This window comes from Echinococcus granulosus (assembly GCF_000524195.1).
Source record: "Echinococcus granulosus chromosome Unknown EG_S00194, whole genome shotgun sequence".
In the NCBI taxonomy this organism is placed as follows: Eukaryota; Metazoa; Platyhelminthes; class Cestoda; order Cyclophyllidea; family Taeniidae; genus Echinococcus; species Echinococcus granulosus.
This window is the reverse complement of record NW_020170574.1, coordinates 25,047-86,405: the sequence shown is the minus strand read 5'-3', so window position 1 is coordinate 86,405 and position 61,359 is coordinate 25,047. Positions and strand designations below refer to the sequence as shown.

At 42.4% G+C, this 61,359-nt stretch overlaps 6 protein-coding genes across 6 annotated transcripts in view; 4 read left to right on the top strand and 2 right to left on the bottom strand. All coding sequences in view use genetic code 11, as the record gives it.

Annotated features, from left to right (window-relative positions):
• EGR_10154 (Anoctamin-1) overlaps positions 1–8,619 on the top strand; it is a gene marked incomplete at both ends in the record, with an annotated part of 16,265 nt that extends 7,646 nt beyond the window's left edge. Inside the window, 16 exons of the mRNA XM_024499403.1 lie at positions 286–583; positions 668–736; positions 1,487–1,581; positions 2,207–2,341; positions 2,455–2,618; positions 2,690–2,847; positions 2,900–2,977; positions 3,049–3,213; positions 3,300–3,497; positions 3,574–3,671; positions 3,979–4,211; positions 5,528–5,733; positions 5,819–5,994; positions 6,352–6,457; positions 6,540–6,740; positions 8,575–8,619. Of these exons, the coding sequence (XP_024346186.1) occupies positions 286–583; positions 668–736; positions 1,487–1,581; positions 2,207–2,341; positions 2,455–2,618; positions 2,690–2,847; positions 2,900–2,977; positions 3,049–3,213; positions 3,300–3,497; positions 3,574–3,671; positions 3,979–4,211; positions 5,528–5,733; positions 5,819–5,994; positions 6,352–6,457; positions 6,540–6,740; positions 8,575–8,619 (2,425 nt within the window). The remainder of the gene's footprint in view (positions 1–285; positions 584–667; positions 737–1,486; positions 1,582–2,206; positions 2,342–2,454; positions 2,619–2,689; positions 2,848–2,899; positions 2,978–3,048; positions 3,214–3,299; positions 3,498–3,573; positions 3,672–3,978; positions 4,212–5,527; positions 5,734–5,818; positions 5,995–6,351; positions 6,458–6,539; positions 6,741–8,574) is intronic.
• Positions 8,620–11,266: 2,647 nt separating this feature from the next.
• Positions 11,267–31,847, bottom strand: EGR_10153 (Exportin-4; the record flags this gene model as incomplete). Its single annotated transcript, XM_024499402.1, has 23 exons — positions 11,267–11,672; positions 12,239–12,838; positions 14,324–14,389; positions 14,430–14,596; positions 16,098–16,484; positions 17,409–17,662; positions 18,220–18,457; positions 18,785–19,042; positions 19,236–19,437; positions 20,317–20,573; positions 21,204–21,360; positions 23,546–23,679; positions 24,714–24,971; positions 25,238–25,449; positions 26,312–26,504; positions 27,910–28,506; positions 29,404–29,525; positions 30,095–30,257; positions 30,337–30,471; positions 30,535–30,771; positions 31,234–31,418; positions 31,670–31,766; positions 31,800–31,847. The coding sequence occupies 23 exons, from the start codon at positions 31,845–31,847 to the stop codon at positions 11,267–11,269; spliced, it is 5,373 nt and encodes a 1,790-aa protein (XP_024346185.1).
• Positions 31,848–32,858: 1,011 nt separating this feature from the next.
• Positions 32,859–40,697, top strand: EGR_10152 (Dynactin subunit; the record flags this gene model as incomplete). Its single annotated transcript, XM_024499401.1, has 11 exons — positions 32,859–32,987; positions 33,056–33,370; positions 34,109–34,176; positions 35,002–35,114; positions 36,395–36,903; positions 36,988–37,097; positions 37,255–37,522; positions 37,854–37,998; positions 38,271–38,418; positions 40,326–40,503; positions 40,545–40,697. The coding sequence occupies 11 exons, from the start codon at positions 32,859–32,861 to the stop codon at positions 40,695–40,697; spliced, it is 2,136 nt and encodes a 711-aa protein (XP_024346184.1).
• A 2,087-nt stretch (positions 40,698–42,784) lies between these two features.
• Positions 42,785–50,505, bottom strand: EGR_10151 (Histone-lysine N-methyltransferase PRDM9; the record flags this gene model as incomplete). Its single annotated transcript, XM_024499400.1, has 12 exons — positions 42,785–42,863; positions 45,844–45,991; positions 46,955–47,125; positions 47,295–47,355; positions 47,590–47,673; positions 47,918–48,019; positions 48,238–48,551; positions 49,017–49,112; positions 49,139–49,400; positions 49,431–49,523; positions 50,353–50,405; positions 50,439–50,505. The coding sequence occupies 12 exons, from the start codon at positions 50,503–50,505 to the stop codon at positions 42,785–42,787; spliced, it is 1,530 nt and encodes a 509-aa protein (XP_024346183.1).
• A 604-nt stretch (positions 50,506–51,109) lies between these two features.
• Positions 51,110–51,467, top strand: EGR_10150 (hypothetical protein; the record flags this gene model as incomplete). The annotated part of the gene is made up of 3 exons (XM_024499399.1): positions 51,110–51,244; positions 51,346–51,399; positions 51,444–51,467. The coding sequence occupies 3 exons, from the start codon at positions 51,110–51,112 to the stop codon at positions 51,465–51,467; spliced, it is 213 nt and encodes a 70-aa protein (XP_024346182.1).
• A 1,380-nt stretch (positions 51,468–52,847) lies between these two features.
• EGR_10149 (Transcription factor BTF3) lies at positions 52,848–53,383 on the top strand (the record flags this gene model as incomplete). The annotated part of the gene is made up of 3 exons (XM_024499398.1): positions 52,848–53,142; positions 53,177–53,248; positions 53,286–53,383. 3 exons carry the CDS (start codon positions 52,848–52,850, stop codon positions 53,381–53,383), a joined length of 465 nt encoding a protein of 154 aa, XP_024346181.1.
• Positions 53,384–61,359: the final 7,976 nt, after the last annotated feature.

Here is a 61,359-nt window from a genome sequence, read left to right as displayed (position 1 = left end):
TGGACCAGGCATTTATTTCAAATCTCTTATTTGGGAATACTTGAATTATGTAATGTTTTTGATAGCGACTAACCGTAAGGAGAATGCTTTAATGCTATGCGAAATCGCTGGCTGATATCTGGACGTTTCTTCCCGCATTCGTGTCGTCTAACACTTCAAAATCGTCTTGTTTTCGTGGCGTAGGTGTCATATATCATGCATGCTTTTTTATTGAAGCTTACAACACCTGTGCTTCTTAGTATTTAGCATTGCATTTATATGCTCTTCCTGCTCCTGCTTTTTTAGATTTGACATTCCCGAGGACTATGACAATTTCTTTAACCCCACTGAACGTAGTCTAGTAGTAGACTACGTACTAAAGCGGACGGGTACGTGTGAATGTACCGGCCCTGGAACCTGCCCACCCGTCAAGGGTGGCGACGATGCCTCACCGCATTACGTGACCGAGGAGGATGTGGAGTACGAGCGAAAGACTCGTGCTAGGCCCTTCGATGTCAAATTGGCGGAACATGGCAAGGTCGATTTGGGTATTGACCATCTCATTAACGATAAGGTCTTCATTGCTGCTTTTCCATTGCACGATGTGAGTTGGTGGTATACTTGTTTGAACCGCTAAGTGGTGTACGTCTTTTCCTCTACTTTATGCGTTCTTTCTTTTTTCCTCTAGCCGTCTGAGGAGCTGATGAATCTATTGAAACAGAAGGAGGGCGAGGTGGCAGGTTCGAGCAGACCAAAGGTAGGATTTGTGTATTGGACTCCTATCTAAATAAGCTGGGTAGTGTCGATTATAAAGGAGGTAATAGGAAATAGTTCATTGGCAGCGGTGAACAACTTCGCTGCCAGCATCTCAAGTAAAACCTCTACCATCACATTTTACCAATTTGACCTGTTTGTAACGCGATTTAGTTCAACCACTTTTCGTATTCTCATGAAGGCCACATATCGCATGTGTGACATTGATAGCGAACGTGTTGGTAAGACTTTGCTTATTTTCTCTTCAGTCAAGATTGTGTCTTTTCACAATTACATTTGTGTATTTGACAGATGTTTTTTGGGGTCTAGAAAACGCGATTTTGTGCCGAAAGTGGTTATTTCTCATTAAAATGCATCTGTAGTGGGCATAGTTAGGCATGGATCGTCGTTTTTTCTGTCATGTAAATGGCACTTGAAGGTTGAATCCACTTGTTTGGTACCATGCACCATGAATCTCCATAGCTCAAAGTTTGATCGTAGATTTCTGCCTGATATTTTGATAACTGGCTTATGGAATTTCGTCCCACATTTGTTCAACTTATCTTCATGTACAGTAGGTCTGTTATCCTCTTCCTCGTTTAAACGAATGTTATGGAAAATTGTCTTAGCTGCCCACTACTTTTTCTTCATTAAGAGAGTTAGGGCAGGGTTTGAGGGTACATTTTATTGGGGGTAAACTCTTCAAAAGTTTGTGCGGATATTCCCTATGTCTCCGCCTCTTTCACCTGTCTAGACCGAGCAGACGGAGGTCAACATGCGAACCCTTCTAAACGACCAATGGGGCAGCTTGAAGAATATGATTAAGTTTCAACCACTAGACTACGTTCGGTACGTTCTCTGTGCTGTCTTTCTCTTTCTTAACCGATTTTGCGCCAAAAACATTTCACTAACCACATCTTGCAACCAACACTACTGATCAGATTATAAGTAGGGGATGAACTCGAAAACAAGCGTTTTATTCAGCTGAATTTTTCCATCTGTCGGCCTTAGGAAGCTGCGCCTCCTAGTTATTGTTTCATCAATGAAAAAAGTTGTTACTGGACTAACTTAATCACTCTAAGTCGGAAAACCTCTTTTAATTCTAATTCTGATGTCTACCTTCAAAAAGTTTAATATTTTAGAACACATTAGGCAATTATTAATGTTTATTTGTTCTGTGCTCTACCTCCATGCTTAAATACAGAGGGACTATCCACTGGCCCGTAGACAAATCATGCTTACCATGGAAGTAGTCACAGAAGTACGCTAATTTCTGTGTGCTACAACTCTGTTTATGTGCATATCGTTTCGTTTCTTACCCACCCGCACACTAACTTTGCACAAAAAATGCGATTTTGGGGTGTTACATTTAAAGGGTACTTAAAGCGGGTGTTGCCTTGTTGTCACAAATTTTGTCGGAATTGAAACTAGTGTATGCCTCATGTTAACCACCAATCATTGTTGCCTTTTCTAGACTCTACTTTGGTGAATCCATCGCCTTCTACTTTGCATGGCTGGGCCTTTACACCTACTGGCTCATCCCTGTGGGTATTTTTGGTCTCCTTGTCTTCTGTCTTTCAGCCATTGACATCTCCGACGACCGAATTGTGTACGTAACTAGTTTTATGCTCATTGGCCTATTAATATGTTGTCAAAGTAGTAACAACGCTAGTGCTTTGTTGGTTGTGGAAAATTACCTACTTTTGGCTTCATTCCACGTAGGGATGACGTATGCAATCGTGGGTCCGAGTTTGTGATGTGTCCTACGTGCAGCCAACGGGGTTGCAAGTTTTGGCTATTGAATGCCTCTTGTTTGGCCACGAAGATGACGCATCTAGTGGACAATATTAGCACGGTTCTGTTTGCTATCTTTATGTCTATCTGGGGTGAGTTGTTTGTTTGACTGCTTTCCCTAATCTCTCCAAGCAACAGCTTGAGTTATATTAATTTACGGTAGCAACGCTCTTCATGGAGAACTGGAAGCGCTACCAAAATGTCCTGGGGCATCGATGGAATGTGCAACATCTTGAACCTGTGGATGAGCCACCCCGACCGGAATTTCTTGCCCTACTCAAAAAACGAGGCTACAAAACGACCGTTAATTTAATCACTGGAGTACGTTCAACATCATTTATGGGTTACATATGAATGATATTTGTTATTTTAGCGTGAAGAACCTAGTATTCCCTTTTGGAGTCGCAAATTGCCCTGCACTGTGCTCTCCTTCAGCTCTGTTATCTTGGGGGTATGTGGGCCGGAACGAAATTCACATACCTTATCTCCTCATTTGATTTCAGCAACCACTGTGCATTTTAGATGGTCCTCTGTTTGGCTGCTCTTATTGGTGTCATCTTTTACCGTCTCATTGTTAACACTCTTCTGTTGCAACACGAAAATGTATTCATTAGCTCTATGGCAGGAATAATTACTACTGTGACCAGCTCCTGCATTAACTTGGTCTGCATCTTCATCCTGAAATTGGTAAGCATCGTGACCTGTGGCCAAAATCTGGGGTAGCTGACCAAATGTTTCATTTCATTTTTTGTTTCTGGTTTGTCATCACCTAGGTATACGACAAAATCGCGGTCAAACTGACAGATATGGAGAATCACAGGACTCAGTCGGAGTACGATGACAGCTTGACGTTGAAACTCTACCTTCTGCAGTTTGTCAACTTCTATTCGTCGATTTTCTACATTGCCTTCATTCAGGGAACCACTGCCGGTCTGCCCGGTGACAGGAGCATCCCAATTCGTTCATCTGGCGTGAGTTTTTCTGCTGCTTAAAGCCTAATTATGTTTTGATTTCTCATTGACCTTTTATATCATTTGGGAATTCTAGTGTGACAATGGAAATTGTCTCTTCCAACTTTTTATCCAATTGGCCATCATAATGGTCGGCAAACAATTTCTTAACTTTGTGACGGAAAATACTCTTCCGTGAGTTTACTGGTAATTTGTATTCTCACACAAAATCTATATGGTAAGATTAGACGATGTAGCTCATCTACAATTCCTCCAATTTTCATTAGCCAAATTTTAATGCTCCTATTGAGGGTGTTTCAATGGTTAACAGACTAGGAGGCCATGTCGCAGTTGAGATGATCCCACCTTCATGCCGTCTGCGTGGCAGCCGAGGTGCGGGTGATTCTAAAATACCCACACACAAGTTAAAGAACTATAACACTCCTACAACGTTCTGACAGCATGAGTCTGAGATTTTTGTCCTTACCCCTCTCCTTTGAAGGCCGATTAAGCGGTGTCTGGTCGTCTATTTTGCGCATCGACGCTCAATGAGAGATCGGGGTGCATTGGCAGAGAAGGTGTCCGGAGCTCAGTACGGCTCGATGGAGTCGGGCGCTCTCGAGAAAACACCGCTGACGAGTGGCGACGGACGACCGATTTTGTATAACTGCCGCGCCAACTTCACTCTCCTCGACGGCGGATCACGACCACTCTTTGAGGAGTATCTTGAAATGCGTAAGTTGATGCGATTTTGTCATGCGGATGACCTCCGATAGCACCAGTGCTGTCGTCGGCAGCACCTTCATCAATACCATCACCATCGCGGCCGTCACTGTTATCATAGCACGACTTGTGTGGTCGCCTAGGCGTTGATTAGCACGTCCTCTAGTGTTGTACTTTATGCAGGTGCTAATTGAGCGAGACTGGGATTTTTCCCTTTACGAAGGCCTAAAATGAACTAATTTTTGGCATGCTCTCCTTAGCCTTTAATCGGTATCTGGAAGGCTTTAATGCGGAAGCTTGTCGGTACAAATGATTCAGCCTAGAACTGCTCGCTCCAATTTTGTTGTTGATGCTGGAATGCTGATTTTCGTATGACTTCACTATTTTCATGTTGGCTTTAACTATAAAGTAAAATGATGCACTTAAGCTTTGTCGCATATAATAGTGCAGTCTAGCAAGTCCTCGCCTCCCTTGTCAAAGCATGTCTTCACCCCATTCCACCACTCATTTCTTCTGCACTAGTCAAAGGTAGCAGAGCACTTTGGTATCTAGTGTGCACCAGTCTTTCGAAATTACACAACTCACTCATGAGTGATGGCATATTTGACCGGCCTGTGGAAATATTCATCCCTTCTGCCTCCGTGTCAAGCATCCATAATTCCGCGTTCCTCGCGTTGAATGGAATGTTCGCTTACAGAAATAACTGTCAAGGCTGCTGGCTGGAAATGAATCTCCATGACCAGAATTGTCACTGACGTGCAGACATCTTTCTCCTGTGCGGTTTGGCGGCTAAGCGTCGTACCACCATACGGTATTGTGCTTGAAGCCCTCTGTAGAGAGGGGAATGCACGCATTTGACCCAGTTGGTCAGAAGGGCTTCTTCATTCCTCACTCTGGGCTGTTTCCCACGCATATGGTCACTTGCGTCTATCACTTTGTCAGATGTATTCCGGTCAACGGCATACACTCTGCGCATTGGGAAAAGGGCAAAATTGGCGCTTACTTTGGTATGCAGTAACTCCACAGTAACATCCTTATTGATAAGTGGGGGGCCAACTCGAAGTCCTGGTTCAAGTTGAGCGTTCTTATCTAAGGCAGTTTTCTAGATTTTCAGCGACACTGTCTCTCGTATCACACTTGCTATGTTAAATGTAAAATATTAAATGAATACAGTACAGAAGCGTCTAAATTTAGCTCTTGTTTAACCGGCAAAGCATTATTCATAGTTTGGGAGTGTGTGATGCATTTTTGTATGGTTATCTAGTCATTCAAACTATTAGAATTGCTTTCTGAATAACATTTTCTCTATTATTGTTTATCTCTCTCAGTGATCCAGTACGGTTTCATCACAATGTTCGTTCCCGCCTTCCCCGTTGCTCCACTATTCGCTCTGCTCAACAACATGTTTGAGCTACGCACGGATGCAAAGAAGTTTTTGCGTCTCCTCCGTCGACCGGTTAGAAAGCGAGAAAATGGAATTGGCATCTGGTTCGGCATCCTAACTGCCATTTCCGCTCTGGCCATTCGAACAAATGTGAGGCATTATTGCTGGTGTTGCGACACGCTCTACTGATGGTTTATCAGTAGATAACCAGGTTTCTTGTATGTGTGGGTTTCAGGCTTGTTTGATCGCCTTTACTTCGGAGTACCTTGTACGCATGACCTACATACTCTACTACTCGCCTAACAGGACCCTGGAGGGCTACCTCGACTTCACTCTCTCCTACATGAATGCCTCGCGATTCGATTTGACACCGAAGGATGAAGTGCTGTTGAAAAATTCAACCTATTGTCGGTGAGAGCGGCGGCAGAGGTTATCATTTCATGGCATCCTTGAATCCGATTAACAGCTTTGTAGCATCCAAATTTGTTTCTAAAGCCAGTATAAGGCATTTGAGGTTAAAAGTCTTCCATGACTGATGACTTCATTCTGCAACTTTTGACATCTAATTCAACCAGGCGCGCTTTCTTGGAAATTCTTAAAGAAGAAACGATTGGAGGCCAAATTAACCCTTATTATTCCTTACATCGTTAATAATCGGATAGATAGAGCTTTTAAAAAAGACAGCTGCTATTTGACGAGACGTCATTCTGGCCACTTGGTCGTTGCTCGAGCATAGGCACTTGAAGGTAACGGTTTTTTTTTCTCCAGGTATCGCGATTTTCGTGAACCCCCAACTGCGCCTGACCCTTACGCCTACACTCCGGTGTACTGGCACGTCCTGGCTGTGAAATTCGCCTTTGTTTTTATTTTTGAGGTAAGCTGTCGTTGTTATATTGTTTGCTTCCATTCCCCTCATTCTTGCCCTGCATATATGCGTATATATGATACCCTTTTAGAATGTGGCTCTAGCCTTGACAGCCCTCATCGCCCGATGCATTCCTGACATGCCACAGAACCTCACCATTATCTCACGTCACGAGGCTCGCGTTGTCAACGAGCTTCTTCTCCAGAACGAGGAAATTGAGGATAAAGAGAAGTCGTTCGAACCGCCAACTCAACAACCGGCCATTGGTTTTAGTAGTGTCGAAAGTTTCAAGGTGAGCTCTTCCCTCCTCCCTAGGAAACTAGTTAAACTACTAGCCCGAGAGGGGATCTAAGCGGCTGCATTGTAGGCAAAGAGCTGTATTCCATTCTATGTTAATCCACATCTCCTGTATGTACGTTGGCAGGCCGCACGGAATCGTGAGCACCGCGTATTCCTTGGCTGTAAGTTTATTGGTGCACACGGATGACAGCGAAGGGACGAAAATGGAAATGAGACACACTGTGTTGAGGCCTTGTCATGCACTATGTTTTCATTCTACCAGTCTTTGCACCAATGTTATCGTGTCTCTGTTCTTTCTTCCCTCTCTCCGCCTTTGTCACGGCTCTTCAATCATCACTTTTTAGGGCAAAATTGGCGATTGTCAAGGCTTCTTTATGGAAGATTTAGCTTCTCCTACAAGTGTATAGCACCGCTACTATCCTTCACACTAGTGTAGATTCTCTTCCATGTACACCGCCTCCCCTGATCAATCCATGTTGTGCATCCACCACTAGTCCCCTCCACCCCCTCCTTCCCCTATTAATCGTGCAACAAGCCTCAATTTGATAAGTTACCTCAAGTTTTTCTTAAAAACAACTATTTCTCTATTGCAAGACTCAACAAGTGGGCTTCGTTTACGCTCTGGTTAGTTTCTACTGTCGCACCGTGACTGTGCTTCCGCATAGCAGCAATGTCCATGATTGAAGCATGTTCAGCTTGACTGCGGCAATTTTCCATTGCCTTTGATGTTGCAATTGTCCAGATTGCACCCTTGGAATCAACATATACCAGGAATGGTTCCCATTTAAGACTGATGCGGTAATCACGAAGTCACAGTCTCAAAAAAAGAGCGACCACTGCAGACCCGATTTTTAATTTTGTTCCAGCGAGACCAATTACCATTTCATTCCATCCAATTCAAAAGCTGTTAATTATCCCAACATGCTTCAAAATGTTAGACCTACCGCTCAGTCTAAATGTCGAACCACTCCTGCCACTTTGTGATTTATGCTGCCACTCGTTACTACTCGCAGTGCGGCTCTAATCCATGCGCTTTTGTATCACCACCACCACCCCCACTATTACTAATATTTTGTCCTTTCGAATTTAAGCCTCCAAGGATGTAATCCATCATGGGGTTAGTTGATACAACCACCATTGAAATATTGCATCTCGGCCTGATTGCCAATAGCCCTACTGATTGCAAATGCTCTTTTTGATTACCTTTTTTCCATTCCTGCGCGAATGTCTTTATTGAAAGGATAATTTCACCCATCCCCGAAAGGGCGAGGTATGCTTTTTTTTGTCGTGTGTGTGTGTATGTGCGTTCGCTAGCGCTTCCTGAAATGTCCGCTTACTTATTATTGCACTGTGGCACCTGATTGGCGCTATGAGGCTCTACTGTAATAATTATAAAAGATGGACGAATTTACCTCCCTGCGACAGGTTGGAGGTTTTAGTGGTTTGAAAGCGGGATCATAACGCTGCCACAGATGCAGAGCTCAAGTTGTCCCTAAAAACGCTTAAGAGAATAAAAGCCTCCTACTCCAAAGTTCATCAAGCTTGAGTAACCAAAAGTGGTCCTCGAGTCCTCTTTCTTTTAGGCGGTTAAGTAGTATCAACTATGAATATGTCTAAGCTCAGAATCCAGGTCGCTCTCTAGCTATGCCAGTCACTATACACGTAGAGGCTGAATTGAGCAAACAATTCGGCATTGCTGACCTCATTTTCCGCATCCTAACGCGCTCTCAGTGTCGGTTGTGTTCAATGTTCTTAAAATCTCACCACATGTGATACCTCCGTCTGTCTAGTGCGCGTTTTCTCATCTCTCTCTCCCTTTTCTCTAGCCTGAAGAACAGCTCTTTACCGGAATCGGCTTTTTGCAAAAATGACTGTCGTCGTCGATGGGTACTTTCCAGCTCTTCCCTCATCTTCTCCGTCACTTTGGAGTGTTGCTGTTCCTTTTGACCCTTTGGTGACAAAACTTTCGGGTAGTGCAAGAATTTGTTATCTCGACTAATACTACTCTTTTACGGCGACCGGTACTAGTGAACAGAATTACCTTTTTTCCTCTTGTTATTTAGCATTGCCTTGTGATGGTGTCTTGTCACCCTATTTGATATCGTTTGTAATAATATGCAATTTCATTTGGTGCCCCCCTACGCACAGGTCGCAAATAACAACGCTGTACACCCCTAATATTATTGCCCTCCGGTGAAATTGGACCGCGGGAGACGGAAATGGTCCTCTATAAGTCGGGTCCAGTAACTATGACAACCCACCCAATATGGGCGGATATGTCTCAGTCATAGCCGTATGTTTAATGCGTTGATCAGGCATCAACCAAATCTTGACCGCTCACGGGTCCAGCTGTACTTGACCCTTCAGCTATGTGCGGTCGTTCGCTTGTCTCAAGCGGAGACACCGCCAACGCGTGTGTTCTTATTTCTCCTGCCCCCACGATAATGTTGAGGGATTCCACTGCAATAAGTGGACTTGTTGGCATTTGGGGCGTGCATTCTTTGAGGGTGGTTCGTTCACTGACCAACTGGAAGAGCCCGAATGGTGGAACGATTACTGCTAGACATATAGGTTAAACAAAGAAACTGCTTGCGGTGGAGCTCCACCAAAGAAAGGGATACATAAGTCGAGGAAATGAAGAATATGAATTTGAACACTAAAACCGCTGTAACTAATGGCAAGATATTTAAGCCTGACCAATGTTTGAGTTCGTGAGATGAGACAGTCCACTTTGAATGCTGATAACCGGCATCGTTGCTGCGACCAGTTCCATGGATTCTTCCGTCGCCCTCATCTATTGTCAATGTGATTATTTCTAGGCCGTCTATGAAGTAGTTCAAGACTAACATGCGCTTCAGGGCGTTTGTATGTTGAATGACAATTTTCCGACATTTGCTTGTAGAGGAAAAAGATGTTAGCTAAAGTCCATTTCAAACATGATCTCTAAAACGATGTCTAGAGGGGATTTCGTGCCATGAAGTGCTAAAATTCAAATGAGTTATGACACCATGAATTCACTCAAGCCGTAGTTTGAATATCTTTGATGCATTCCCGAAATTCGTGCGCTATAAAGGACAACTCAAGGAATGGAGCTTTGCAGTTAAGTGGAGCATGGATTCTCGACAGATTGGACTTTCTGCTTATTCAAAGAGCATACAGCGCTTTGGCAACCAAGGCGTGTGGTTTCAAGGAAAAAATGCAAACTTTCACTTTGACTCTTCATTTTAGGTAATGGCGTTCTTTCCACGGATTTTATTTACATGTTTGAATGATAACGCTAGCCAAGGACCGTTGCACTGGTCGCCAGGTAACTGAGGCCTCCAAACCGTGCTGTGCTTCATTTGCACCGGCAGGTGTATGAGGCGCTTATGCTTCGGTCCCACTAACTCTTGTACCTCGTTAATTACTTGCCTTTGAGAAGTGAACCAGATCTAGGTAACAGGGCATGAACTTGATTGTTGGTAAAATCTTTCTACAGGGAAGACGTCAGCCCCACTTGCAAGTCCATTAGGATTAAAAGGTTTGATTTTGTTGGTAAATACTAGAGTCTAAAAAACTTGGCTGGCTTACCTTAGTCGCCTCTAGGTATGATGGACAGTGAATTTGTTTTGATTGGTTAAATTGTCCAAAGTCATAAGTTAAAGGGACAGACCAATCCCCTAACACCTACTCTAGCATTTGCCGCATAAAAAAGCCAATCAAAGTGAAGACAGGTCGGAAACTTCGTCGAACGCGTACCTTATATACCAGTCTCGCATGTTTACCAAGAATGGGCCACGTTGGCAAAGTGTGACAAAGTTCAGCTCAAAAATGGCAAAAGATACAAATACACTTCCTCCACTGTTGACTCAAAAGAGTTTTCGGAATTGAGGTTTATGCAGCAGTTAACGTTGGTGAGGTTGCATCACTGACAGGCTGGTTGAATGCGCATACTACTAAATACTACCCGAAAAGGCCTTGATTATACATCGAATGCTGAATACATCAAAGCCTCGATAGCAATCCCTCATTGTAAAGCCCATCACCAACAAGGACTGCTACTCTTTAATTAGAGGCACTCGAAAATCCTCAAAAACTAAAACAAAGTTGCGTCAAACTCCCCTTCATTGCATCAAAGATGCCAAAAAAGCGATATTATCTGGAGTTTTCAATGTCTACAACTATTTGAACAGAGTTTCTCACTTGTAAAATGAGTTCTCGTCATGATATATTTAGGAAAATTCAACTTATCCTCCACTTCCTTGTCCAATCATCACCTTTCAAATTATCACCCATTTGGAGCAAATCCAACGTAACTTAATAGAGGTAAAAATTTATGCAGTAGCCTCAAAAAATAGTGCTGAATCATAATACCAATGTATACGTGAACTCCATTTGGAACACCAACCAGAAGGTTCACCTGTGAACAAGTAGTCCACACGTTGATTGTTTTAAAAACTCCATTTCAATGACAACAACACAGCGAACCTATCTTCAGTTTCTCAAACATCCGAATGATATGAACAAGGCGGGGGGAGCTCACTTAACTAGACCGGCGATAATTGATTCAGTCGTACTGCATGCCGCGGCCAAGACTTTCAAACTGCCACCCAAAACATCGGCGGCCACAGATTGGTCGATAGGCTCTGAGCCCGCAGCCGCGTTGCGCCAATCGGCAACAAGGTCAGCGACCTTGAGGGCGGACACAGCGGGTGAGATGGCAGTGGAGGCGGTAACAAGGGGTACAGAGGAGCTCAAAACGCGACGGACAAGAGATGCACAGAGGGCTGACTTGAAGAGACCCAATTCAGTGAGTAGGGCGTCACGAAGGTCATCCAGTGTCACTGACCCTCCTCCCGCTTCCTCTCCATTACCCTCCTTTTCACTCCCCAGCAGAGCGTCCCGGTTGAGGTAGTCTAACAGGAGGTGATGCAGCTCTCTGCGACTGGAGGAAAATAATCACGAGGATTAGCATTGTCAGATGACGAATGAAGAAATTGAGGATGTAAACTCCAAAATGAATGATGATGAAAAAGAAGTGCTAATAAATAGACTGCTGTCAAATATTAATACAAACACTTCAATTCATGCCTTCCAAGTGCATTTCATAGAGTCACATTTCGATAATGGAAAGCCGAAGAGATTACATTTAACTCCTCAAAAGTGTCTTGGGCGATCGTACAGAGGACAAAGGAGGTGTTATCCAAGTCGTTGCAAGAACATGCGCAACATTACCAGCTTGTAGAATGAACACGATATTTCTAATGCAATCACGGGACCCTCAGATCTGCACCGCAAACTACTCCTCTGCATCAAAAAGACAGTTTCAAGATAAAATAGATCAGCAAATATAGGCATTGCTGATGTTAATAGCCTTGTAGTCCACCATTCTAATTATCTACTTACACTAGAGGCTTAAAATTCATCAAAATAGAGAATAGGCCAGCATATTGCTTTGAAATCTAGCCCACATTTGAAACCGGAAAAGTAGGGTTCAAAGAGCTCACCTACCAGGCCATGGCCTTGAATACCAAGCTTTTGGCAGCACGCCGACTCAATTGAACTCTACAACCCGCGAACAAGCCTCGGGTAACAGCTATCCACTGCCCCAGGGTTATTCGACATCTAAACAGCCGTGACAGACGATGCTCCACCTCTGCCTCTTTTCCTCTCAACTTCAAACCGAATTTCCAAGGATGAGTGATCGATAAAACCTCTTGATCAAGTTCTTCTTCATCCACTTCGTCCATGGATTGAACACTTTCGAGATCAACAGGTATTGGAAGATGTATCACCCAATCAGAGGTCGATATTTGAAAATATATATCTCCAAATGACCGTGGTGTTGGAATTACGACAAACAGACGCTGTTTTGCCGCATCAGACGTTGTTGTGGAAGATATTCGAGGAAATACAGTCTCCAGGTGTAAGTTAACATTAGATGGAACATCATGAAGGCAGATGCAGAGGACTAGAGAAGCGTTTGGCCCTAGAAAAAGACGAGTACGCGTGATTTTCATCGCAAACTCGGGGGCATCAGGAAGAGTGTTGACACGCAGACAGGGCAGACTGCCGAAAGGGGTAGTTGGAGTGTAAGGCGTTGCCGCACGACTGTAAAAGATGGGAGAGTGGTGAATTGAATAGGATGTAGGAGAGGGGATGTAAAAAGTGCGATCACACGGCTGAATTGAGAGGAGAATTTGATTAGCAACTGCGTAGGCGGCCAAGCCCTTCTAAAATAGAGAGATGGAGTACGAATAAGTACGTAGGTCGCCTTATTATCAAACTACGTACGTGGGTCACATTGCCGGGGACAAGTTCAGTTCGAAGCAGATTCCAGAAAATTGCATGAGATCAACAAGGACAGAGTTGAAGGGGGAGGGAGGGGAACACGTTGAAACGAAATAGCATTACTTTTTAAAAAATCTATTTGAAAAATAACTATTGTCGATGCAACAATGTCAACATTAGCCACAGGGAAGTACTCCAAATCGGTGGACCGTGAAGTATCTCCAGAACTACCATCTCTTGAAGCATTAGACCATTAAGTATGGGGTAAGCCCTTATCCAGAACGGTGGCGACCACGAGGATGCGCGGTTTGCTTCACGATCAATCCTTGATTTTCGGAAATCTTAGCTAAACTAAGCGAAAATTTGGCCGATTGTAGAACCGCAATGCAGAGGCTCAAAACATCTACGAACACAATGCTGGCCACGGCGAGAGCTCGACTAGCCAAGAAAGATAAGGACGGTATGCTACTCAACTTTTTGTCTAAGTAAGCAGTTTCGCCGAGGTACTAGTAGCCGGAGGAAATATCACCGATAGGGCGACCATTAGGCTGGGAATAAAAGAAGCTTCAGCAGATTTCATGTCAGCAATAGTGGCAAACGTGACCAAAACCAACAGGTGACATTATCACCGTGTTAGAGACAAAGAGAGAACAGAAAGACGAGAAGGATTTTGCCCAAGCTGAAATGTCCCAAATCATACACGAATTAGCAAGGAGGCATTACCGACAGTCGAGACGCTGACACTTCATCAAATAAATGCACTGCCACCCACTTTAAATACTACCGTTGAAACAAATTTAATGTTCTAACTCGATTTTGGCCCTAAAAAATAATAAAAAACCTGATTCCACGGCTGGGGTGTTCCTCATACCGATGATGTGACGAAAAACGAGAACAAAGAACGAAAGATGAAAGGTAGTACTCGAGGTGAAAGCATCGAAACACGGGACTCCGTCGTGAGATGCTCTTTATTGTTCAGGTTCACGCAGATGATTAGTTGATGTCCCACTTATCATTTGAAGCAAACTAACAATAACGAATTCTTAAGTGAAAACCAAACTTTACTCCAGGAACCTTCTATCACCATTAATAGGGTCCCTTCATTCCTGAGCCCGTACGTTAAAGTTAAGTAAAAGAAACTGAAGCAGATGGGAAGGAGCAAATACAGCAAAAAATAACGCGCGGTGGACGATTACCCTCTGAGCTAGAATCTGGCATCAAAAAATTGCAGTAGAAAGCGCAAGAACACACGTATGCGCAAAAAAAAAATGAAAAAGGATAAAATCGTTCTCTTTTTTCACTAACCAAACACGCACGTGTAGTTTAGTAAAGAGGTGGTTGTATAAACAATCGTTGTCGTGGTCGGAAGAGCTAGAAGTTACAGAGAAAGGAGCGGACAGTGGGCACAAACAGGTGAAAGCGATGCTGAAAATCAGTGCGCCTCTTCCTCTCCGACATCGTCGTGGTGTTAGTCAGGGGAGTGGAAAGCTCGAGAAAGGCGTGTTGTAGACGCTGTTGTGAAGTCGCGTCGCCTGAATATCGTGCTACGGATTCACCGGCTACCTCCTCGAAGCTTCGCTGCAAAAAAAAGAAGGACTTAGACGCTTCATGTGCGACCCATACAGAGGTATCCGAACTAAAATGAAATTAGGGGTTTATAAGAAATAATAACTTTCAATGAATGAAAACCACGCTTATTTTTCGTCATACTTCTCTACCAGATACTTACGCTTATCTCAGCGCGTCAGTACGACTGGAGCATCTAAGGTCAGTCTTTTGCTTCTGAGCCGGTGCCGAAATATTGACCTCTAAGATTCTTGATGCACCCAATTCTCATCACATGCAATAGCGCAATCGAGAAAATCCTCGCCTCCCTTGTCAAAGCATGCCCTCATCTCATTCCACTATTTATCTATTCTGCGCTAGTCAAGGGCAACAAGCTATTTTGGCGCCTAATGTGCACCAACTTTTCAAAATTCCACATCTTTGCATTTGCCAATGCCCGTGTGTCTCACCATTTCGTGGAAAGATTCGTGCCTTCTGTTTCTAGTCTATTAGCCTCCATTGAGCGCTCCTTGCATTCAACGGAATGTTTGTTTACAGAAACGCCTGTGAAAACTGGGAATTGGCAATGAACTACCATGACCAGAATTTTCACTGGAATCAGTTAATCAAATGCCATTCAACTGGGTGGTTCAGCGAGTGAGCATTGTATCACCACATACGACGATGCCCAATGTCCTCTGTACATAGGGCTATACATGGATTTAACCCGTTGGTTCAAGGGGCCTCTTCGTTCACCACAATGCTCTGGTTCGCACTCACATGACCGTTTACGCGTGTCAAACTGTCAAATGGAGTTCAGCCTACGAGAGGTGCTCTGGGTACTGGGAAAAGGACAGACTTTGAACTTACTGCGGTACGTAGTAACTTTGCGGTACTAACCTTCTAGATAAAAGGTTTGGTTTGGCTTGATTGCCTCTGTAGCATCACCTGATATCAGTTTCAACACAGAAAATGCACAACACCACCTATTTAAACGGTTTTCCTGTTAGCAAACAGCGAAACGATTGAGCGCAAAGTACTTACTACAAATCTATTACTATTTCAGGCAATGAATCACTTTTAAAGCCTGTCCAATGTTGACATTTAAGGATTGTTTGTCGCAGCTGTACTTCCGACGAAAACTAATCCATCACATTCATATCTGTCTTTTCCACTTTTGCTACAGAAGGAAGTAAATGTTTCTGGGGATTGCAACAATTAGGAGTGGTCTTATGATGCACCAGATCTTGGATGAAAACAGACAGGTAAATAGATAGAAGGGTAGACCGACATAAGTCAGGCAAACGGAAGCACATAGATAGATTGGCATGGGTAGACGGCGCAATGATGATAAGTAGATAGAAGCAGACGGTCAAATAGCCAGCGAAAGGAAATGACGAAGGAAGGCAGACAGACAAATAAAAAAGGGGGCAAAATAAAACACACAAACAGAGACGGGTACGCAGATACAAATAGCCAAAAATAAGATGTAAACAGAGAGACTGGCAGACTGAGACGGATTGGCGAGACTCACTAGGTCAAGAGTAGCCAACGCAAAGATGCATCCCGCGAGGGAGTCCTCCAACTGTGCCGGAAAAATATCCCGGGTGACGAGCCCGAGAAGTTCGCGGAGGAGATCCTTCCCCAACGGCAAGTGCGTCACCATGGCCGTGGCGGCGACCGCGGCCGAAGTGGGGAGGGAACCCCGAGTAGCGCAGAATTCGGCCAGGTACGTGAGTGCCTCCAGCGCACTCATGTTTGTAGTGGTTTCGGCGAGGTTGAAAATGCCGTGACGAAGAAGGCGCCCAAGTTCGGTCAACGCCTCTGCCGACTTGTCCTTGGTAAGATGGAGCAGACCTTCGGGGCGCAGTTCCAGAGCGTAGGAAAGGAGGTGGTAAAAGGAGCCCGCCATTTCTGGAACCTATTAAGTAAGGAGAGGTCAACTACTAAAACGGTTGGTAAGATGAATACATAGATAGATAAGTCACTATCGTCCTATCAATTCTGGGTGTGAAGGTTGAAAAGGTCGGAGCTAGAGTGAACAAATTGATAAAAGAATGTGTCCCAATGGCTTGGATGAAAAGAAGAGTGGCGTAATGATTGAATAGATGAATTCATGAATAGATGGGTGCACTCAAGGTCGATGGATGAAGTAATCAAGGATTGGTCAAGATTGAATTGGTTAGAGCGCTAATTATGCAGATGGATAAAACAGAGGTGGGTGGACAGGTCGGTAGTTTGACGATTTAATTGATAATTTGAGGGATAGAGGTGAAATGAATGGGTATTTGACTGTAGGAAATTGACTACTAGGTCTACGACAAAAGGATTGATTTATTCAAAATGGATGGGTCGGGAAAGGTAAAATACATTACCTAGATATGATCAGCACAACCATAAAAAACCATAAGGTGATAAAAAATCACTCGACTCGGCTCAATGTGATACAAATTTGAATCTACATGATAGATTATAATTGAAGTGGTAATTACTGGCCGAAAAATATGGGGGAGGCCCCTAGGACATTTGCCAACTTCGTATTTCAGATAATATAAAAATTATTTGCTAAATAGAGAAATTTTGCTTAAATCAGTCCAAAATGGTATAAATGCGAACCCTCGGATATTTTCCAACCACACCCCTCGGTTGCAGACACGGAAGAAAGGAGAACGATTTCTACAATACTCATCAACAGAGCACACCACATCCATACTTCAGACAATAAAAAGATTTCTCAAGTGACAAAAGACATTCTACGCATTTAGAGAGGGTACAAAATTTACCTTTTATAAGCGTAATAGGAGAGAGGGGCGAGATTCCAAGAAGCATCGTCTCAGGCACTTACCGCTAGCACCGATTGCGTAAGGAGAGGTAGAAGAAAGCCGACACAAACGAGAGTAACATCGACTGTGGTCATCATCCCAATTCCATCACCACCGCCGCCGGGTGAGTTAGAATTCAGCCCTGTCCCCGTCACACCGAAGAGGCGTAAATCGAACTCGTGGCTGAGGAAAAATTGGAGGAGAGAGAAGAGATGACGTAGTTCGATCACTCGTTCCTCGTCCACCTCCTTTGAGATGCTCTTTGTAGTGAGCTTCTCTTTTAGAAGGAGAGAAGCAGTGAGCAGTGTCAGAAAGGAATGTGCTTTAATCGATAAGATTTGACAGTGAGGACATTCACGTCATTATACTTCGGTGAACAAGATTTTGTTCTTTGGAAAAGCACTTAAAATTCAAGAGATTGGAAAAAAGAAATAAACTCAGAAATAATAGCGTGGTAAATAGGGCCGTACAACGCAGGTTCCAGTGAGAAATACAGCTTAGTTAAGAAGGTTAATATTGATAGAATATCACTGAATGGTTCTTGTTTCTACCTCGTGGCCAAAGTAGGAGAGTAACGAGGATGACGCTCGAAAGAGAAGATTAATGAGGAAGAACGATATTTTAATTCTTTTTCTCTTTTCAATCCTCCGAGTTATTACCTTCAAACTGGTAATAAGGGTCTACTCATGGCTCTCATGCTAATTTTCTTCCAGCCTTTTGTGCATAACCGACGAACCTGATTTCAGTTTAGTATGGCCCATAACACTTCTAAAGGCAAACCGAACACTAAGATTGCAGCTTAGTCGTCTTTCTTGATCATTTTTAATCACTCACGTGAATTGGTCTGAGCGTACTGGGCACAGAGAATAACAGCGAGGATGAAGAATTGGGTGGAACCTGTGTAGGGCAGAGGGAAACGTAGTTGAAGTCCATTGGTGAGACGAAAGGCACTAGCGGCATCCTCCACCGTCAGGGTGGCCGGACAGTTGGCCAGGTAGAGCAGACAGTTGTCTGCCACCTCCTCGAATAGCGTCAGCATCGCAACAATCATTTCATGGTACATGTGGTAGCGCTACAACGCAAAACCATGGTGCCTAAAACGCATTCAGCAGACGAGACCTATGAAATAGGCTTATAAACCTACAATAATTCTGCTCCATTTATTTGAAAGCAAGTGAACAACTTGCAACTCCTAAACTGAATAAATAACTACACAAATTCTGCAAATGAAAAACCTATTCTACTTTAAAAAAACAAAAGTGGTAAACTGCAAGATGAAGATGAAGCAAGTACAAAGGTATCCAACCCTAAAGCCTTGATTACGGTGACCTACCATTAAAAAATACGAGCAACAGCTCTGGAGGATAGGAAAAATGATACTAGTCCACAAAAAGCCCACAAGATCTGGGTCACTAGAGCCGGTAGCAGTGGCACTGGAGTGATTGGAAGAAGCCAGACCACAGATGGAGTTGCCCCCGTGTGAAACGATCCAGCGGAGGGCTCGCACCAGTCCCCTAAGGACCGAGAGACCCGCAATCAGGTGTGATAGGAGCGAAGGATCCATCACCTGCCCACCCGCATCTCCATTGCTGTTCTGACCTCTCGCCTCGTCCACGATAATGAGCCGAGTTAAACGCGTACGTAGCTCCTCCAAGAACTGGAAGAACGGGCGTAAGTAGCACTACTGAATTAGGGTTAGTAGGAGGATACTAAACCAGGTGTAAAAAGGAAAGTTGTACAACCGTAAATTCGGCAGAATTCATCCATTAAAGTGTGGAATACAATCTAAATTAACACAAACGTGTCACATTCAGGTATTACAGCGGCAATAAGAAAATCAACTGACAAACCTGATAGAAGAGGTCAGTAGAGGTAAAACTGGGCCTATGTGCGCCACGCAGACACCAACAGCCACGCGTGCAGGCGTCCACCAGTTCGGTCAGCGTCTCTGTCTCCAGACACAGCCACGTCTCCGCCGCGCAGACCTGACTGCAGAGCTCTATCCACGTCTGCGCGGGCGATGATGTCGTTGCATTTGATTCCTCCTGTTTGCTGTGAATTCAGAAAAAGGACTGAAGAAAAAAACGAGTATCCTGGTACCACCTTAGCTTCAAAACCCATAAGAACAATACCTCCCCCTCAAGGATGTGCAAAATCAAAACAGTGAAGGAAAGCAGACACTGTCGCCACTGTTACCTTTACTAGAAGATTCTTGAATCGAAAAGTTTGGGTATACTTAATTACACCTTAAAAAAACATCTCGAGAATATCAGATTTGGTTAAATAAAGTCACGTATTGCATATAGGACATGAAACAATATGAAACGCCTAGCAAGACAACGGAGGTTTCCTTGTAAACAGAGGACTTTTTATAAATTACGTATTTCACTCTAGCAATTCAACCTCCACAATGGCAACATGGACCTATTGGTTTCAGTCCCACATAAAACAAGTCGAAATTCTATTCCAAACCGGCAACGCTTTATACGATTTTGAGGGAAAACCCTCGAGGAAAACCCTCGAAAAGCAATGAAAAATGCTCATGGTGATCCCACCGCTCTTCAGTTTCCTTCATAATCATTTGACTGTATGGTAGACATATCCAATAGCTAAAAGCGCTGGAAGCGCATGCACACAATGAACTCCTGAGAGAACAAATGCTAGTGAAGAAAAATTATCGCACCACAAAGGGCTAGAAAAGCGTTTTGCTTTAACAGATTGTATAGTCACTGATGTACGTGTGCAAAACAAGCCACAGCCGAGTGAGGTATTGGAATACCTAGTTCCAGGCTTTACTGAACTCGTCAACTTCATATAAAAAAATCAAAGCACTAGAAGCCAAATCAAGGATTTTCTAGAGTTTAAAAGCGCGCAACAACTATTCCATAACATGCATAGCATCCACTTCCGAAGCTTATTAATCACACGAACCTGATAGGGCCGGTAAAAAGGGAGTGCCGAGCGATGGCGGAGAGGAGGGCGGAGGCAAGAGTGGCCACTTTTGGCTCGCCCAACCACGTTGCCATAGCTAGGCAGGCTGAAAGGGTGAGGGCTGTGGAGACGTGGGTGAGGAGGAGTTGGTGATGGGTGGAGCGAGCTGTTGGTCCACCATTACCCCCGATGTTAGTTGGTGGGCAAAACAGCGTTCTGAACAGGGTCGCTCCACCCTCTGATGCCGCTGTATCCTCCTACAGGCGGAAAAGTACGTAGAGATGAAGAAAGAACACAAAATTAACCTTTTCTGAATTAGGCACTTCATTCAATCGTCTACAAGTAAATTTTTACGCCTCAACAACCCAATGCAACGGTACAGAACTCGCCCATCATACACTTACAAGCGCATGCTACAGGACCGAGTTACTAGAGAAATCCATGTAGTTTCTAACGCGGTTGATGCATCAGGGAAACGGATTAAATGGGATTCAGGCCTTACAAGCAATTCGAATTTGAGTTGATTAATCGTTGGAAAGAGAATAGGGGTTTATGTAAAATCTAGAGTAGTTTCGGCCTCAAGTAGATGAGGGTGGCTCAGAATGTGTTTGTGTGTTTTGTGATGGTTCGACTCGAAGGAGTCACTGACCTAAACGTCTCTTCATTGAAAAGGTAATCCAGCTGTTCAAGGAAGGTATCGCCAGAGAAGACTCTACTAGTCCGATCACGAAAAGGCACGACTTTTGGATTATTAGGAAGGGCAAAATATTTCTTTTTAAAGATATAAATCCCCTTTCCCTTAGTTGAAATCTAGGACATCTATGAAGCAACAGAGGTGTGGACCTAAAGTGACGTAAAAGACAACAAATTCGGATGTTACAACTCACCGGATCGAGATGCCCTTCAGGTCCGGCTAAATGGTTGCGTGAGAAATAGGTCAGAGTGAGACGGACAAACACCCAGAGAGTGTCCTCAGTCAATTGGGCGGAGCCTACCCGACTGGAAACCTGCATTCGCAACAGACGGAAGAGAGTACCGAAGATCCTAAGCAAAAAAAGGGAAAATAAGGGTATCAAGTCCCTGTGTCCACTTTGACCAATCGTGCACAGTTTCCTAGAATGTCTGATGGGGTCACAAAGCTTCGTCGTGTAAGAGAAGCTGAGCTGAAGGTCTGAACGGATGTAGTCGTGGTGTGTTCCAATGTGTTAATAAGCATCAGAAATGTCACGAAAATATCCGACAGAAATAAGCAATCGTCATTACGTTGCATACCATGACTGTCCTCCAACAGCCAGTATTACTGATTCCGATTAGGGGAAAGAATAGTAACAGCTCCTAAATGCACAATTGAAATAAAGTATTACTACTTAGCATTTATTGACATTTTACGGCTACGGTAAGGCTCTCCATTCCACCAACTAAAATATCCTCTTCAAGGAAGGGAAACTACTCCATAACATCTTCCAAAATACCTTCCACCAAAACGTTTGGAGTCAATTTTATTGGAGTTCTAGAGCTATTTATCACCCCTTTCGACTGAGCTTCGAGCTCTGTAATCCTCGTTTTTGTATATCTTGGCATGACTTATAGAGATAACTTTGGAATAGATGGAAGGCCTACTTTAATTACCGTGATTGTCGCCTTCGAGCCACTAGTAAACGACCAAAAGGAATCAATTTATATTTCATCGAAGACAGAGATAACGACGGATCTGAATGACCGTGAACCACGAACTGAAAGACTATGGGTCCACTCCGGGCGCTGTGCAACATACCACTCAATTGAAAGTTTTTAGCGTAATTTAAATCCTCTGGAATAGTTTTAAACGCTGAATGTAATTTATGACATCGAATAATTAAGGTTCATTTAGTAGCCAATGGGATTTCTTCTAGGGTCAAGACCTCAGATTTCGTGTGGACGCCATGACGAAGTGCTGTAAAAATCAAGGCACATTTGACTTGGATCACTTAGACTTAATACACAAACAATTTGAAGCAAAATTTAATCCCGATATCAATATGATGCATATCGTATGAAGACAGAAAATGCACAAACTCGCGATACTTCCAAGTCTCTACTACCTCGATAGAACCCAAGTAGATACGGTTGGGAAGCACTGAAGTATAAGCGACGTCCCAAGGAGTAATTGACGAGGGACCTTATTCCAACGGAAATAAGCTGAATCCCGTCCTTCGTTATTTAACTCTACCTTTGGGCCAGTGTTCCCACTGCTAGATTTGGACGTGTGATGGCCAGTACAATCCCCGTCCCCGAATCTATTTCCCATACAGAGCGAAACTCCAGATACAGTAGAATTGCTAAGAGGAACCAGTGACGCTGTAGCCAAGTACCTTCTCAAGTGCATAAAATTAAATGATTGGCACGGTTGGCTCGTGCAAGTTTTTCCTACAGCACTGATTACGTTGTGATCGCTGGCGCGGAAGGTTGACCAAGGTGAACGCCAAAGACAACACGAAAAGGAGGAGAGGGGTCGGGAAATAGGCTAATTGTTTGTTTAACGCTCAATTTTGGTAAAGGAACCACTTAGGCGTTCCCCTACCGTTTTTTCCCTCGAGTGGGCTGGCCTTTGGGTCATGCTTGTTGTCCCAAGCCCTGCTGTATTTTCCTCTATCGCCTTCAGGGGAGCCTCAAAATACAAAATACAGTTTCAAGAGACTTGACAATTCAAAAAAGTGATATTCGCTCCTATGTGAATCTAATGAAAAAAAAGGCGGTCCGATTTTAAGTGAAAGTGATTTGTTTCCTCAACATTACAATGGCTACATCGGTTCTACTTCAGCTATGACAACCTCTCCTAGAACCCGATGTCAATCAAACGTTGGAGAAGATGAGAGCTCACACATTCGTCAAAAACGCATTAACAAATTTAAGTGAGGTCTCCAGATGAAATATGGTCGGTTTATGGTTCCAATGTCGAAACTGAATCTTTAAACAGAGCGCGCGGTTTAGTCGTTTGCGCCCAATTAGTTTAAATTACGAAATTCGACATTTAAAGAGAAAAATGAAAGGAGCTCCAATAGACTAAAGAGTAGAATGCTAGATGCAGACGATAAGGCTTCCCTCTCGACTGGAATTTGGGCAACAAATGGAATTACTGGTGAAAACATAGGAGATGTTTGACTGGAAAACCAGGCAACTAAAAATATCCTTAGTTTTATCTTGGTAAATGGCACCTCAATACAGCCTTGGTATCATAATCAGGACGTACCGTAAAAGCGGTGGTACACCATCGGTTCCAATACAAGGTGTGTTTTCAGTGGCACTGATAATATAATTCCGACAATGTTCAAACTGCTCCACCGTGAAGGATCGTGGACCTATGGACCACACGGCAAATGGGATCTGAAAGTTAATGATATAAACAAGCAAATACGCATTTAGTCGATGAGGCTAGATGGAAAACTAAAGCGAGGGGCAGTGCACAAGCGATGCTTAACTCGAGCCGGAACTCCTAGCGTCATACCCTTTTCGTTATTGAAAAGGATCCCACCGTACTCTTGTCAAGTATATCCTACCACTCACGCTATTGTCACCGTGCACATCGTTCTTGAGGCAATTCAGCTCAGTTCAGTCCAGTCCAGACACCATAAATCAAAAGGTTATAGTGATCAAAAAAGTTCTATCAATGAAGGCGCACGACTCCATCCACCACACATCCACTTGTGCTGATGGCTTCAAAAGCAGTACGAAAAGGTGATGGGACGAGACATTTGAAAGGTATCAAAGTTTCAAAGACAGCAGCACACCTTTACCTCCATGACGATCTCGATCCACAATGCAACAATCATACCTGTGAACATAGTGTGCGCAAATTTTCTAGTCCTCGACTCCTCACCGGCGCAAAAACCTGACATATGACGAAGTTGTTCAAGAGACGAATCTTTTTGTGGTACTGGTATATACAATGTAATAGATGACGAAAATTCGTAATCTTGTGAAGTCCGAACACACTCAGTACTGTCAGGGTTTCGGTTTTGATCGGAGATAAGGTGAATGAGACTCCTAGACGCTAAAACAGGTGCATAAATGTATGAGAGAGCTAATGTAGAGGCATAAATGTGATTTTCGCCCCATGAGATGTGTTAGAGATTTTTGCGAGCCTGACAATCCCCATTTAGCCCGAACATCATTGAAAAAAGGTGAAAATGCTGAATTTTGGACGTGAAGGGAAGTGTGTTTAGTGATACAAATACAAAAGAGCATATGATTGGGGAAAAGAGCAAAAAACAACAAAGAATAGCCGGCATACTCTTTGACCACCCTAAATAAAGGAAAGAATCCAATCAAACGAATTTAGAAACATTAATCCAACGTACCATGCAATTATGAAGACTCAGATGGATGAAAGGATGAGAAAAGTTGGAAATCAAACTTACGGAGAAGTTGGAATCCCAGGCGGGTTGAGTGCCCTTGGAGGAGCCAATTTCGGAGGGGCCGGTGACGAGGACGTGCCCGATGAAGAGGAGGAGCCAATGCAGGTCTTCAAGAAGGCCAAAGGAGGGCTGTGTCCCGGGCTGGTGGCGAAGAAGGAGCCAAACACGCTCCTCTAAGAGGCCTGCCAAAACCTTCACAACCTCGGCCAACGCCTCGCCCTCGGATGCACTGCTGAATTGCCCAATGGCGAAGAGACTATCCTGTGGAGCACCAATAAATGAATTAGTTAAATGATTGTTTTTTCGAGTAGCTTTACGTAGAGTAAGTGGATAAAAGATGCATGAGTTTATTCAAAGCGACCTTTCTATCCGTACACTCGCCCATCAATTCATTTATCAAAACACCTATATATCACTCCAACCACCTTCATATCCATTCAACCATCCATCCTGGATACAACTTATACAAACACTACGAGACATTAAGTTATGAGCTGACGGACTTAAATTGAGAATAGAAAGGTTACCTCATAGGCTATTTGGTCGTCCTCGTCTATGTCGAGATCTATCTCTTCTTCATTTCCCCCACTGGTGCTCTGAGTAGTCGAGGCGTCCCTGCGAAAACCGACTGGTGCAGAAAGGTGGGATGCAAAGTATACCCTAATGAGATCATGCTGGTGCCGTTGGTAGTTGGCGCCAACCTGGCCGCAAGTCTGCTTTAGGGTACACACCATCTGGTCTACAGGTGAGTGTACAAGGAAGATGATGGTTTAAGAAAAGCCAACGTTGCAATCAGTAAGACTCATTTTCAAAATCTATGAAACCAAGATTATGGCGTGGGTGTAAAGTGCCAGAATAGCATTTTTCAGGGGCAACTCAGGTTCCTATCTAAGGGACATACACTTAACATAACGTAAAAGGAGAGATATGATTACGAAAAATAGAAAGCAGATAAAACGAATTCAAGGAATTTCGGAAAGGAGTTAGGTCACTATACCTTCACGAAAAATTCATTCGGAGACAATACGTGATCTATGATTGGAAAAAACTGCAGAAAACATTATTTACCTCACATTACCTTTTGCCTAGGAAAATTCCTGTGAGCTTGTATGAATACGACTCAAATTTTAATCTACTACTTTGATTAAATAACTTCTCATTTCGTAAATACGCTTTAACATAACGATTTCTGAAAAATTTCCCCTACTTTTTAATCACCCGCCTAAAACGGCAGGCAAGTGAGCAGTCTATAGCAGAGAAATAGGTCCCACAGGGAGAAGTCTTCAAGGAATGTTTCAACCGTGGTTTAAATTCAGGATGGTATAATTCGACATTACAGAACCATAACGCAGCTTGGTCAATTGACTGCAGAGCGTGGACGTCTATAGTTAACAAACCGATAAGGAAATAGAATTTGCAAGGCGCCAGTCACAAGCTTCACGAACCAGCATAATCAATTCCCTGAAGTGCATAAATGGGTGCTGCTGAAGAACTGATGAGGGGCCGAGAATTCGTGATCGCACCCAATAAAAAGAACAATTATCGTCTCCTACACCAGAATATCATCTGTGTTTACTAGGTGAAAGGGATGAAGCACCTACCGAGGGGAGCAGAAGGTCCAGTTGTATAGGAAAGGGCAGTGTTGGAGGCGTCAAAGTGCGGCACCGCTCCATTGACGTCGGAAAGGTAGGCAAAGATACGTTCACTCGCCTCATGGGCAGCGCGCATCGTGTCGCTGAAGTCCGCTGCCAACCTCTCAACCCCCACCACCACACCTGCTTCGAGAAGAAGACACTGGCAAGAAAGGAAAAAGAACTCTAGATTCGGTTTCGTAAAATATGTGAAGAGTGGTGGATAATAAACGGGATTACCAGCCTCACAAAGATCTAGAACACATTTATGCCTCCACATAGCTCTCCACATTTATATATTTGTTTCAGCGCCTACAAGTCTATTCACTACGACTTCAATCAAAACTGGAAAACTGACAGTGCCGAGTGTGCTTGGACTTCACAAGATTACAAACGTTCACCACCAATTAGATTTCATTTACCAGTGCAACAAAGAGAGAAGTCTCTTGTACAATTTCGTCACACGACAGGTTATGCGTCGATGGGGAGTCGAAGACCGGACAATTTGCACGTCCTATATTCACAGGTGTGACTGTGCACTGTGGGTTGGGATGGCTACAGACGTACAGAAGTGTGGCTGTCCTTGAAACGTTGGCACCGTTCAAACACCTCGATTCTAAGCGGCTGATCGATCTAGCGCCCCATCACCCTCCCGCACTGCATTTGAAGTCATCAGCATAGGTGGGTAAATAGAGCCTTTTGTTCATTACTATCTGTTGAGAGCACACACCTACTACCTTGGGTAGCGGTGTCTGGACTTGAGTGACCTGAACTGGCTCAAGAATGATATGTGCGGCGACTGATAGTACGAGTGATGAGACACACCTGATAGGAATCTATTTTTAATACACGATGAGATCCTTTTATACGATGCAAGGGAGTGTGGAATGAAACATCTCAGTTTGATTTGAACAAAGTTTGTATATTTTGCTACATTGTCAATGTTTCGCATGGAATGGGGCAGTACTTGGAGGAGTGGAGATCTCAAATAACACCTTATAGTATTGACTCGATGTCATCTTAATTTTTAAGAAGCTGGAAATAGTAAAATTTGGTATTTTTTCGGTGTAGCTTTGTCAAATTCCATCCAACCATATTCTGGATTCTTCAATTAAGGTTACTTCCGTAGGGCTGGGATAGCGAAGCCATGCCACTGACATTAGTTTAAAGGGAATAAAATAATACAGCAAACGTTTAATTGAGATCTGGATAAAGACGATTCTTACTGAGCTCACAATGCAAAAAACCAAATAGTACAATGGCAAACACAGCTCGGACCTGGTCGAAAAACAGCAATGCAGGTCAACACATCTTCAGTAACTTCACCACTTCCTAATAGAAGTACTGGATAAAAAATCCACCACTACATGGCCAATGAAACACTTCATCAAACTCAGGAAACTAAAACCAAATTCCGCAACGATAAACGCAATTCGTTTCTGTTTAAGTAGCGTAAAAAAATACCATAACACAGCAAAAGAAGTCTATAACTGCATCATCTAATAAAACTAGTTATGCAACCTGGCTACTGCATCACATTGGGAGAGAACTGAAGAATGGAGTCTTACCTCAAAAAGAATGGTTTTAACCAATCCTAAGAAGGCATTGACGGCATTGAGGTAAAAGACGAGATGAGCTAGCACCGCCCCTTGGCTTCCTGGGGCGTCCGACGCCGGCCATCCATTGCCCATAGCAAAACCCTCCACTACGCCGCACACCTCCACGAGGCGCCGCAACAAATTCACGCTCAGCTCAGCCAACAGAGGCAGCTCATAAGACAAAAAACCACCTGTTGTGCCGTCGGGGGTAGAGTGAGCAAGTGGCACAAAAGTAGCCTCAATTTCAGCGGTACGTGGGTAGAGAGAAGAAAGATCACTAACGTCACTATTAATTTGGATCTGCGTGAAGGTGACCAACTCGGTGGAGGAAGGGAGGAGAAGGGCACTCACACCTGCTAGGGGATTGTGGTGGGGAGAAACGAGGGCACGGGCTAGACCGCTCATACAGATGGAGGCGTGCTCGGTTAGTGAACAGGGAGTGGAGGGAGAAGTGCTGCCGATACTGTGTGTGTTGACAACTAGAGGGCCATTGAGGGACGCGAGTGCCACGATGGAAGACAAAATACGGCTGCAGTAGGTAGAGATTGACCGGAGACGAAAATGCAGCTGCAAGAGAGAAAACAGGTTAGTCTAGTTCAAAAATATGCTCACATAAATGTGCGGATAAATTTATTTAAATTAAATTTGATCGGAGACATCAAATCGCTTTCTACAACCCGAGAAAACACTCAATTCTACTAACTATCCTCCGAGATTCATTATCACCAGCCATCATAAACGAGCTGCAGCGTCGTTGGGATAGCAGAGCAGTGCCATTTATGACAGAGTATGAACCCCTTCACTTTCGAAGTGTACCACAGACCGAGCACCTTATTTAGCCTTGAATAATGCGATTTAACCAGGCCCAAAAAGGTTTAAATCAAGTTCAACAATAATTTAATCTTACTCTTTCTTTAAAGATAGCGATTTAGGGACTTGCACTGATGCATTAAGGAGCATGGTTTGCGAGGATGCAGCTATGAAGAATAAGAAATGGCAGATTGGTTCGCCTTTCATGCCATGCCTATACGGCACAGTGAATTCGCTAGTGCGACAGATTTGATTTTAAACCCAAGCCTTCAGCAAATTTCTCAAGTTTAGGTCGGCCATCTAGTGACATTTTCAGGACCACAAACGTCTCTCAGCTAACTAGGTCACAAAAAGTCCAACTTATCAGTGTTGTGGGTTGTTTACACTGGGTAGTTCTAGGACGAAAACATTACCAAAATAAAATTGCGTTCTCAAAAGGATGCACAGTAGGCCATACAATCTCCATGCCACTATCAAGCTACCTTAATAGGCTAGAAAACTACTTCCCATTTGATGGGAAAACCGATTTGCTCTATGCCATGAAATTAGCATTACCTACGCAATAACACGAAACTTGGATGTAAAATTCAAACATCAACAGATGGATGGAGGCTTGCATACAAATCCGTCGAGAAAAATGAACAAAAAGTTAACCTTCAAGAAGAGGGAGAGGGTAGCAGAGATCGCATTGACACCGACAACACAAGCCCAACTTTCACTTGGACGAAAATCCAAATTCTTTTTCTCCATCGGTCGCAGGCAAGTGAAGTCGACAACTGCACAGGAGAGGAAAGAAGGATGATAAGGTGAATTTTGATAGAGCGAAACAAAACAATGGAGCCTTAGGTGTTAAACTGCTCGAAACAAGTGATATTAATGAGGGTAAAAACACGTAGATTTACGGAGGAAGCTACGGTGCTTCCACTTTGTCACGGTAGCCAAGTCAACTCGGCTAATCTAGGCAACTTTTATTCCTCGCCTTGAGGGCGTAGAGCGAATGGTGGCCATCAACATCGCAAACAGCATTTGAGTGAAAGAAATAGAGCCAAGATGAAGACTGTCAGTTTTCTCTACAAGCGGGAGAAAACCGCCCAGCTCTCAGGATAGGATCTTCCCTCAAAGTGTGGAAAAGAAGTGTTGCATTTATCAAAAGTGGATTTATCTCCCCGTGGTGCATGATAATCTGTAGACTGGATAGCCGACGCAGAGACCCAACACTGGGGAGCGTCAGAACAACACTCCAGATTAATGTGAAGACATGGAAATACATCAACTGTGCTTCTAGATGACCTTCATTTCTGTATCACAGCACATTTTAAAGAGTAAAAAAACGCCAAAAACTCACTGTGTTCGGGAAGAAAGTTCCACGATGTGATAACTTCAAGACAATGCACCAAACGGTAGGTCATTTCATCATTTTCTACGTTCCCTGTCGGCCAATCACGGGCACAGAGAAGGCTCTCCACTAAGCGGAGGAGAAATTGAAAGATTTGAAGTAGCTCAAAGTCCTAAAACAACGTCAGCGGCAGCAAAAGCGGGGTTAAAAATGATTGCCATATGGCGAAAATGTCAATGGCCTCTCATTACCTGAAATCTAGCCTGCATATAAATATGGGCCTCCAGTGGGAGATTCAGACTGGCAGCATCTTGATCTGCATTGCTCATTTCGTCCAGAAAGGCGGAAAGAATTGCCAGGCCAAAGGAGAGACGAGGAAACTCTGCCTGGAAAAGTAGGACGAAGTTAGAGTATGAGTGTGTAGACTGGAATGGAGAAAGGAAACCGACCTGATATGATGAGGAGACGGGTATCGGAGAGAGGAGACTACTGAGTTCTTGGAGAAAAAAAGTGACGAGAGGACTGGGGGGACCAGGATTTCCGAAAGACGGTGAAATGAGAGAGGGTACTGCGTGACGCATGTGCGGTGGGCTCTGACTGAGACTGCACTGTGCTTCAGCCGCTGCGGCGCGCTTTACTATGGACGCCACAGAACTCAGAATGCTCTGCCGTGCAAATGATTCGACCTAATGAAAGAGAAATGATTAAAAGCCAGTCTAGAAACAAGTAGAACAAACGCTTGTTGCATAGACCTCAGATAAGTTACGAGTCTTTAAGGCGCTGGCGCCACTGGGTCAAGCCAATACCCAGTCTTTAAAGATGGTTAGTTATGATACCTGATAGGATCACCTTCGGATTTGAAAACTTTTCGGGTGACCAACGTTTAATGAGCCATGTAGCGGAATAAATCTAAGATAACTAGTAAATCGACCAAATCGGTGCCTTAAATTGGCATCAAATCCGTTTGTAAGCAATTAAAACCGACTAAACGCGGCATATGCTCTTCAGGAATTAACAGTGATACGGTTCTGTGGGAGTTAATAAAATGTAGCGGATTGAAATGATGTCAATTCCTTCCAAGAACATGTGAACTAAAATAATAAGAGCTTCTAATCAGCACTTTCACATCATGCTCAACAGATGCCTACTTCATTTCCGCACGATGCTACCCAATGAAGTAGGTAGCATAGTAGCCGATAAGGCATGGACTCAATCATGTTGCCAGCACTTAACTGGCCACCGTTTGGACATAAAACGGTGCTCCATTCCCGAATAACGGCGTTTGAGAGACACTTCCCCACCTCGTACAGCATTTGGGAGTCGCGCGATGTACCTAATGGGTAGGAAAATATGAGTATCTTGAGGAAATATAACTTTAGGACCTAAGAACGGGTCAAAAATCAAATTGGAAATCATTCACGCAGTAAAATATTCAAATTAATGACGACAGTGAGAAAACAACCCGCCGAGATGAAAAAGAAAAATAGTAAAGTGCGCTACAAAACCTCCTCTTAAGCATGTACTCAATGTTTAATGGCATTGGACTAAGTCTCTGCCTCTATTGTAACTATAAAGAAAACATACTGAGTATATATTTGCATAATTCATAGGGATGAGTGGCGTTACGAAATCCAAGGACCACATCTTCACATTGTTTGCGTTCCGAGGCAGAAGTGGTGGTCTAATGGTATAAATTTGAACCTGAATGCATTACATTGAGTTTAATGATTGCAGTTTCCAGTGCTGCAGAGAATGATTCCATTACCAAAGTGAACTCCGATAACGCGTGAACAAATCTATGCAACCATCATTCGCCAATCTAATGCATGTAATTTACTGATCATGGATTGGCTGGCGAATTATCAGCACCTACTGTAAATTAGTGGGATTACATTACTCTAATAAATAAGATATGGCGAATTAGCAAAACATGTGGTTCATTTTTCGCTAGATGCTTCTGCTAACGCCGGAAGGAAAATAATAAAAAAGAAGACAAGGTTAAATTTCGATTTAACTGCATGCGCAGAACCTCTTCTCAAATTTACAGTACGAGCACAGTCCAATGTGACTCAAGCACAAGTAACATTAAAGCTCATTTAGTCACAAAAAGCAACTCAAGCCCGGCTTAGCTAAAAATACGGACTTTACAGGACAATTTACACATTATTGCGGGAGCGAATCAAACCGAATTTTTATACATGTTTTGGTAGCAGGCACCAGTTATATCAAAAGTCCACCTGAAATAAGACAAATCACATCAAATTTGGGCCAAACGTTTTTAGAATTGCCACACAATTCATAGGAAACTTTTGGCTTATTAACAGAAAGGGTAGCGAAATTTTGCTAAAAACGCCTACGCATACTTAATGGCTTTTGCCTAGAAAGCAGTTCTACATATCTTTTGTTTGCAAACAATTGTTTGAAGACGCTGAAAGTCACCCCCTTCATATATACGCTCTTCGCCCGTCGAGCTGGTAAGTCTTCCCATGCATATTCCAGGTTGCGATAGAAGCCGTCTAGTCGATATATCTTAAGAAGTTGTCTTATATAGATGCACTAGTTGCTTCGCCGCACTTGCAAATTTGGCGAATAATGCTCCTGTGTTTTCCACTATAATTTCCAAAGTCGACTTTAATGGACTTAACAAACATCATCCATCTCTAAACCCTGATCTTCCTTATTCCTTTTCGGTCAACAAGAATTTATTGCGGATTCTTTAACGTTATTTTATATTTACTTTTGTTTTCTATTTTTTATGATTTCAGAGTGACCAATGGCTACCTACTTCGATCTTTGTAGAGTGCAAGGTTTTTGCTCCTGCAATCGTTGCTGTCCCTTATCTCAGCTCTACTTTTGCCGACATTGTTACGATGTCAGATGTGGCAACTGCGTTTCGCATGAAGTGCGTTCCTTCCTATTCCATATCTACTTTTTTATTTGCAAAATTCTGATCGTTGTCAACCTGCCCAGGTGGATTCACATTACTGCCCTAATTGTTTGGAGAACATGACCAGTGCAGAGGCGAAGATGCGCAAACACCGTTGTGGCAATTGTTTTGATTGTCCTAGTTGTGGTCACACTCTTTCAACCCGCGGTACTCTCGCCTTGGCGCCAGCCGCTGGTACAGGACCAGCTGATCCCACATCTGGTGATTCACCGATGACTGCTCAAAAGACCTACTACCTCCTCTGTGGATTTTGTCGTTGGTCGACTCGTGAAAGCGGCATTTCCGACCAGAAATCTCCGGGTGGATGGAATGAGACACCCAACCCCCACGCTGAGCGGGTGAGTTAATTGATGGTGTAGTAGAGGGGTATCTGCTTGTTTACCTAGCTATGATGCCTTCTGCTCCCACAATCTACTACTTTAATACGTAGCGAAGGTGCGCTTTTTGATGCTTATCTCGCCGGTCTGATATTGGGTGTATGATAGCATCATTATGTCATTTAGTGTATAAGATTGGTCATTGTGAAGCATCCTTAATGGTTAGTCAACCTCAGAAAACAATTTGATAGTTAGGGATTGGCAGTGTCCTTGTGTGGCTGACACCTCTTCTGAAGAAATCGCATGTCCCACAGATGTTGTCGTAGGTGTCTAGAAGAGTTGGAAGGTTGGACTGTGTGGCGTTAGTGTGAGGACCGAGTTGCAAGATGGGGAGGAGGAAGTATGCACAGTTAAATAAAAAAATTGAAATCCTATTTCATAATTGCTCATTCTTTACTCACAGGGCAACCGAGTTATTAAAATCACCAATGAGATGATCATGTATTGGTCTGGCATTTGAGTCGCCTTTTAAATCATCATAAAGCATGCAGGCCCGCGATTACCTCTGATGTGGTGGTTCAGCAGGGCTTGAAGCCTCGACAGGAGTGCAGCGTGTTGGAGGTTCAAATTGCAAATTCAAATGTACAGCCTGAACTTTATAACATTCTGCTTTAATGTCGAGTGATTTGACTGTTGTCATTCATCCTCGGCTTAGTTCGTTTAGTTCCTACGGTTGAAACTAGTCTTACCTCATTTTAGATCGAAACACTGATAACCGAGTATCGTCAACTGGCTGCCAAGGAAAAAACTGAACGCGAACGCAGCAAGTACAAGAAGAGAACATACATTCTTTCTTTGGCAAGTCTGCTTTTGTTTCTGCATTTTTTGCATTGGTCCTTATGAGAGCCGTTAGTGCCTGAATGTAGCCCGTTTAAACAGGAATGGCAGGGATCTAATCAGAGAACATTATGTTTTTTGGGGTCATTCTAACAAGTCATTTGCTAATTTGGACTATATACCTTAATGCCGGGAGTGGATGCTTCTCATGAGTAATACGATTTGAGTAACTCAACCACCTCGTTCTGTTGTGACTTGCTTCAAGGTACAAAACTCTATTTTTATGCTCGCATCCATAAATGCAAATGCAGCCACAAACGTGCACAAAGCGTCTTCTTTTTCAACTTGCTAAATAGATTCACTTGGAGGTAAGTTTTTCTCCTGTGCATGCCCGTACAATATACCACGCAAGTACTGTGATCCATCCTCCACGCTTTGCCAGTCAAGCATGCAAAATTGATTCTCTATCTGTCCAGCTGTGATTAGCACCCGCTATTCAGTCTGCCGTGTACAGTGCTTTACTCTCTCTTGTTTTTGTAAATTACAGGAAAAATTTCCCGTTCTCACACCTCGTTTTCGACGCCGTTATTCCAACCGGGGATTATATGGGTTTGTTACTTCTTTATTAGCTTGAATAAGTATTACTACACACCTTCCATCTAACCAGCTTTCTTTGGGTCGTAGTTTCGGTTCAAGTGTTAACAATGCGTCAGATCTAAAACTGGATTGAATCAAATAAGTTCCTTATACTAGGTGGCCGATTTTGCGTTAGGGTTTTCGGAAGATCCTCTGTGTGGGTTATTTGGTTCTTTCAGCCGTGAAACGAATCCCAGTCCAGAGGTTGAAATTTCGGCTGCTCAGGCCCAAGCAATCACTGAAAGTTTTAATGTCGACGAGTTGGTCAACAAACCGTTCTCCTTTGAGAGAGGTGAGGTATTTTCAGTTACCCTCAAAAATGTTAATGCTACTTGCACTCATTCATTCTTGATTTGCAGCTGAAGAATCATCAGGCAATCAAGTTTTTATGTACTACCTAGTATCGTTTAATTACAAGTACAGAAGTAGTTTTACCGCTGCAAGGTGCCTGTGCCCACTATGAATGTCTCCAAGTTAATCCCCAGAAGTGTTTATGGAATCAAATTTTAGTGGTATTACATATTTTGTTCCCCAGAAGTGGAATATATTGGACATATTTTTGATACACAAGTTTGATATTTCCAATCGACACCCAATTTCTCGGATGCTGAAGTTCAGTGAATGCCAGTGTAATATTGTGGGTCTCGCTTCTATGTGTCCTTCGCTTGAATTCAGTCAAGTGTGCAAAGGAATATTCTATTTTTGGACATTTTTACTTTACCACGAGATTGAAAGGAGCACACTACCTATTCCGTTGCTCATTCTTTTGTAATTTGCCAATTAATTCTTTTGAAGGCGAAATTTTACATAGATTATAATTGACTTTTGGAAGACCTTAAAATGTATCAATCACGTACTTTGCGGGCGCTTTTGTTTGCTGTTCTTAAAGTGATATTGTTTAGACTATATTCGATGTTAAACACTTTGGTTGTTTGAAAGGGCTACCTCTAGTGCTTTTAACCGTAGTATTGCACCACTACCTTTTTTGTCGGGTTAGAGGACAGAGGTGTAAATGCTACTTTATATACATAAGTACTAAATTAGCAATGCTGTACACGCTGTTAAAATATAGTTATTACAAGATCTAGTGTTTATTTTCTTTTCATTAAAGAGTCTACTCCGTGGTGAGCACTTCCACTGACTTCGTCATTGCTGTAAGACCTAGTATTGCGTAAAAGTAAAGGACAAAATTTGGTAATATAATTTAGCGCATTTGTTACCGACTTTACATTGTCGTCACGGTTTTTTTACCTAAGTCTTCACCTTACAATATGGAGCACATTTGCATGAAAGAGTTGGTGTATTTGAACAATAAAACGGCTGGGCTGTGATGGTTGATTTTCTTCTGAGGTCTTGATAACGAATTCTCCCTTCTATGGTTCAAGCCAATTCATCTTTGCCAAATGGAACCGTGTTTACACCTTTTGATTCTTACGAACTGCTAAAAAAAAAGACGGACAGTTTTACTCATTTCCCCTTTAGACCTATTGGCCGTCTACGTCTTCATGCTTGGAATGCTGAATAAAGCAGACAAAAGGGCTCAAGCGCAAGCATCTTCTCTTTGCTTTTTAGCGACCTCTGCACTGCAGCGTCACATGGCACCGGCTCTACAACCGACAGAGACCAGGAGTCTCGAACCACGCCACAAAGCACTGGCAGTGAAACGTTCTCTTCGTTGTAAAAAGTGTGAACACACTCTGAGCAAGGCAGATTTTAATCCGAGTTATACCAAATTCCGCATTAATCTAAGCGCCATCTGCCACGTGCCCGATCTGCACTTTGCTCTACCGCCCTCCAGCCTTGCTGACTCCGCCGGCGACATCGGTCGACGCCGCATCACTCCACTGCCTCTGCCCACCCTCGGCTTCGACAGTGCGCCGCCTTCGAGCGTGCTTCGAGTCAAGGGATTCTCGATGAGTAAAGCATCCAATGTGGTTTTGATCGTCTCGAATCCTGCACATCGTGTTACTACAGTGCGCTTGCGGCAACTGACTGCTGAAGAGGAGAACGCCAAACTTGCAGAGTTTTTTGCCAAGAATGGAAGCGTTTTTGGTGCTGGCAACACTTACTCTACTGTGAAGGTGTGTCTACCCGCCTGTTCACTTATTTCTAGAGTTACTGATGGCTGGCGCGTTGGATATGCGCGTGTGTGTGTGTGATTTTAGTTGGACCTTCCTGCGGATGGGATCAGAATTGCGGCGAAGAGTGATGCCAGTGAGTACAACGATTTGACAACTACTGAGGGCACTGATGAGTTCAAGGATGATGACTCCAAGTAAGTATTATTCACACGAGTGGGACTATTCAATCAAGAGGGCACTTTTACAAGAACTTAGGTGTTTGAAACTTATGTCTTCAGGCAATCTATTCACGAAGAAATGAGTTAAGTCGAACATCAGTGTTATTCACTCACCCACTCAATTCATTTGTAGGGTGATTGCCTACCGACAGGGCCATAAGGTGGGCATAAACACTGGCCTCACGATGCTAACCTCTGGAGGTGTCCTGCGCGCAACAGTCATGATGACCTTTGATTACCTGAATATCACTCCTGCCGCGACCTCAAGTGTACTCTCAGCTGAGCAGCGGGCGGCCACGATGAGCGCGGTTTTGGCCGCCTCGGGCATAAAGGAAGTGGGTGACGCCTCAACCGCGTCTGCGATAGGCAAGGGAGTGGAAGAGGAGGGGGATAAGCGGGATGTAGCTTTACTCTTTCTTCTTGATTTTGGGACGTGTTGAAGTAGGTGTAAGTGTGTGTCTTCCCTGCCTCTGATGCTCCTACCCGCCATTCTTCTTTCGCCTCTTCATTTTTCACCTTGTTACTTTTTCTCAAAATGATTATCCTTCGCATATCATAGATTTCGGAGATAATTTAACGCCATTTTATATTTTGCATCTGAGGGAGAGAATATAGGGCTACCAAGACTCCAGTAGGAGTTAATGCTTACCATTAGAACGCATCCTTGGAATTATCATCCGCCGCTCCATGTGTGATTATTGTCGAGAGTCGGTTTTTTCGGAGCTGTAAAAGAAAAAGGCTTGCGAGGCTAGTAATCAGGCCTTATGTCACCAACAGGGAGATGGGTTGTGGGATACCGTAAAGGATTGGCGTGATCATTTTGCCGCATGGTCTGCGTCTTGTGGTCGTCGCTTCCAGAGCTTCGATATGAAATGGAGTAAGCTTGTATACTCGATTATCTTTATGGGAACACCTCATCTGCTGGATTATTAGAAGCGTTCCCTCGCTGGGAAAAAGATGACATTTAGTTCATCGCCTAGTCGTTATGCTTCTTGAGTCTGCGATGTCAGACTCACGTGGCGCCGATTGGAAGACAAGTAACTTGGGACTGAAGCAAACAGTGTTATATGCTTTTGTCGTAGTGACCATTAGCACTAGAAAACGGTACAATTTGGGACTCCGTGTCTTTCCGAGCATATTATTGAGCAGGCTGGCCTGAAGGCGGGTTCACAATTTGCGTTCGGAAGGATTGGGGTGCCAGTATCGGCAGCATGAGCGTTGCTTCACATCAGCACGACGGTCGGAGCAGTTACGTCATTTGGCATAGAGAAAAAGCAAAATTCTTTCGACAATGTAAGTAAGCCGGATGATCTAAAATGGTTGCATTTGACACAAACTGTTCACTTTTCAGAACTTTCTTTACTTCAGAGGTATTATTGCTTTTGGACTTACTAAAATGTCAAAACTGGGATACTGGTATTTGGTCTTATTTGCCATGATTGTGTTCGCTGCTAGGCGTCGAGGTCGTCGAAACAGGTCCAGCTACGATACGTTACCGTTGAATTGACGGCAGCTAAATCACGTTCTGAGATGGAGAATCCTCTTTTTCAAAGAGAGCCTATCTGTAATACCTTGATTATTTGCTAAACACTTCATTTTGGGTTCATGGGTGCTGAAGGCTCCGCCTTTATGTTTCCACTGGGTGGGATGGCCTGCGGACCATGCCAATAGCCTCTCAGCTCCTTTGTACTTCGACGGTACATTTTTGTCCTTGTATTATGACTTCTTTTGGCTTCAAAAAAGACTTAGGGTGCTACATTGGCGGCAACGAAAAGCATACCTACTTTTAAAGGATAATCACTCTGATTTTTATCTTTGGATGCTAAACCTTAACGTGAAGAAAGATAGGCAAACACTGTGGAGGAGGGAAAAGTTGAATACGAAGTCTTTCGTCGGCAAGTGCTTCAGTCCTGTGTTCTGCAGGCAAGCTGTTAACAACTGAAGCGACACTAACCGTGGTCGTGAAACATCCGGAAATGTTCGTAACGGAGCTTACTACGGTACTTGCATGAAGATGTTAATCGAGTGAGCACGTGACGCCACCTTTACCTACCTACTAGCTGTCTGAAACCCAGATAGGACACTGAAACGAGAACAAAGTGGCAAGGAGGAACAGACTGGTTCAAACTCCGCTCTTTGCCAAATGAATCTACTGTTATGCCCGTGTTCTTACGACAAGCGATGGACTTGCTTGATGGTCTGCACCATTCTCCTTCCTCCAATGTAGTTTCAAACAGGACGAAACTCTGGATTCAGTGTAATTGCCAAGAGGGCTTGGTGACTTTATGGTCAATTGTCCTCTCAGCTGCACGCGAATTCCGTGACTAACGCGATTGGTTCGTGGGTGCTTTTCCTGACAGCACTTAATACGTTGAGATGGCCGCCGCAGGAGGCTGGCTAAGGGGAGCGCCGTGGACGTCGCTCAAATAGTGAAGGGGTCTGCGTAATACTCCGATTACTTGTTTAACTCTTCATTTTGTTTCGCAGGCACTTGAGGCTATGCCATTGTTCTGAAGTCCGCAGAATGGCTTCTAGGCCATGCCGGTAATCCGTCAGACCTTCTACACGTCTACGGTACATTTTCTATCCTAGACTCGGGGTGCTGCAATACCTGTGCTTGCATTCGCAAAACACTATTTTTCTATCATAAACTAACCTTTTTTAGCAAGTTGTTTTAATTTTAGATTAGTTTGGCTTTCAAACCAAAGTTGTGGATTGAAATTTGCACGCTGCTTTGAATTTGTAAACAACACCGCGAGTTCGCAACCTTTTTCGCAGCATTGTAGCACCATTATCACGGACTCGCTGGGCTTCCAAGTTCTCTAGTAGAGGTATCTTTGTCAAATGGTTCATATTACCAGGGAATTTGTACAGTGTTTTTAGTTCGCTATGTTCCATAATCGCGATATTTAGATAAAGCATGAGAGCAAATGGCATTTTGAAAATATTCGCGAAACACTTTGCCTGATGAAAAATGCACTGCAAGGGTACTTCCTGTAAAGTTAATGTAATGACAACATATCTAAAACGAAATGCATTTGTTGATCAAGATCTGTGTGGAATGCTACAATTTCTAGAAAGTAGAGCTGACTGCTGCTTATGTTTGGAATTTCATCAGCGTCAAGTTGAAGAGAAAAGCCTGACAAGTCAAATCGTTTCCTAGAGCCTTAAAGCGGAAAGTGGCAAAATGTTTACACTTTTTAGATGCAAATCCAGAGCTCAATCTATACTAGATAAGAGCATTGGGCAGTTTGAGTCTGACCATAGTGGAAAAGCTAGTGGTACAGGTGAACTTATTAACCCTAAATTCTATACACCGCTCCCTCCAACAGTTACAAAACGCGAGAAATATGGTTGGAGCGGCCATGAACTCTGCCCACAGGTATCCACAAAACCTTCATCGGTTTCGTCCCCCTATCGAAGCCACCGTCGGTAATCGCGCTGCTGACCGTTCGTGCAATTTACCTGTTTCGAATTAAACTTCAAAAGATCTCAAGTGTACCAAATGAATGTTGTGCTGAAAAACTGTACGTGGGACTGGGATCAAACATCGCTTTTGTTTCTGATATCAACTAGGAGAAGGTTTGTCGGGAATGTTAGATTTAGCACGTAGAGTCGCAAGAGGGTGACCAATAAGCAAGACAAGGTAGCCAATTTTACATCCTAATTGCTTGAGACATTATTCTTAATGAGTCTAGGCATACTGGAGTGGACGGTCGCCGATGGCTCTTGGAAAGTCAAATGAGGTGTAGTGTCCAAAAAAAAACAAATTCAGACATTTGTTGATTTTTTTAAGTCAATCTTGAAAACTTCTTGTTCAACACAAAATATGGGTAGGTGTCTGCAAGGAAATAGTGTTTATGTGGCTGAGCCTGGATTCATTCGAGATCATGACCAGAATAGCCGAGGTTTGGGATAGAGCCAAGATAGGTACAGCCCTTCAATATCGAAAACGCGTGTTCAACTAAGGCTTGATATCTCCTTACACGTCCGCAGGGTGGTAATGTTGGGGTGTTTGCAAGGGAGAACAAGCAGAACTAGTATTAGTTTACAAAGTGGAGATGATATCATTCATTGTTTTCTTGATGGAATACACTACATATGTAGGTCCTGGGAAGTTACCGGAAGCGGATTTCGTGACAATAGGGTTATTTACAGTAAAACAGATGTGGAAAATCACCTATTGCACATTGTTTTAGAATCTGACCTCCATAATGTTGAATAAGCATCAAATCACTACAAATAAAGCACATTTTGGAGCTAACTGATCCACATAAGATTGGGCAAACAATGGTTGTTCAATTATTCATGTGATATATTGCTTGGATTACTCGGACACTGAAGGGCACAACGATCGCACTTCCGTCCAGAGGCACTCAACCCTTTTTTACGTCGGCAATACATCCTTTGTTCTGAGGAAAGATTTAATACGACATATTGGTGGCAGTGGAAGGTAAAACGAAGCCTAGATTACAAACAGTTTGATTTTATTTATTTTATTTTTTTATTTCTGAAACGCGATGGAGGAAGAGCATATGCTGCGGATGGGAGAGTCTGCATTGGACCTTTACAAAAGAATTAAAAATGACGTCCAAGTCCCGTGGTCTGCAAGGAAGTTATTAGCAACTGAAACGGCATTATCTGGAAAGGCTCGTTACGGAGCTGACAACGATAACTTTATGAAGATGCCAATGAGGTGAACACGCGATGTTAACCTTACTTCGCCACTAGCTGAATGAACCCCAGATAGAACACTGAAGTGGAAATAAACCGGCAAAGAGGAACAGACGCGGAGCTCTGTTAAACCCTGACATTAATTATATGACTGCTTTTAGACCAGTTTTCTGACCAATATTAATGGATCTGCGAGATGGCTAGCGCATTTTTCCCATCCCTGAACTCAGTTGCCAAAAAAGATGGAACTCCAGATCCAGTAGAATTGCTTAGAGAAGTCAATGGCATTGTTTGTGGGTATTTTTCTTAGAACACCGACTACGTTGTGATGGCTGACGCGAGAGGTTGACCGAGAGGAGTTCTGGACACGAGGCTCAAAAGTAGAGGGAGCTGTGGAATTCTTCAATTATATGCTCAACTCTTCGTTTAAGTTTCAGTGACACTTAAATCTAGGTCTTTGTACTTTTGCTGGATAAAATGGCCTCGGGGCCGTTCCAGTAGCCTTCTAACCCTTCTGTAAATCGATAATACACTAGTCTGCCCTACTTTTGTGCCTTCTTTTGTTTTCTAGGAAGTTTTGATAGCTCTCTATGTAATAGTGAAATCAGTATCAAGCTTTACATACCTGGCTATGGCCTTTAGTAGCGCTAAAGGCAAAAATTGCGTTAACGGTAAAATAGATTTTGAAGAAAAGCCATTATATGGAAGGGCTCAGAAAAACAGATGCAAAAGTTATCAATTTGACACTTTTATTGGCAGGCAAAGTCTGCTTCTCACAACCCAAAAAGTATCAAAGGAAAGAAACTGTTAAGTTTCAAAAGAAATAAACGAATCAATCGCTGCACCACAGCAAAATGTTTCCTTCTAGATTTGTTGGAACATGGAGATGAGACTGTTACCAACCTCACGCCCCTGCTTGTATCACTCCTTCCCTGCTAATCTACAATCTTTATTGAATTTCAAAAATGAGCTTGATGCTGAATGCAAAACTACACGACATTGGCAGGAATGTCAACGAATTCATTTTGAAGGACTGACGACCTCAATTTCTCTGGCTGATTGCTACGACTAAATGTCGAAGAAGAAGGGCATCAACTATGAATAGGTAAATCCGTCGGCTCAAAACAGAATATCCGTGCAAGATGCATGAGGCAATCCAATTGTAAGAAGGAGTTTCCAATTCTACAGTTCGAGTCCTTCTTGAAGTTGTTAATGTGGTATGTGAGTGTGGATGTTAGATAACCGATTATGTGCAAAAGGCCAGCGGGTTACCAGCAGTAATCGAGAGACTAGAACACCACCACTGGAACAGTGATCTACAATGCAATGACTAAATGGTCCGCATGAACGGTAAAAAGTGTCAAAGATTTGCAAAGAAGTAGAAACCAGGTATCGATTTGGTGTGATGTTTTCTGGACCTTTACTTGGGTTCATTTTGTTTCAATAATAAATGCATTTTAAGATTTGGCTTACGAATAAAGAATGAGCAATGAAAGTTACATCAACGGGGTCATTTTAAAATGCCCAATCTCACAATTTGAACACCAAAAGAGGCTAGATGACATATTAAAATCCTCCGAACTTCCCCTCCATTAGGTATTTAACAATGGATGTACCTGAGTGAAAACCACACTCTCAATACCACCCATAACAAGAAAAGACCTGATTATACGCGAATACTTGTGGTAATAGACACTTATTTTGCCGACAACTACAATAAAGGAATGGCACTTAACAAAATGTTCCATGTTTTACTGCAGTTGTATTGCTATTTTAAAAGACCAGAATAAAGTGGTTTAACTTTACCATATTTAAAATACATTTCAGTAGATGCAATTTCTTCAATGGTCTGAGATGGAAAAATCTTTTTGGGAGAGATTTGACTAATGGAGGCGAGTCAGCCACCTAAGATATTTGAGCTACAACTGTGACTGTCAATAACACCGATCTCAAAGAAAAATCCGTGGAGGTGAATAAGTTTCATAGCAAAGCGTGAATAAATGATATTGAATTTTGATACAGTTGTTGTTCAAGCAAAAGTAGCTGACTTGAAACCTACACTAGACAGCAAAGAAAACTTCTTAGTAGATGCATCATATTCATATAACAAGGCTGTACGAAGGCACTATTGAAACCAATCTGCTCCATTACTGATTTTGTAAGGCTGTAAATAAAAACTTGAACCCATAATTGTATTTGGTACGTTGAAATAGCCGGTATGTGGGCAGTGATGCCTGATTTCATACTGGGAATGGTCTGGATACCAAAAGGTTGATTTATGATTAAAAGGATAGAGGCCATCTTGGTAAGTCAAAATTAACTAATGGGGATTTTGCATAAATTATTTCTTACTTCGTCCATAAAGTATCCAATAACATCGCTATCAAGAGGAACATGCAATGTTGCTCGATAATAAGGCAGTGAAAAATTTAGTTAAACAATAGTGGCATCGGAGAGCGGCATCCAATTTTAGATGTTGAAACCGTGAAAACGCATTATAGTTATGTTGGGAAGAAAACGCACCAATAAATCCCATTCACCATTTGCACAATGAACATAGCTAAAGCAGGCAGCGCCCTAGATACTCCTATGTAATCAGCATCGAGTTGGTGAAAATAAGAGATCTGGTATATTTCCATGTTGTCATTTCTAGCATTTAGCACACTGCGACTTCCCGGAAGACAAAAGAGGTGTTAAGACTTAAGCAGAATATGCTTTATCGACCCATAGAAGGGCTGGGCGGTGCTACTGGCATGGCACCGAGGCCAGGCCGCTTGGCTGAGGTACAATGGCGGAGTGTTAAGTAGCCCACATGCAAAACCCAGAGTTAAACAAACAGTTAAAACATTACAAATTCTAGTAAGGGGAACAACTTAGCTGTTCATATTCTCCTAATTTTAGTATGATTTATTAACATATAGATGGATTCTTTAACTGCTGACAGATAGTAAACGTACCGTAAAAATGGTGCGAGTAGCTTTTGCAGAAATCGTAAAACTCATTAAAGACGGAATGATAAACATGTTTAAAATGAGAAGCCTGCATAAAGTGTGAGTCCATCCCCATTGTTTGCCTGCTATTTTAAAATAGTCACAAGACTGTATATGCTTAATGCATTTTAAAATGATATGGCAACGCTTTGTCTGCTAGGTTAAAAAATTCTGACAAAAAAGGATTTATGGGCCGTATTTACTACAGTATCAGAAGAAAACAAGAAGCTATTTATGATGAGATATATGAGTTTAAATTTAATTGGAAAAACTGAAATTCAAACCAAGTTGGCTCAAAGATTTTTAATAAATAACATTAAAAGGTGAGGCAGAACGAACTTTTTAAACAAATACTAAAGTGTTGGGATATTGTCACGTCTAGGAAAAATATCACACAAAGTGGGATGGGATGTAAATTACAAAAGTGGAATTGCATTATAAAAATGCCACAATTACAAAGATGGGGAAAAAACGAATTAAAAGGCGCTGATCCACTAAAATTGTTCACTGATTTTCTAAAAATAGAAAGCCGAAAGTCAACAACATTACCAGAAGGACGGCACCAAGGACTAAAATTCAAAAGGAGGTCCTAAAACAAGAACTCAGTGAAGGATATCATACAGTATATTTAAGGACATGTTCATGGTAATAGTAGGTATCTAAATAGCTGAAGGATATATGCAACTTCTGCCGAGTAACATGCCTGCGACGTGACTGGTAGCGCAACTTAACCTACCCCCGTGCTTTGAAGCGACATGCATTTGAAGATAAGCGCGACATGGAAACAATCTACCGCAATCGCTGCGCCGATGCGGCCTCAATCCTATAATGAACATGCGAAAGGCATTTTAGAGTCTCGTGTCAGATAAACATTTCATTTTCGTGGATTATAACCTATAAAACAGACTTGCTGTATTACTTGAACGAACGAGTTTTTCAGTTGTAGTAAAGTACCATTAGAGTTAATGGAAAGATTTTTACGAAATCGTGCTGTTAAAAGTTAATGTAATGGATAGGTTAAAAAAACACTAAATGTAAATAGCCAGAAATGAACTAACCCACCCTTGTGAACTGTGGCAACGTGAGTGCGAAGGCTTGAGGAATATGGGAAGGATTTTTTGCAATCACTACATGGGTACGGTTTCAATCCTGAAACGAACAGTATTAAGAGAAGTCCAGCATCTTTGTCGTGGGTTAGAGGTAGCGCTAACGCACAATCACCAAAGTTGACCACTAGCCATGTGTATATGAATTCTATAAAGTAATATACCTATAAAAATACTGACAAAGTAATTCAATTCACCTCTGTGTTTTGCGGCGGCGTGCCGCAGAAGATAAGCGCGCCTTGAAAATGATTTACCACAATCAATGCATAGATGGGGTTTTAATCCTAAAACGCGTATAAATGATAAAACCCACGACTTCTTCCACACGACCTGTTGCACACGCAAATAATTGAACAAGCTTCTACCATCTACCATGCATGGTTGTCCTTCAGTAAGCTGGATGCATTATTAAGGAAAGAACGCCTTTCAACATAGTCAATACATGTGCAATTATAGGCAAAACTTTTTCCATTTTTATGTTTTGATTCTTAATTTACTCTTTGATATCGGCGCTTATGCCGTTGCTGTTATCACTGTCTCCTTATAAGTCTGGCTAAGTGAATTTTATGCATTTATAGAAGTCATGGTTACTGACAAAGTATCCGGGATCCTTCTATTAAAGTGCGCTAAATTCAGTCTCTTGTTATGTTTTTCTATTTGTTATCACAATAACACCAACTCCGTATCCATTTAAAAACTTAAAATTTCATTTTCATTCCACTTCTTAGTGCGGATCATGGAACTGTCGAATAGTTTTTATGGAAATCATAAATGGAGATTATAAACAATAAGGGCTTTTTATTCCCTCATTTTAAGCAGTTTCGTTCCAATCTAATTTCAATTGTGGTAAATTTCAGACAATGAGTGCTTTAGAGGAAATTGGGTCATATACCGGTTTGTTTGATGAAATATACAATAAATACAGTAGATTACACTTCCATTTATTTACATGATAAATAAGCGCATTTAAGTTTTAACGATCATACTATATCGCTTCTTTGGTGCCTTAGACGCATTTAAAAGAATAACCGTAATCGGCTTGGATACATCGGATTATTAATACCTGTGTGATTTTCCACATGGGCTTTCAGAGATGCCTTTCTCTTAAACCTTTCTTTGCATTCGGGACACTGGAAGGGAGAATAGGTGGAGTGAACTTTGAGGTGCTCCTCTAAACTTGACTTCTGACGAAACACCTTATTGCAATCACTGCATTTTCGGGTGTCAGAGGGTTCTGCAAAAAAAAAACAAAACATTGGAACACTTAAATGCTAAAATGAATTCCATATTTCGTCTGACAAAATTTTGGTTGTAATAATAATTGCTTATAAGTTGATTATAATCATATATTTACGGAATTATCTAGCCTTCGCAAGTGTCTGGATTGAGTGAACCAGCCGTACCTGTTTTGAGATTTTCAATTTCAATATACGATTTGTAGTGGATTCCAAGTTCCTTTGCAAACTATGGAAGAAGGGAAATGTATAATGAATTCAAGCATTTAAAATTTTAACCATTCCAAAGTTTTAATTCATGTTCTAAAGTTATTTTTTAGCTGCAAAACTCCCAAGATCGCCAATGATATGGCTAAGAAAAAAGAACTGAAAATATCACGTACCTTATCACCGTAATATGTTAACAGTTCATAGCCAGGCATAATGTTCTAAATGCTTCATTTCAACTTGAAAAAGACATTACTTTGCAGGCTCGGTAATAAATTTCGCCCCTGTACTGTATTGCCACCAAATTTTGCTCCTTCTCACTTCGTGCACAGTTAACAAACTAAAATCAACAAACAGTTTGAAAAAGCAAAGTCCTATTTTAGCCCAATTTTACACGAAATACGCAAATGCTAGGAATGGGTTTGGTAGGAATTATCAGCAATTTACTAGTTATGTAAACCAAAAAACATGTTCGATAAATCGTATAATGAACTTGGAATAAAACAATCCGCTGAGCTTTCTTGGTAAATAATTTATATCAGAGAAGATTCTTTGAAATGAACTGAGATGTGCCTAAAACCCACTCTTAACCAGTTTGAAAGTATGGGCCGAGCCGCATCTACAAGATGGCCTTTGGTACCAGGCCGGTTATCTTTAACCAACCAGGCGTATCCAGAACGTGATCTCTGAAAATGTAAGGCGGTTATTTAGAAAAAAATAGTTTTAATCAAACTAATGGGCTCCAGACAAACATGCTTCAAGAAGTCCTTACAGCTCAAGATTGATTTACACTTATAAATGGGTATGGGTTTGGTTTTCTATTCATCATAGACAGCATTTGTGCGCGTCGATGCTGAATAAGTTGACCAAGTTCTCACAAATTAAAGCCGTATCATTTATGCACCATTTCGAATTCCTCGTCAGACAAGCCTTCCAAAGGAATGATTTCACCATCATAGGGCCCTAAAACCGAACCAATGGGGATTTTCCTTTCCGCCCAGGCACCAAGGCCAGCTCCTTTGATACTCGACCGACCTACATGAATGAAGAGCTCTGGCGCTGACCTTTTAGCGTGGTTGCGTTCATCCTTGCCACAGCTGCAGTCGTCGATTTTGCCGGACTTTACGGCATCACATCCTAGCAGTTCAGCTGACCTAATCCACAAGATTGGGTGTGTGGGGCAGGGATCCAAGTAAAACTTTTCACATATGTAGCAGACTAAAACGAGCGCAGAATATATAATCATGAGTTCTCTTAGTTCTTTTAATTGCCGTTCTTTAGTTCGATTATTTAATTGGAACAGTTTACTGCCCACAAACTCACTAAGTGCAATTTATTTCTTTACTGTCAAATTTAATAGTTACTATTTCGGCTCTTCTCCATTACTCAATTAATATTACTAACACAATTACGCGTATGAAGGCCATCAGGCACCAGCTGGTGGTTGTTTTTGTTAGGTAGCTTCAAGAAGTGTTAAATGTCCATCTCGGAGATAAAGTTACAGCATTAGCAAATTGTACACTTACGTTCTATGATATTTCATGATGAGAAAAGAACAATGTTAGAATTGACCTTAAGTATATTTGACCATTTGTTTCTCATCGAAACATTTGCTTTCCAATAAATTGCAAAACTGAACTTACTGAGTTCATACTTCATTTAAGTAAAGAGGAAAAAACTCACAGAAATAGCGGTCATCTTGGATATCTGGCGTGGACTCCCTGTATTCCAATTTAGTAATATTACTTTTCGGAAAGGTTCCATCTGAAAGTGCTTGGACTATGCAAAACATGCAAGGAATCTACCTCCATGCAGTTCCATCAGAGCTCCCGAAGTAGCAGAATTTTTAACAATACTTTTAGATAACTTTTCAATTACATTTACGTCAGCTTTCTCCACTTTTAAACAGCCAAAAGGGCCAGCATTGGTTGCGACAGTGTCTCCTTTCTGGATTTTTGGTTGTGAGATGGGTAGGCAGCCACTGGAAAGCAACTCCTCAGCGCTACTCCCCCAGTTACTGTCGTCACTGTCACTAGGCGATCTTGAAAAGATGGAACGAGGAAATCTCTACAAATGGAATACCGAATTATCACTTACATCATCTTGTGAGCGCTTTGACTTTTGTGTCCGCAATTCATCTGCTTGTATTAGAAATTTCAGAGGTACTTGTTTCGGCTGGATTTGTGATTTCTGCGAGGGATTAAGAACAGCTTCAGGTACTGAAAACCGCTTACGATTTGTTAAGAAAATGACACTAATAATGCTGAAAATGGGTAGTTTAGGTCAAATCACCATGCACATTTTAGATTACCCCTTAATCTAATGCAGTCAAGAAAAATGGTAGCAACGCGGTCATCATTTGATTAAACAATTTTGAATTCAATCAAAAGCATTTATTGTAAACAAGGCTCAGGTACCTCAAATGGCAGGGCAAGCATAATTCTACATATCTGGAATCAGCACCGGTTCGATGGCAAGACTGATAGTTCAAAAGGCAGGGAAAAGTTTTATTAATTACATAAAATGATGAAAATGTCTATTTTGAAAGGGACGTTGTTAACTTGAATTTGAAGTCGTCTGGACGTTTGCAAAGTACTTTTACACGAGTACTGCAAGTAAGAAAGCCAAAGAATCAGGGCCGATGTTAATTAAACGCCCAATTTAACTTATCGCTATTCTTACTATTTCCATCAGAAACACAGCTAGATATGCTAGCAAATCATTCACCCTAAATCAAATAAAAGGATTCCCATTAGGAATTAAAAACTTAAAATATGATCTTCACAAACACACCCACTAATCCGAAAAGTAGAAAATACTTAATAAACATCTTGAAAGCAAATGAGAATCGAAAATATCATCTTAAAACCAAGCAAAGTGGGCGCTGCACTGCTGTTGAAAAGGTATTATTGCAAAAGCAGTTCAAAATTGTTTAAAAAACTGTTTAACTTAACAGTTTAATTTTATTACGAAACACCTGTAATTAGAAAACAAACCCAATTATGGTCAAAAGACTTACGATATTGACGTCGCACCGCTTGTGAGCCCTTAGCTCTTCCACCTTCGTAAGAGCTAAACTACACATAACAAATTAACTTGACATACATCCCATGCTTCTTAGCAACTGTAGGTTACGAATCACCGCCTGTTCCCTCTCTTCTAAAATCGACATGCTTGCAAAGTCGAAAGAGTGTTAACACATCATCATATGGAAAAATTAAAACAAGATCATGTCAGTGCCTAGAGTAAGGAGTGTATAATCAGCATTACGTGCATAAATTTAGCAATGCAAGAAAGTCTTGTTGCAGTTGCGCAAAATATTCAATATGCATATCGTTCCACAACCAGATTCATTTAACACAACGAAACGCACTTATAACACAACAACAACCAACCAACTTCTTTGCAAGAAATTTCTATGCTGCCTCTTCATTGTTAGATTTGCACTTCTCTGAAAATATTGCATTACGCCCGCAGGTTTGTGTTCATGCGCTTTAAAAGTGCTAAAATTGTCTATTTTCTGTCTACACTACGCGGTTGTGAGTTCCACATGTTTTTAGATAAAGAGACCGCTTTTTGGGCTTTTTTATGTCTTTTGAGCTATCCATGCTTCTCACCCAATTTGCTCCAGTCATACTGTGTTGTTTAAAATATTTATATTGGTCATTGCAATGTTCACTCATTATCGTACATTTTTTAAAATAGTTTTTCATGATAATTTTAGTTTAAATTTTCTAACCAATTTTCACGGCTCTTGATTTCACCCCTTTGCGGCGATGGTGTGCGTGCCATGCTTAGTGGTTCCTTTCCTTCTCTGGGTCTTCCACAGATTCTTTCTACCTCTGTTGTTGCCCTTTTTCCCGAGTCTGCAGGCCAAATTGGGTCAAGCTCCGTCCGTGGAAGCCACTGAGGTAGACTTTTTGTTTAATTTTGTTTCTTTTTGGATAATTGTTTTTTTGCTACCCTAAGACCTTTTGTCTGATGGTTTAACTGTACTTTTACTCCTCTATAGGTAAATACTTTATCCTGTCCTACACACAGTGCAGAACACTCTGACAGTAGTCCAGTAAGTAGCAGTGTAAACTCCTCATTTGCCTTTTTGACTTCTAGACGGAATCCAAGAAGGACCTTTAAATGAATTAGAAAAGTTGGTATGCTACGCCCAATTGGTCTCCTGTTCTTAGCTATCAATGTATTTATTTTGCTGGAGCAAATGTCACCATTTTGAATGATCTTCATTCCTTTTTTGTCGGAGCAGTTTTCTCGACAAACAAATGAGGCTAAAACCCTCAAGTTTTCGTTTGGACTTTTGGTTGCCGGTGGCTGTGTTGACGAGCTCACTATACATATTCACGGATGACTGATGGGCATCAATAGGGTTGACCGTTTTTTACTGTTTTGAACTACATTGGTTTTTCCTGGCGCTTTCACATGGGGTCAGTTTCGGTAAACGTAAAATTCCTCTGATATAATATCGCTCTGCCGTATATTCTTTCCTCTTCTTGACTTTTAACAATAGGAGGGGTTGTTACTAAAGTTTGCAGTTTGTTATTGTGGATTGCCGTCGTGCGAGTTTTCATTGCAAGGATAATTTGGTGGGGGACGTAGGGAACGGCAGAGGCCAGCTTTCTCCTTGCCATTTGGATCCTTGATGATTGCGGAATGTGCTAGGGGGGATTTCTAGCATACCAAGCTTTTCTACGTCCGTGGAATCAATTATGCACAGTAAGGGGGGCGGGTGTCCAGGAGACGCGTTACGATCCTCCTGCCAACTCTGGGGTTTAATAGCGGCGGTGTCATTAATCCCTCTACGCGAGGGTGCACTCACTATAAGGGTCTAGGCTACCTGGGATGAATCGGGCACGGGGTTGTTTGCTACGCGCCTTGGTCGTTGGGGCTTCCTCGCCCCACCTGTTAAAGTTGTCACGCAGAATCCAAGAGGGTGCTGTTAGGGCAGCAAGCTTGAGAAAGACAGGAAGTTGAGTATCGCGGCTCTTAACATTAGCGTTTAGGTGATACATTACTTAAAATGCTGTTCTAGGGTTTTATAAGACCTTTAAAGATATGGAATTTGAATGTGGTGCACTAGTGCTGTTTAGTGGAGCATGGCGCCTAACGAATATCAATTAGCAATTTACTGAGAGAATCAATGAGCTACTAAAAGGTCGCTAAAATCGGGTTCAAATAGTAAACAGTTAAACACATTTTAAGTCATGAAACGAAACAAAACTAGGTTAAGTCAGTGGTTGGTCACTGCGTTTAAATTCGCGGGTGTCAAAATTTGCCTTTATATTTAAATTTCTGCAACAACAATTGAAAGTAAAAATTTTTTAATTGTATTTAGATCTTGCGTGCTTGCTTTCTTGGAAGGAACTTCAAAATCGCATTATCAGGGAATTGTTTAAGTCGTCCACTATTTCCACTTGGTATTCATGCTTTTATCGCTCTAAATTGCTCGGTGGGGCTTTTTCTACCTTTAACATTTTCACAAAAGTCAGCTGAGGCTCATATCAAATGGAAGCAGCTCGTCTTGAAAGACTTCAGGCTCTAAAGTCTGTTTCAGAACAGGCTCGGATCGGTGGCAAGGGCAGTGCCCGGAGGAAGAGAAAGGTTGTACATAAAAGTGCGGCGACCGACGATAAGAAGCTACAGGCTACTCTTAAAAAGTTGGGAATTAATGTAATCCCGTCGATCGAGGAGGTTAATATGTACCGAGCTGACGGTACGATGATTCACTTCAAGAACCCAAGGGTTCAGGCATCGCCACAGGCCAACATGTTCGCTGTTTCAGGTCTCGCTGAGAACAAGAGTATGTTACAATAGCTAACTTTCCCTATTTTTAGCACTCAATGACTTGTTCCCTAATATGATGAGTCAGCTGGAGACGGCGAAGCAGCGCCTTTCTAAAATGAGTGGTGGGTTTTTTGACATATTTTACCATCTGACCTCTAGAAGCAGCTCAAGGTGAAACAAAAGACACCGCTGAGGATGATGATGATGACGTCCCTGAGTTAGTCGGTGATTTTGAAGAAAAAAGTCGTCAAGAGTAAAGAACTGCAAGCGGTGCATTGGCGCCCGTTTGATATTTATGGCTATGAATAAAGTATTGTCTTTTATTCATTGGTTCATTTGCATTGCAGTTCTGTACTTATTTACATTATTGTCCTATTCGTTTTGATGCTCGTCGTCATTCGTTCGATTGTGCATAGCTGTTGCAGTTAACAGGATGCCACTACTTTTGGTTATCATTTCATCTTGCGACTGCTAGCTGCTGCGATTGTTACCTTGATTTGGGGTTTTTGGTTTTTATTTAGTATTCTGCTTCAAAGGCATTCTTTTATTCGTTGGGGGAAGCGGTTGGATTACTTGCAACTTTTCGCTCGCTGTACTCACCCTTGGTCTGCTTATTTTGGCGCCTATTTTGAGTGGTCGATAACATCGAAGTAAGCGCTTGTCGGCATATTCCGTTTGCCCTCGTATCGCGACTGCCCTAGCCGTTCGTTAATGCGACAATTTTCATTGTCTCATCGAAGATATCATACCATTGGGTTGAGGAGAGTGCTTTGAAGAAGACACCCTGTTTTGGGTAATGCAGAATTTCATAAGTATTCAAGGTTTTGCTGGGGTTTCAGGGTTGGTCTCCTTGGGAAGCGATGACGTTCTTTTGCCTGCTGGGTTGGTCCAGGCTATCCGCTTGTCGCTTTATTTGTCCTCAAGTGGACGTGTACTACGCGGGTTGCTCGTTTTGAGCATTACCTTCAATGCATCCTTTGTGGTTTTCCCTCCTGTTATTTTTGCTGGACTTTATCACCTGGCATATGCATCATCATATCCAACCAGTGTTTCTTTGTAGGGACCCATTTTATTACGGAATACCGTGATTTTTCGCGTACGGACTTGTGTTGCACGCCAAGTAACTTGTTGGTGAGATGAGCTTGCCACCCGGCATGCGTCTGCTCTAGGGGTGGTGGGGCTTGCGATGCTGCGCTGTCTCCCTGTTGAATTCCTGGTTTGGCACACGGAGGTTAGATTGAACTCATCTTTTCTCCCGGTCGCGGTATGTCCCGGAGTCTTGTAGGTTGGTATTTCGACGGTTAATTTAGAAAAGATCATTTAGCAGTCTCATCTTGCGGTGAGATGCTGGTTGTTTCGTGGGCTGTAACCCTGTATCTACCTGGGGATGGGTCCCAAGCCCGGGACTAGGCGTCCCCGGCGAGGGCTTTGAGCAGTCCAATTGGATCTTTCTCCCTGTCCATTAGCTTCCGAGTGGTCATGTGTCGTGCGTGTCTTCAGGGTCTCAAAGGTTCTGCATAATTCTATACGAGTAAAGTCATAATTGACATTTTGGTTTCTATGCTTAATTCAGGGAAGTATGTGAACAAGTCCAGCAGTTTAAGAAGACGGAAGGGGTCGTTTTAGCTTCTTGGATGTTGGGGCGTTCCCTCTCAATCACCGCTACATCGGCATACCGTTATTCTCTCACGGTAGTCGGTAAAGGAGCCACAATTTCAATTCTTATTCTCATCTGGAAACCCTGTGAGCATAGGTTGAAGCGATTCAATCACTATAAGGTTAGATTCTTTGACTTTTCTGCCGGTGATTCAGGTCATGTAAAAAGCACCAAAAGGGCACCAGTACCCTAAGCTTGAAGCATCTAGCACCTTCTCCTCCATGACCCAACTGGTCACGTAAGTCTTGGAGGATTACTTGTATGAATGAACCAGGAACTACTGGGTGCTGCAACCCGATCTTGGTTTTACTAAGACCTCATTTTCCTGGATCCGTTTCGAACACTCCTGCCATGACCTCTTGACCACCTTGCCTGATGACAGCATCGTTTGCTGTTGGTTTGTAAGAGGATGTGAGAGCGTTCTCGTACATTAGAGCCACTTTGTGTGTTTCTTCAGTTAGACTGAGTGAGTCTCCTCAAGGTATATTATTCACAGAAACATTTCTGGTTTCTTCCAGGTCTGGTCTGCAAGATAGAATATCAGCGTCACTATGGCTTGTGTTGCTGCTATGCTATATGGTGGTGTGAACTTGTATTACTGCAGTTCCTAGTACTGACACACCACCAAATGATTTATTCCATTGTTTAGAGCCAGATCAATGACTATCATCAGGCATTTGATGACATTTTCCTGTCTCGCGTCCCCAAACTTTTTCGTCCTTTCGTGAAAAGGCGCCACTTTAAATGTCCAGAACGAATACCGAAGCGCCGAATTCACCATTGGGCAATGCTTGAATCAGTGCGGCGCATCCATTCTTTGAACATTTCATCGTGCTCTTTCTCCTACTTAAAATTATTTTTGATCGGCCTTCCCTTAAGTTTCTGTAGCGAACTTGCCATTTGTCTAGGAAATCCCGGAATCCCATCTGACTAGTCAGCATTGGCCAGTTCCAGAATTGCTTTTTACCTTCTTCTGCAACCGCTGCCCTATTCACCTGACTATACAGTATCTTTCAAGTCGGTGACTTAGCGTGGTGGAAAGGGCATTTCTTTGAGTTCGGTGCTATATCAGCTTCTTGTGGGCGGTCAAACATTAATTTCGGATTGACGTTATTCTCACTACTATCTCTACCGGGAACGAGTGTGTCATCAAGGCTTATTTTGCAATGAATCGCTAATGGCCCAATTCGGGTCGTTTGCACAGGTGTCGAAGAGTGGCCGCTCGGACTTCGTAAGGCTCATATGACAAAATGAAAGTCACCTTTCCGCTATCCGTCTCCACCCTTTCCTGATATCATCCACACCTTTCTTCAATCACGGAAAAGCCACTGTGGCCTTGCTATCCTGGTGGACAAAGATACCCTTGGCTTCAGCGGCATGCAGAAAATCGGCTCCAAAATTTGCATTCCAAGCTAGTTTTGTACATATGAGGAATTTCGCTACCCAGGTTTTCCTGTCTGTGGTAACGCATAGCAACGTTTCCTTATTCCTCTCCATCTTCTGCTGGTCGTATTCTGTTAAAGTGTGGAACAATTTGGTTTTTTTGTCATTGGGTGTTGAACCAGAGGTCAAACTTGACGCACTCAACCCATTTGTCCAGATCCACGTCCATTATAAAGGAAAAAGAGGTTCGCAGACGCTAACATCAGTGTAATACTTTCATTGTTTTGCTCATCTACCTCCAGTTTTATACCCTTGAATCGAGAAGAAAGATGAGGGGAAGACACCTTGTATTGCATTATACGGAATGCTTAAAATATTCAAAACTTTTACTGGAGATTCCCACTTAATCTCCTCCTCGAGGATCACTGATGCCTTCTCTCTCAAGAGCTTTACACAAACTGTTGGGGTCGGTGGCATGAGTTTTGTTATTTGTGAACTTTTCCACTTTAAGCACCCCCTCATTGGAATTTTATGTGGTGTAGCTATTGTGTTCGTCTTGGGGGTCCGTGCAGTGTCCGATTTAATCATCCATTTGTCTGACTGCATCTGTGAGGGTGAAAGCTGCACTGTTGGTGACGACGGCCACTAGAGTCGGGGCATGCCCTGCACTGACATTGGTAAAAGCGACTCTGAGCATACTTTTGCATAGTCCTCTAGGCTTTCTTTTACTTTTCAATGTGGTGAATAATTTAAGTAGCATCATTTTGGCTTAGATTTGTGCTTTTAACCATTTGATTTTGGCGATTCAGGACTTCCCTGATGACAAAAGAAGACCTTGTATCATTGCAAAATATACATATTTTATATACAATGGGGTTTGAGGCTACTGACGTGGCCCTCAGGCGAACCCACTCCTGCAAAGTTACAATAGTGGAGCACCTAAGTGGCCTTTTTACTAAAACCGGCAGTTAAGCAAACAATCACTGCATTGCATAGTCCCTCTTTTCTTTTGAGTGTCGTCCTCGGCCCTCTCCTTGGTCACCCTCCCGCATCACTCGTAACCCGGCAAAAATTGGTGCTGCAACGAAGCACCCTCCAGCCAACCATGCCAGTCATCAAATTTCCTTGTAACTTAGGTGATATTTGACTACACTGTCACTGATCCTTCCTGGCGATTCCACTGCATCTGGGGTTTTGTCCTGTTTGGAGACTGGATCCAGGGACGGAGAATTGTGCTGGTCATCATGCGCATCCATAGCTAGTCGTAGGAACACTAACCCAAAAGCAGAGTCGTGTAGCAAAGGACGGGTATCAACATAGTTCCGTGCGGGTAGAGTTTCGCCTCTACTTCTCCTCACCATGTTATTCCCACTTTAGTGCTGCTCAGCCATATCTATCTGGGTTCTATAAAACTAGTGGAGCAGCGGAGGAGGTATCACGATTTCACACATTTGATGTCTTTACAGAGAAACGGTAGACAAATGAGTAACAATCTTTTCCAGATGGCTTGCGACCACTGCTAGTGTTGCTTTAGTTGTTAATAGGTTTTTTTGCAGACCACTGGACTGAGGTTATTACCAAAAATAGACGTGATTTTAAGCCCTTCTCCCATCCGCAGCTTATGTGCACCTTCCGTCCAGCTAGGCTTTATCATCCACCAGTAGAAACTGGGATGATTGCCCTTTAAGATAGGACTTACTCTCCTCTGCCACCAATATGGCTCTCCAAGCCTTACCTGAAGACAGTAGAAGATCTAATACTCGGGCAGAATATACACATTCGACACGCTAAAGGGGTCGGGGCTACTGACATGGCGGAGCACCTAAGTGGCCTCTTTACCAAAACGAGAGTTGAACAAACACCTACCGTATTACGGAAAAATTCTTAAGTTATGTACAATCATGCCATTCATTCTGGTAGGTGTGGACTAAACTCACTGTCTTTTTCAAACACAGTAGGATTTAAGGCATGTTCCCGCCCCTGTTGTCGTTGATTTGGATTAGAAAAGTAGACGTTTTTCCAAAAAACTTTCCTGCGGTTATCTGTACAGTTGATTGCACTTGTACTCATTGTATTTCAGTAGAAAATTGCGAGTGTGAAACGTGTGCTACCGGTGATGGTGAAGTTACCACTCTAAGATATTAATAAAGTTATGCTGCTCTGTACAGTAATATGGGAAATCCCAAACGCATTCTTCTGCTTATTTCTATCCAGTGATTGATTTGGAAGGCATGAAGTACTCAGAATTCTATCACGGGGCATGGCATTATGGTCTTCACACCACCCCATATGTGTATGTGTGTGTGAGCGATCCGCTAAACCCTACTCTGACTGCCTTTTGAGTTTCTTTGCACATCCTGGTAAGGCTGAAATTCACAGGAAATTGTCCTGCCTGGCATAAACAACCCCTAAACATGGCAAATGCCAACTTTGTTTCTGGCGCCACAGGAAATCATTATGCGGGGATGATAGTAGAGGAAAAGGGGTGGGTGGCAAGGTTTTCGCAACAACAACTGTTCCATGACGCCGCGGTTCCTTGTTTCCTTCTAGTGGTAGGTCGTTGCATACCTGCCCTAGAAGTGGTTTAAACTAGCACATTTTTTTAAGTGTGATACAGCAAACGAACTTCTGAAGACTGTTGTGCCGCGTACAGTAGTAATATCCTTTGAAACTAACTATTTACTACTTTAATGAGGATACTTGTTGAAATGTTTGCATAATCTAGCCCTCATTCTGTTACTGTCTACTACTCAAAATATTATAAGGCAGCCGATACAATGCCTAACTTGGTTTTATTGTTATGAAACCCTAGAGTTACAAACCTTTGCTTGTGAGAATGTCAATTTCTTTTTATAATATCCTCTTGTAAAGCATCTTTTTTGCACCATCGTGGGTAATTAACAACATTTTTATGCCAACCACTGGCCTTCTTGTGAGAAAGGTTAGTAGAATCTACTATTGCTAATCAAAACTGCCACCAATGTCGTGAACTTGCCTTTGGGATATGATTCATGCATCCGCTTCAGCGGGTCAAAATGACGAGAGATCTATGAGTGTGAAAAATACTCGAATTCGATGATTCAGCTGCTTTGCATTATACACACTTTAAGCCTCTCAATTACAGATGCTTTCCTTCATACAGGGAAGTTTCATTACACGCATGTTTATAACCTCTTATATCTGATACCATGAGTTGTCTATGGTATTTATGCATGTTTATCTTGCCTCTCTTCATCTATTTCCCCTAATAGACTACAGTTTGAATCAAATCCTACTTCACACACAAGTTACTTAATGTCTTATGACAACCTAGGAAGTCCTTTCTGACACTCCAAATATCCAAAAAGAGGAAGAATTAACAACATTTTGACTAAAAAGTACTCTGATTTATTCAGTTTTTCCGTAAGAACTTTCGGCTAGGGATTAGGGCATACCTAAACACAACCAGGAGATCTTGGGCCATTTCACTAATGCGCCTATTTCGATGTTTACCCATTTGTTATGCTCGGTATTTCCCTCTTCCACTTCATTCTTCATACCCTTAGACCGAGCATTCTTTATGGGGTAGTGATGCATAAAGGAGCCCACACATGTCTCAGTCAAGCCTGTTCAGGGAACATTTCCCCCTTGGAGACCGATAAGATCCAGTCCTTCAGGAGCGTCGTAGTTACTGACCGCCTCTTGCCTAAGAGGCACGTTTAAACAAACATGTTTGCAAGTTAATATTTAAATTTCACTAATCTGTAGAATGTGTTGTTTGGCATAAGTATGCGTTTTGAGAATACTTTTTGACGATTTAGCGTAGTGACCCAGACTTCTTTAAAGTTTAAAGTAGAAGATCGAGGATGGGAGCTACTGAGATGGCCTTAATACCATACTACCCAACGCAAATCTAGAAGGGGAAGCATTAGGAGTCCCTTAAAAAGGAACCAAAGGTTAAACAAGAAATCAAATTGTCCCATTAGAAAAGGTAAACAAAAAGGTGTTGCGATATATGACCCAATCTCAGCTTGAGAAAGTGTGTATGGGTCGACTACAATTAAAAAATTGCTATTTAAAAATCATTCCATTGGTCCTCTTCTCCGTTTCGTTTAGTTTGCGGAAACTTCTGATATCTACGACAAAATTTCTTAATTTCTTGATGCATCACTTCGCTGTGAATCAAAGAAGACAACACTTCTAGCGTTGAATTCACCATTTGACTATCGTAATTCTACCGAACGCGTTAACCTTATAGCTAGCGCACGCTCCATAATGAATTACTGCTCACATAAACACGTCATTTTTTGTGCACACTTTATGATTTGTTCAACATATGAAAACCACTTTTTACGAACGTTTATAATTTTGAAAGCCCACTCAGTCTACTGATTGCAAAATACATGGGTGCGTATAGCCAAACTTGGATTAACTCCTAGTCTGCTGTGATTAAAAGAAAACCGGCAAGTGAGTTACCCGAAACCTCGGTGCCCTTACCCTTAAAACGCTGCATAGTATTTAAAGGAAGGAATTTAAAAACATGAAGAAACGGTAAAATCTGCTAGAGATGGATGGAGGTATTAAGCCTAAAAAGGTATTTGCGAACAAATTGCACCGCCTGAACACGTAACGTTAAGCCAATTTAGATTTAAATTATGGACAAGGTGTTGCTCTACTTTTGGAAATCACACAAACGAATCCAGAATTAGTCATTTATTTAACTTTTTATCCTATAAAACATAACCGGTTATTCTGCCCACAAAATCCCGCTGAGCCATTTGCCCGTTCCCATTCTCCTTTTTTCCACGAAGAATGCATTTCTTAAGAATGATTTTTCGACAATTTTTTTTAAAAATCCTAGTACTTCCTCCCACAACCTAAGAATGCAACACTTTAGGTGTGAACGCAAAAAGTCGTACTTGCAAATCGGAAATTATAATAAATTTAATTTATCAAACTTATTACCAAGTTGTCATATTGCTTTCTAAACTTTGAATGAGTCTACATAGTCTTGAGTGCTCACTTCCAGTAGCGCAACTCTCTCCTTTACCAACAATACAATCACCAAAGTATTATCTTTCAACATAAAATGTGACCCATCATCTCACTACTTACGGTCCAGTAAGATTTTCTAGTCATTTTTATAAATTTTCTAATAAGATTGTACGGAATGGAGGTTATCAAAAATGACATTTGCATTCGTTTGAACGCGTA